The following is a 72,089-nucleotide window of genomic DNA, read 5'->3' on the forward strand; positions in this document are numbered from 1 at the left end:
AGCCACAGTACAGACTCCATTGTCAGCCATATAATAAGTTCCCAATCTCCTGATACCATTAGAAGCCATTTTGCACATATCCCTTTTCTAGCAACATAGCATAGACCTGATTCCTAGCCACATAATCTGACCTCATTGCACAGTCCCAATTGTATTGGCTGTAATTGTAACATATGTTCTTATCTCCATCACGACACGGCAGTGGGACAGAGAATCCCCAACATAATTAGGACACAAAGGGGTATATGTATTAACCTGCAAAACGTGCCTTTAAAGCTATTGCCGCTTTAAATTTCCCCTGCAAAGTCGCAGAATATTGGCGACTTGCATAAAGCGCAGGTTAATACATTTACCCCCAAATGTGTGAAGTGACGTCAGATTTATTATTCAGGAAAATGCATCACTAAAATATTTCTTAACAAAGAATGATTAGCAATAAGTAAAATCTAAATACAGTATTCATAGGCCTTAGCTAATAGAGATGTCAGTCATGGTACCTTATAGTGCATTTAATGTGGCCATCACTATGGGCAACACTGTCTGGCCTTAATTCAGAATATCAAAAGCAATAATAATATTCCTATATGTTAATACTTCTATAACTTAAACAATTTGATTACAACTATGCTTCACAGTACTATGAATACCTTTTTATAAGCATCAAACAGTCTAAGAATAAAGTAATACGGTTTTAGTCTCTAATATCATAAAGAACATTCATTTAAGATAATATACCACAAGCAAATTATATCACAGGTCAGACTTTTGTAAATGTGCAAGGTACAATTGGATAGGAGGCACTTTTATTATAATGGAGGTACACAATTATAATAGTAGTCCTGTAACTTCAGTACAACGATCAAAAATATTCCTTACCGTCTCAGGTATGTACTGGATGATTGGGTGAGGTACTCCACTTGTTAAGTAAATGTTTCTGTAAATCTAGCTCACAGCTCTTAAAATGTAGTACTGTGTACTGTGTAGTGTGTGAGAAAACACAGTCAGTTTGATTACACAGACCTGTTTCCTGTTGTGTAGATAGTTGTCAGCTCCAATCTGACTTACTGATATCAGCCTTTGTCTTCAAGTCTTATTCTACATGTAGTATCCTGGCTGGCAACACACCTCAAAATACATGATCAAAATGATTGGCAGATTGGCAGGGGGAGGAAGAGAATAAGAATAGGTGGTTGAGTTCCAAGGCTGTATATGTAATAACAGTTCCGGAAAGGGGGGATCAGTGCAAGCTTTCCATACTGACAAAAATCTAGTAGTTTGGTTATGAGTTATGCCTGTGATGTACTCTAGTTTGTAGATCTGTCAAATATTATTGATAGGAGCAGGAATTGTATGTGTGTGTGGGAGGGGTCAGACTTCTTCCAATTTAGGTGATATGATCAGCAAGGTTTCATATCTGTTTAGGGACATCTGGAGGTGGGTGAGGGAGGAGATAAAAGGAGAGGTTTGGAGGAAGTTGTAGATAGGTGAACTTGCTTACAAGATCTTTAACTTCTCACCAGAAGATCTCTTGGGACAGCTCCACCATATGTGGGACAGTGTGCTAGACACCGCAGTTCTGAATATAGAGGTCTGGGGCAATTGGAAATATTGCTTTCAATTTGGTGGGGACCAGGTTCTATCTAATCAAAAAATTGTAAGAATTTCCCCTGATTTGAGTGCATATTGAAGACTTGGCGGAAGCCTCCCTAACACGACACCACTCCTCAGGTTCAATAGTCTCTCCCATGTAATCCTCCCAACAAAGTTCATGAGGCTCTTTAGTTGGTATATTATAATGGAGTATCAGGAAATAGAAATTGGAAATAAGACCTCTGGATAGGGATCTACATAGACAAAATATCTCTAAAGGAGATGGTTAATCACAGCTTGATCTGATATTATAGAGATGCAGAGGTGGATCTGCAGATATTAGTAGAAAGAGCCAGGAGACAGGTTAAAGCATTTGCGAAGCTCAGAGAACTCTGGGAAGACCCCAAAAAACTTACTATTATGTTTGGTCCAGTTCATGACTGTTTTGGGGTCAAGAGCAGGAAGGTAGGTCGGATTATGCCACAAGGGTATCATTCTCTCTGGGTTATCTATAAGTTTAAAAATGTGTGCATTATTTCCAAATAGAGAGTGAAAATTGTGAGGTGGGGGAGAATTGTAATGAAAGGGAAGTCTTTGGAATTTATACAGAATAAGTCATAGGGGAATACCATATTCATTAGGTAGGCTTCAAATCCACCCATATCCTTGTGTGTGGCTTGACATGAGTTAGAACTACTTGGGCAAGGTGGGCAGCTAGGTAATATTTATGAAGGCATGTAAGGCCATAGCCAATGGGTGTATTACTAGAACATAAATTTGTGTCTCTACCCTCTTTAGGAACTACAAATTCGCTCTGGTGGTGGTCCCATCAAATTTCTTGTCAAGAAGAATGGAACTAAACAAATCTAATAGGAGGTGAGAGTCTTGTCGCCCCTCTCTTAATATTTCTACAGAAGCCACTGCAGGATGTTAACTGCTTTAATTTAGAGATGTGCACCGGCCACTTTTGGTGTCTCGTGTTTTGTGTTTTGGGTTTGGATTTGCTTGATGTTTTGGGTTCGGATTTGTTTTGCAAAACACCTGTCGAAAGGTTTTGGTTCGGATTTAAGGTTTTGGATTCGGATTTATTTTGAAAAAAGCATAAAAAGTTCCAAAATCAAGTTTTTGGGCTTATTTTCACTCCTACGCTATTATTAACCTCAATAACATTCAATAACAATCATTTCCACTAATTTCCAGTCTATTCTGAACACCCTCACACCTCACAATATTGTTTTTAGTCCAAAACGTTTCACCGAGGTAGCTTTCTGGACTGCATAGTGGAGTGGTCCCAGTACCCAATTTGGTACTGGGGCCACAATATATCACCCTCAACTGGTCTCAATTCCACCAAAAAAGTATCTGGACTGCGTAGTGGAGTGGTCCCCACAATATAATAAAAAAAAAACAATTGTTCTGAATTCCACCAAAAAAGTATCTGGACTGCGTAGTGGAGTGGTCCCCACAATATAATAAAAAAAACCTCAACTGGTCTGAATTCCACCAAAAAAGTATCTGGACTGCGTAGTGGAGTGGTCCCCACAATATAATAAAAAAAAACCTCAACTGGTCTGAATTCCACCAAAAAAGTATCTGGACTGCGTAGTGGAGTGGTCCCCCCAATATAATAAAAAATCCCTCAACTGGTCTGAATTCCACCAAAAAAGTATCTGGACTGCGTAGTGGAGTGGTCCCCACAATATAATAAAAAAACCTCAATTGTTCTGAATTCCACCAAACAAGTATCTGGACTGCGTAGTGGAGTGGCCCCGGTACCCAATTTGATACCGGGGCCACAATATAATAAAAAAAACCTCAATTGTTCTGAATTCCACCAAACAAGTATCTGGACTGCGTAGTGGAGTGGCCCCGGTACCCAATTTGATACCGGGGCCACAATATAATAAAAAAAACCTCAATTGTTCTGAATTCCACCAAACAAGTATCTGGACTGCGTAGTGGAGTGGTCCCCACAATATAATAATAAAACCCTCAACTGGTCTGAATTCCAGTGCACAGATGGCGGACACCGGATGGACGTCTAAAACCAACATAGCAGTTAAGGGCACAGTTCCTCTTTTTTGTGACTGCACAAACAATTAATGTTGTAATAGAAATGGCAGTTTTTTGTTTTTTTTTTAAAATAGAGAAAGAAAGAAGGTTGCAATAAAAATGGCAGTTCCTCTTTTTTGGAACTGCACAAACAGTGATGAAAATGAAGGTGGAGCTAGTGGCATGTCACGGTCCTCTTCAGAGGACAATCTCCTGACCAGCAGGTCTTTGCACCGCTGTAGACTTGTGTCCGCCGGAAACAGAGACACAACATACGCTTTAAACCAAGGATCGAGAATGGTGGCCAGAATGTATTCCTCTGACTTTAAAAGACTGACCACCCTCGGATCCTGGCAAAGCATAGGAAGGGCTTCATCCACAAGAGCTACATGCTTGGTGGAATCGCAATGGTGTACCAGCTGGCAGTGTCGGAACTGACTTCTCGTGTGGCAAGTTCAAATGGCTGCAGAACCTTGCATAACACGGAAATCATTCTCCAGTGCGCTTGACTCAGGCGCATCCCCACTCCTTTTCCTATGTCGTAGGTGGCTGTGTAGGCTTGAATGGCCTTTTGATGCTCCTCCATCCTCTGCAGCATATAGAGGGTGGAGTTCTAGCACTTCACTACCTCTTGTTAATTTAGATTGCAAGGCTTGTAAATACTTTGAAGATAAAAAAAGCAGGCTGCACAGACTGTGGAGCTAGAAAGTGAAATTAAATGGACTACGTTACTTTGGTGGCTATCTATGCCCCCCCCCCCCCTCCCTACACTTGTAGTTGAATATAAAAAAAACAGCCTGCATAGACTGTAGAACTAAAAATTCAAATATACAAAGAAATGGACAAAGGCAGTTTGGTATCTGTCTGCATCAGATCCCCTCTCCACTAGGAGTAAAATAGAAAACTATTCAGCCGTTATATAATCTAGACTATAAATAGAAATTGAGAAAGGCAATTTGGTATCTGTCTGCATCATAATCATCAACATCCTCCTCAGCGCCAGCTACATCAATATCCTCCTCCCGGTGTACAACATTCACACCTTCATTAGCCAAATCTGGAACTGGACTGTGGGGGATCCTTCCAGCATATGCAGAGGGCGTGCTGCAAATGGTGGAAGGAGCCACCTCTTCCCGTACAGTGATGGGAAGGTCAGGCTTCGCAACCACCAACACCCTTGGACTCGCCTTGGAGATTTGTGATCATTTCTCTTTAGAAGGCAGAGTTGTTTGCTGTTTTGTTGCTGACAGCATAACTCTCTTAAATTTTTTGTAGGGGGGGGGAGGAGGGCTTAGTTCCTTGGGTGAAGCTGAACCACTAGTCATGAACACGGGCCAGGGCCTAATCCGTTCCTTGCCACTGCGTGTCGTAAATGGCATATTGCCAACTTTACGTTTCTCCTCAGATGATTTTAAGTTTCTCTTTTTGCTACTTTTACTGAACTTGGGCTTTTTGGATTTTAAATGCCCTGTACTAGGAGATTGGGCATCGGGCTTGCCAGACGACGTTGATGGTATTTCATCGTCTATGTCATGACTAGTGGCAGCAGCTTCAGCATTAGGAGGAAGTGGGTCTTGATCTTTCCCTACTTTATCCTCCAAATTTTTGTTCTGCATTATATGTAGCACAAAAGAGTGTACCCCTAAGCCACACACACTCGGCAAAGCCTTTAAAAATTATATGCGGCACAGGAGAGTACCACTGGACTGGAGTTATACAGCAGTACCACTGGACTTATACTGCAGAATCAGTGACATTTGTAATATGGCAGTAACAACAATGGACTTATACTGCTGAATCAGTGAACTTTGTAATATTGCAGTACCACTGGACTTATACTGCAGAATCAGTGAAATTTGTAACATGGCAGTAACAATGGACTTGTACTTGAAAATCAATGAACTTTGTAATATAGCAGTACCACTAGACTTATACTGCTGAATCAGTGAACTTTGTAATATAGCAGTACCAATGGACTTATACTGCAGAATGAGTGAACTTTGTAATATTGCAGTACCACTGGACTTATACTGCAGAATGAGTGAACTTTGTAATATTGCAGTACCACTGGACTTATACTGCAGAATGAGTGAACTTTGTAATATTGCAGTACCACTGGACTTATACTGCAGAATGAGTGAACTTTGTAATATTGCAGTACCAATGGACTTATACTGCAAAATCAGTGAACTTTGTAATATTGCAGTACCAATGGACTTATACTGCAGAATGAGTGAACTTTGTAATATTGCAGTACCACTGGACTTATACTACAGAATGTGTGAACTTTGTAATATTGCAGTACCACTGGACTTATACTGCAGAATGAGTGAACTTTGTAATATAGCAGTACCAATGGACTTGTACTTGAAAATCAATGAACTTTGTAATATAGCAGTACCACTAGACTTATACTGCTGAATCAGTGAACTTTGTAATATAGCAGTACCAATGGTACCATTTTACTGCAGGATTGTTTAGGGATATTTTTTTATTTTTTTATTTTTTTATAATTACTTTTTTTGTAATTATTTTTTTAACTTTTTTGAAATTTTTTATAGTTTGGGAATAATGGGGAAATAACTATGCCCTTAGAAGGACAGAGCACAGGACACAGCACCACTGGACTGAACAGGACACAGCACAGGACCCAGCAGCACCACTGAACTCAGAAGGACAGAGCACATGACACAGCACCACTGGACTGAGCAGAACACACAGCACAGCACAGCACAGAACTGAACAGCAGGAGATATAGCAGGACAGAGGACCACCTAACACCCCCTCTCTCTACCCTGATCAATGCCCGAGTGAAGATGGCGGCGACTAGCGGGGAATTTATAGGATCCGAGTATCGCGAGATCCGACAGCGGGATTATGACTCAGAGCCTCGGTTTCAGTTTTGCAATTGGCGGTATTACCCGGATCTGTCTCGGATCCGGCTCGGATCCGCAACATTCGGGTGGGCTCGGATTTCAGAAATCTGAGTGCGCTCATCTCTACTTTAATTGAAAGAACCTTACTGAGTTCGCTCTTAGGAGCAAGAAGTGTGCAGAGGACTCAAGCTCAAAGATGCGTTGTTTTGGGGCTTTTTTCTCATACAAGGCAATACTCATGAATAGACTATGAATAGTTGCCTTGGGAATCTCCCATATTGGTGTGTGGGGTAGACCAGTGAAAGTGGGGAGGTATAATTGCGCAAGGATCCATGAGCACAATTAATGTAGAGTGGTCCATACAGGAGACACGGGTGATGTCAGATGAACACAGGAGGGTGGTAGTGGTTCGATCGGTTAATATCATATTTATACTCAAGTGGGTATTATGAGGGGAAGAAAAGTTAATGAATGCCTTTGCAGATGAATTTAACACCTGCCAGGAGTCATAAAGATTTTGCAATTTGAGCAGGGTTGATAGCTAATGGAACTCCTGAGAACATTTTGAGTCTTTGGGGGAGGAGGGAGTTCTACCTAGTTTCTCATCTAGAATTGTAATGAAGCCACCACCTATTATGATTATGTCCTTTAGATATCTGCATGAATTTATTGAAAAATGAATCAAAGAAGTAAATCTGGCCTCAGGCTATTGTGGCAGATAACTGAGATATCATCCCTGTGAGGATTGTATATCTGCCCTGATTGTCCAGAATTGTAGAGTCTAAAGAAAAGGGGACTGAGTTATGGATCACGATGACCGTACCTCTAGTCTTACGATCAGAAGTGGAATAGTATGCTTATGTATAGATCCCACATCACAACCCCGGGTGTGAAAAGCTAGAGTGTGTCTCTTGGAGTAATATGATATGGAGTAGGACCTTAAGGGTCATGGATCACTGGAAAATAGCTTTCAATGCAGGAGGAAAATCTCGCAACCAATGGTAAACCCAGACCTAGTCAGGTAAATTTATCAAGCTGCGACTTTACAGCGGGTTTGAAAAGTAGAGATGTTGGCTATAGCAACCCATCAGATTCTAGTTATCATTTATTTAACACATTCTACAAAATGATAGCTAGAATCTGATTGGTTGCTATAGACGAAATCTGTGGAAACTCGTAGGATGATAAATTTAACCCCTGGTCTCCCATTGAAACTTGCAGTTACATTCCACTTCTGTGATATTCAGATTACACTGGACCTAAAAGGGTTACTAGGGGATTCCTATTAGTGTATCTGCTCACTTTTAAGCTACTCTCCTGGTAAAACAAAAGAGGAATCATAAAGAAAAAGTCTATCAACATAACCTAATTCTGAAGTGGGACACATTTTAAACCTTCCATTCAAATATTTATGTAAAAGCACATTGCTAGGTTCAACTTCTAAACACAAGTACTCAAAAGAGCTAGATAATAAAGACAGTCCCAATGTCTCCTCACTTTCATGATTCATAATATATACATTAAAGTGAACTAAATAAAAGTGCAGGAGAAAAGCAGAAAAGTTTAATAAACAAAGGGGCCACTAAGTGATCTGCCCTCTATCCCACTATGGTACTGAGTCAGCAGTAGTGCCAGTTGATAGATAGATTGAGGGCTGGTGTGCGTTGTACTTCATTACGACTGCTAGTCACATGATAATTTTATAAGTTTATGATCATGTGATTGTAGTTGTTGCTGTCTAATTGGCTCCTTCTGATTGATTGTGATTGGTCTAATTATACCATGGGTGTTTTTATTTTACACCTTTGGAGTGAATCAGAGGTGATTTACAAACATATTTTGTAGAGTTCAATTTAAAAAGATTGTATTGTAATTTGGATTTTTTCATCCATATTCAAATAATGTTTTTAAAAGAGGAGCAACATTTTCCAAAAATGTGCTGCACTCAGTTTTAGTAAATATTCATAAAATTTTCAAGTAATAAGAACTCAATAATGTATAACCATAGTGGAAGATTCACATAGAGGCAACCATAGTGGCAACAAAAAACAATAAAAGCTAAAACAAAGAATATAATGCATTTCTCCATATACATAAACCAGTTCAAATTTCTCATATGAGAATAATGTTTGCAGTGGTATATACTGTATATCCAAGGTGTAACTGTATAATTTAAATTCGTTTGCATTGCTAAAGACTACAGCAGATGGTCTTTATAACAGTAAAATAATATGTTTTCAGTTAGCAGAAGGCATTGATACTTTGAGTACTAATATTGAAAATATGGGGGAAATTCTTACATGGATGTAATTATTAAATACATGCATATAGAAAATTGGTTTCTAGGAAATCTGTTGTGGAGACAAAGAATGTTTATTTATGATTTTGCTTTGCAAAAACAACTTTTTTTCTGTAGCTTTGGTTATCTGTTAACTCCTTAATGCAAAATTATGTTTAAAACTGTCACATCTCTTCTGGCGGCCAAAACCCGCTTCGAAGAGTACAAACTTAGCCTATTTGCAGACGCCATCCTTGTCACGTTAACTTCTCCCACACCTCGCTCCCAAATCTGTTTTTCAACTCTTGCAGCTTGTGGCTTAGCTTCTGGTTATAAGATCAACCTATCTAAAACTGAGTTCCTTGCTCTCCATGTATCATCTCCCACCCTGGGTCTTCTTAAAAGTAACTTTAACTTCCCCTGGCAGTATACTAAATTAAAATACCTGGGGGTCTATATTACTTCCCATTACAAATCCTTATATGCAGAAAACTTCCCCTCCATAATTAAAGCAATTAAATTAGATCTGCTCAGGTGGCAAAAACGAATCATGTCCTGGCTGGGTCGGATAGAACATCCTGCCCCATTTGCTTTATCTTTTCCAAACCCTTCCAGTGCAGCGGTGCAGGTACCTAGATACATCCTAATTCAATCGCATCGCTAGTTCTCTCAATTCGTGTGGCAGCATAAACCCCCACGCACTAGATTTACTACACTGCGTAGAGCAACGGTTAGCAGCGGCAGGGGATTTCCGGACATCCGCTTACCATATTGCTACTCACCTGAGCCCGGCTGTGGTATGGTCTCCAAAATGCCAAGGTCCTCGTGGATTGATCTGGAGTCCTCCTGCTGCCATATATCATCCTTAGGCTCAGCTTTGGGGCTCCCAATGGGTGCCAGATCCCTCTGGCTGAGACCACACCCTCTGGCCGTTTTCACATGTCAGATTTGGGATGATTGCAAGCTTCACTTCGAGTTCACCTCCACTCATTCCCCTATAATGCCTCTTTGTGACAATCCCGCCGTTACCCCAGGACAATGCTCCTCCCGTTTCAAGGTCTGGCGGGAGAGGGATATCAGGATGGTGAAGGACATTTTACATGCAAACCAATGTATTTCACTACTGATGCTTCGGGAGAAATTTGACTTCCCTAATGTTAGCCCGTTTGCTTATCTCCAAATGAAACACTATGTTGACTCCCTTCTTAAACGTGATATACCAAGACCTCTAACCCCCATGGAATCCTTGTTTGTGCACTTATCTCTGCAAAGGGGGTTTATTTCCATACTGTATGGCCTCCTTATCTCTTCCAAACAAACCAACACCCCCATCCATGAACTCAGTTGCCCACGAATCGCCTCTTTCTGGGATGCTTTTGCTACTCTCATTAGCGATGTTACGACCGTCTCCAAATATCCATGGTCATTTTTCCTGGACTGCCCTATTGAGGACCTAGATAAACATGCAGACAAATGGTCCGTTCAGATCCTCAACGCAGTCGGATGTCTAGTTGCAAAGCAATGGGAAAATCCTGATTCCCCCTTCTACATAGCAACTACTTAATAAAATGTGGTACCTGGCATCTGCTGAAAAAATCTCTACATATCTAAAGAAGAAAACCCACAAATTCTCCCAAATTTGGGTTGACTGGTTCCTTTATAATGGTACTTCCGGGTCTGCACAATCACCTGACTTCACCTGACCTTCCTCAGAGTGTCTCAGCTCTCTTCCTGTGATTGATATTTAGTAGATTAAACACTGCATACTGTCACTTGGCCCCCGGGAGTCCCGCTTTCGGTCTCACCCCCCCCTTCTCTTTCCTACTTCTCCCCTACCCTCTATATACATCGTCACACTGTTATACTCCTTTCAAAGGTCTATTTTCAATTTTGTGCTACTGTACCTGATATATATGTTCACACTGTGCAATCATTCTAATCAAATTTGGTCGCCTCTGTTTGCCTTTACTGATATCGCCTGTTTATATGACCTTTTGTCCATGTCAGCTGTTTGTATTTTTTGTGACGAAACTTAATGAATAAAGTCTTTAAAACTGTCAAATCTGCAAGAGCTATGCAGTTGTTATTTTTAAACCAGACTTGCCAACTCTCCCGAAATATCCGGGAGACTCCCGCATTTTGCGAGAGTCTCCCGGGCTCCCGGGCGAGTGTGGCAATCCCCCGCATCTGGATAATTCTGCCCACTTCCTAGTGAAGTGGGCAGAATTAAGTCCCAAACGCCGCAATTCCCGGTGAATCGCGGCGTTTGGCCCCGCCCCCCGCTGTCAAATGACGCATTTTGCGTCATCACGTCATGGGGGCAGGTCCAAAATGACGCCACTTGGAGCCCCGCCCCCCTGTTACGCCCACCTCCTCTGCAGGCTCCCGGATTTCACCAACAGAAAGTTGGTAAGTATGTTTTAAACATCATAATCCTGTGTGAGCCCTCACCTCCTTCCAAGCGGCTAGGGTGCAACAATGGGACCAGGAATCATTTCGTAACATTCCTGACTTCACAGTATTTACAAACAGTGTTTAAAACTAAACTCTGTTTACACAATGCGATAGCACCAGAGTGCTTCCTCATTAAAACATGAAATCCCACTGAAGTCACCATGTGATATCACTAGAGATTTCCTCCAGATGGAAGGCCTGAGTCCTTTCACGGGATAGCTGAATCAGCTTACATAGATCTGTTAGTAACTGCTACAAAAGTTATAATTAGCTGCTCAAATTATTCAAACCGATTCAAAATGAGATCTACTGTGGCTAGTTTGAGGGCTTTGGTTGTAATAGTATTGTGATGTTTTAGCATCAGTTGAATTCAACTGCCGTAGCTGCCTTGCAATCCTAATTCGCTATTCGTCAGATAATTTGTTTTAGTTTGGTTAAAACAATACATTAAAATAAGCTATAACATGCTGTCTGTTTGAGCTTACTTAGAAATAGAGAATTTGACGGCAATTAAGAACCACTTTGACCATCTAGTCTGCCCATTTTTATATTAACCTATGATAACTTCAAACTCTATTTGGTCCTTTAATCTATGTGAGAATATCATTATGTCTATCCCAAGCATGTTTAAATTGCTCTACTGTGTTAGCCTCTACCACCTCTGCTCTGATGGGAGGCTATTCCACTTATCCACTACCCTTTCTGTGAAGTACTTTTTTCTCAAATTCCCTCTGAACCTACTTTCCTTCAGTTTCACTGCTTTGCTTCTGTATCCAACGCTACAGAATCTGTGGCACCTTATAATATTTCTCTTCCTTTGAAGAATGTTTCCCTCCTGTACCTTATTAAAACCCTTGATATACTTGAAAGTTTGTATCATGTCCCCCCCTTTCCCTTCTCTGCACCAAGATATACATATTAAGATCTTTTAGTGTTTCTTGGTAAGTTCTGTACTGTAGGCCATGCACTATTTTAGTTGCCCTCCTTTGTACACTTTCTAAGGTATTAATATCCTTCTGGAGATTTGGCCTCCAGAACTGAACACAGTATTCTAGATGAGGCCGTACTATGACCTATACTATAAAAATGGCTATTTTATAGTAATTTTACAATTTCTTATAGTTTGAGTTTGAATTCACTTTTTCCATGGAAAACTGTTAAAAAACTATAAAATATAGTCATTTAGGGGGAGATATACTAACCTATTGTTTGATCAAATATCAGACTTACATGCACTTTGATGTTCAGTTTGAAAACCATGTGATTTACTAAAGGTAAGACTGCATATCAATCAAATCCCCCAGCAATCACAATTTTATCAAATGGGATGTATTCAAATCAGGCAATGTATTAAGCATCGGTTTGCCAAACCTCATGGCAAACTGCTGGAATTAGTAAAATAAAATATATTTGTTCTTTGAGCTACCTTATCTTTTTTAGTCTAAAAACATTCCCTTTCATTTTTCTACAAGCCCAACCTACTCAGAATCAGGCCTGGGGGCAAATGTATTAATGTCCGGATTCTTCAACTCCGGCGTGTTCAGCGTCTTCGGCGATTAAATTTAAAGTGGCGCTGCATTGTAAAGGGAAACTTCCCTTTACAATACAGCGCCGCTTTAAATTTAATTGCCAAAGACGCTGAACACGCCGGAGTTGAAGAATCCGGACATTAATACATTTACCCCCTGGTCCTCTAGATAAAGGCCTGAAACAATGATTGTGCCCCCAAACCTACAGAATAGCGGCTCAATGATGAGTATCACTGGGTCCGTTCTGAATCCCCTGACCGTTGGGTACCAGAGTAATAATGTCAAAATATAGTGCACAATCTTGTGGAACTGCAAGTCCAAGTATGCACATGTGCGCCACAAGAGAGTCTATTACAAGTGTTGCCCCATTCATTATAAATAATAGCACCCCTGTTTATAATTAAATAATAGTGCCCCTATTCATAATTAAATACATTTTAGTGCTTTTGTTGATAAATAAATAATAGTGCCCCCTTTGAGAAATAAATAATAATGCCCCCGTTGATAATTACATAAACAATAGAGCCCGCTTTGATAAGCACAAAAATAATAATGCCCCTGTTAATAAATACATAATATTGGCAGCAGAATTAATAAAATAAATAGTACTGACTCCTTGTATAAATTAATAAATTAATATTGTCATCTTAATGAAGAAATGAATATGGCCCCTATCATTTTTAAGTAAATCTTGCTTTCCTACTAAATACTTACTTAAATACTTACTTAAAATCATCTTTTCTTTGGATTACATTGGAACAAGAAAAGAAGAAATAAAAAATTAAACCCTATGTACGGAAACAGACAAGAAGTTAAATTCTATTGAGCCCAACTACTTATTAGCCAGTCAGTCAATCAGGAGCTGTCTCTTATCTGTGATTGGCTGAACAGTGTAAGAGGCTGCTCTTGATTGGCTATTAAGTAGCCAGCTCATCTGAGCTTAACTCATTGGGTGACAGGTGCTCCTTGGGAGTGGTCTGTTCTGTTTCGTTTTACTGGGAATTATCCCTAATTCCAAAGGGGTCTCAATGAACTTAATTTTATCGATGTACCAATATACAAGTTCATTGAGACTCCATATGGGGTCTAGCCGCAGCTAACCAATCAGAGCAGTTTTCTCATGCTCTGGCCTTTCCGAGTGATGCCGCTCTGGATTGGCTAGTTGCAAACAGGCATCCTGTCATGTCATTTACAACGGGGCTCAGTTCATCGCTGTTAACATGAGGGCTTTATTCCACTTGGATTTACAGGACAAGAAGAAGAAAGAAGCAGATTCCTTTACAATTAGGCATTTAATAAAATGGTGAATGAGGGATCGGGGCAGTATTTATTTTACACAGAGTGTCTGTGTTTTGTTTGTTTTTTTTACAGTATTTAGCTTTGTGACAGTACAGGCCCTGAGTGCCAGGGCATGCTGGTACTTGAAGTTCTAAAAGCAGCACCCAAACAGTTTATCCTTGTCATGGCTTGCTGGGGCTAGAAGTGTTGAGGAGAACTGTACCTAAACCACCCACCAGGTGAGAAGATATGTAGTAAAATTAGTCAATTCCATTTCCATTTAGGATTTCACTAATTGCATAAAGGTAATTATGGAAACAATAATTAAATAGTCTTTTCTCCTTATTTTGCCTGTATCTCTTTATATGATGTAAAATAAAACAATATTGATAACGTGCTATCAAGGAAAGTCCTATTTGTCCTGAAAAAGAGGTATAAAATTCCTATGACTAGATCAAGAATTGAAAAGTTATTACCAGTGAAACTGTAACAGAAACAGGGACACCCCCCAACAGATTCAAAAATAGATTTGAACACTTTATTTAACGTTTTGTAAAGTGTGATGGTAGAGATTTTTGGCTCCAGCACTGGCGGATCCAAGCGGCGCGGGGAGGGGCGGGACAATTGCCTCCCCTAGAAGGGACGTTCTGTCTGCAGCCACACTATGCGCGGACCTTGCCTGCTTGTCTCTGCAGACACAGAACAAAACATTCCTGCTGGGGGGAGGGGTGATTGCCCCAGCCCCCCATACTGTTGAAAGTTTTAAAAAAGGGGGCGGGAACTAAATCCCCCCCCCCCATCCTAAGAAAATTTCTAGATCCGCCCATGGTCTCCAGGGTTGTTTTTTCAGACAATGTTATGTCAGACAGGAATTCCAAACACATTCAGTAGCTGTTTTGTCCTTAAAGGCTAATTACGCCAGTTCAGGCCACCATTTCAATGGTCCCAGAAGTATTGGTAACATGCTATATTAACTGTCAGCTGACTGAAAAGGCATGATGACTGGAGCTGCTTAGTAATCATTGATGTCAACAAGGCAGCCGGGAGGGGGAGGGGGGTGGGGGGGAAAGACAAGGGATGGACCCCAGCAGTTCAGGTAAGGTAGATCTAGTGCTTGAAGGATTACTTTTAAAAACCTTCCAATTACATTCAAAAGGTGTAATTCACCTTTAAAGTCTCTATATTCTGCCCATGTGATTTGGGAGACGTGGAGCTATTAAAATCTATGCCTCAAACTAGAAATCCCAGTTGTTCCTAATATGCATGAGTTCTTACATCTCTGCCTTCTTTTCATTAATTGCTAACGGCAAGCTTCACATCTGTGTCCCATTTTGCAGTTTGTCAAATTTCTGTCCCGTGCCACTGTAAGTGCTGTTACTGTGAATTGGAAATGTCTAGGAGCAACAGCAGGTCAGCAGGGAAGTGGTAGGACGGGACCGCCGTGTGCTGAAACACTCAAACTGCCTCTGGAAGCAGCATCAGCACAAGGACAGTTTGTCAGGAGCTTCATGGATTGGATTTCCAGCCGCTCACAAGCTTCAGATCACCATGGCCAATGCCAAGCGTCCACTAGAGTCCTATAAAGCCTACTATATACTGGACTCTAGAGCAGTGGAAATGCCTCCAATAGAGAGTCAAATCATAATTCACCATCTCGCAGTCTGATAGATGAATCTGGATTTTGTGGATGCCAGAAGAGCGCTTCCTACCTGAATGCGTACTGCCAACTGTAAAGTTTGGTGGAGGAGATCTTGGCCTGTTTTTTATGGTTTGACTTGGGCCCCTGGTACCAGGGAAGGGAAATTTTAATGCTACAGCATACAGTGAATTGCATACTTCCAACTTTGTGGCAACAGTCTGGAGAAGACTCTTTCCTGTTTCAGAATGACAATGACCCTATGCACAAAGTGAAGTCCATCAAAAAATGGTTTCCCATGTTTAGTGTTTCACTGGCTTGCACAGTGCCCTAACTTCAACCCCATCAAACACCTTTGGGATCAAATGAAATACAGACTGTGAGCAATCACCCAACATCAATGCCCAACCTCACTAATGCTCTTGTGAGTGAATGGATGTGAATCCCCACAGACATGTTCAAAAATCTAGGGGAAAGCCTTCCCAGAAGAGTGGAGGCTGTTATAGTAGCCAAGGGGGGACTAACATTGTATTAATGCCCATGGTTTTGGAATGAGATGTACAACAAGCACATAAAGATGTGATGTTCGGGTGTCCATGTACTTTTGACCATGTATTGTAGCCAGATTCATAAAAGAATGGCTGCTTGTAAAACCTACAATCTACATTGGGCAAGGGATGTGCGAAGACCAGATAAATAGAAGTTACTTCATTAGTAAAGTTGAATAAAACACATGTCCATCAATTTTAAACCTTCAGAAATTGCATTGATCCAGAGAATGGCAGCTATTACATTAAGGTTTTGTTTTACCTATTAAGCTTCAAAGAGGGAAAAAATTCTTACCGACTCCAGGCAATCTAATAAATCCCAAGGTTACAAGCATCCAGCACTGGCAGCATGGTTCCTGCAATGTAAGTATTTATACCTGGGACAGAGTGAGATTAGATTAAGTGACTTGCCCAAGGTCACCAGGAGAGGCAACAGAATTTGAGTTGGCCTCTCCAACTTGTATCATACTGGGACAATTGAATGTCCCAGTATGGTACTATCTTATGGGTCAGTCTTTCCACACACCTTTTCCAGGTCATTGTATAGTATATAATTATTCCCACACTGTATAGTGCAGTGTACTATGTTGGCACTTTATAAATAATAATAAAATTAAAATAATAACAGTTTTTATTTTTACGCATAGTCCTCTTTGAATTACCCAGTCTGTTACTTTAATGATCATGTTCCCAGAAAGCACTGTCTTACATTTCTATTGAATGCTCCATATGGAATTTCCAGGCTAAGGTCATGCTGTATTTAGATAAGGATGCTGAACCCCATTGACTCCAGCTCCTTAGGTTGGTGCTTTATTTACATTGTAAGAAGAGAAATTGTCTGACATTTATTAAATAAATTGCCAAAGTGTTTCAGTTCTTCTGTTTCTCAGTGACCACATGGAAAGGTCCAAAGCTATGTTTGTTTTATGTATTAGGCACAGAGCCAACTACATGCACACTTTAGGTGGGTTCTTTAGGGAAGTCAATCAGCTGTTAATGTTGTGTTGTCTTCATTTTTGAGGGAGGTAATTGTGCTCTATTAGTTATACTATTGTATGTGATACTGCAGAGTATTTATTTTCCCATGGGAATAATTATTTTCTGTAGTACTATGTTAGCATGCATGCTACATAATTACGCTCATGTTCAGTTGTTTCCAGCTTTACTATAGAGGAAATGTGATGTGTTTTCTAATTTATCCACTTCAAACATAGAAACAAAGGAGCAAAAAAGACATTTCTATGACAGTTAAATTTGCTGCTATATTTATTTTCAATTATAGTCTGGAAGTGCAGTATAAAGAATTTGGACTATTTTGTCTTTAAAAAAAGTTATTTGATTTGTGTTTCTATATGTATTAATTTTGGGTACCTGTACAAAAACACAATCTTTTGGTCTTTAGTTTTTTTCTTCAAGCTGCTACTAAAGATTTACAATTTGCTAAGTGTCATGTGACCATATTCACATGAAATATGACGTACTTTGTAGAGAGGGTTTGCAAAGGAACTTTTCTTAACATGCTTGTTTTTAGCACAACCCCCCACTTCATCTGCCATCTCCACTGATGAGCTTCCTGAATGACAGGCTGAACTTTCTGGATCCAGCCTGTGAGCTTCAATGCAAATGTATGTCAGTGAAGAGACACTATTTTGCAATGGCACCAATTTACATCAACAACCACAGAGTGATTTTGCAAACAGCTTCATGTTACACATGCTGACACTGCTTCCCCCGCCGCTCTCTCCCATGGTGGTCTCTCCTTCACCCACTCCACCAGACCGGACGACCGTCCAGGTGGGGGAGTGGGACTCCTCTTATCCGCCAATTCCTCTTTTCGGGTCATTCCCTCCGAACCTTCCCCCTTCTTCTCCTCCTTCGAAGTCCATGCCATCCGCCTCTACTCCCCCATTCCCACTTCCCTCTTTCTTGACAACTTCGCATCCTGGCTTCCCCACTACCTGTCCTCTGACCTCCCCTCTATCATACTTGGTGACTTCAACATCCCTATTGATCTCCCCTCTGACCCTGCCTCCATCAAACGTCTCGCTCTTTCCTCCTCCCTTGGCCTCACACAGTGGACCTCCTCCCCCACCCACTGCCTTGGTCACTCCCTTGATCTTATCTTCTCTCATCGATGTGATCTCTCCGACTTCTCCAACTCTCCATTCCCACTCTCTGACCACCACCTACTCTCCTTCAACCTGTCCTCTTCCCCTGCCCCACCCCTCCCTAAATCTACCATTAATCTGCGCAATCTTGACGCTACTTCCTTTTCCTCCACTCTTTAAACCCTACTCTCCCCTCTTCCCTCCCTGGTCTGCCCTGACCAAGCAACCTCTCTCTATAACCACTCTCTCACCACTGCCTTGGATGCCGTCGCCCCTGCCACCTCTGTCTGCCGCTGCCCCTTAACTCCGCAACCCTGGCACTTCAATTTCACCCGCTTCCTTCAGAAGTGCACTCGTGCGGCTGAACGCCTCTGGAGGAAATCTCGCTGCCTGGCTGACTTCCTTCACTTCAAGTTTATTCTCTCCTCCTACTGCTCCGCCCTCTCCCTTGTCAAACAATCCTTCTTTAAGTCCCTCATTTCTTCTCAGTCCTCTAATCCCCGCCGTCTCTTTGCCATGTTTACCTCTCTCCTCACCCCTCCGCCTACTCCTATCCCACTCTCCCTCTCTGCTCCTGATTTTGCATCCTTTTTCTCCTCCAAAATTGAGGCCATCAGACTTGATGTCTCCTCCTCCCCTCCCTCTCCTGCTTCTCTCTTCGCTCCCCCCTCTTCCCACATCCCACCTTGGTGCTCCTTCCGCCCAACTACGGGCGATGAAGTCAACTCCCTCATTCATTCCTCTCCCCCGTCCACTTGCCACCTGGATCCCATCCCCTCTCACCTTCTCCGCTCCCTCTCCCCCACTGTCTGTGCTTATTTAGCTCACCTCTTCAACCTGTCTCTCTCCTCTGGCACTGTCCCCTCCTCCTTCAAACATGCCCTTATCACGCCTATTCTAAAAAAAAAAATCTTGATCCCACCTCACTTGCCAACTACCGCCCCATTTCACTTCTCCCCTATGCCTCTAAACTTCTCGAGCGAATTGTCTGCAACCGCCTCACCTGTCACCTCTCAAGCAATTCTCTCCTTGACCCTTTCCAATCTGGTTTCCGCCCCCTCCACTCCACTGAAACCGCCCTCACCAATGTAACTAATGATCTCCTCTCTGCTAAATCCAGGGGTCACTTCTCCATCCTCATCCTCCTTGACCTATACGCAGCCTTTGACACCATAGACCACCCTCTCCTCCTGCAGACCCTTCGCTCTCTCGGTCTCTCTGGCTCTGTCCTCACCTGGTTCACCTCTTACCTCGCCAACCGCTCTTTCTCTGTTTCCATCTCTGGCTCATCCCCCCCACCCTCCGCCCTCCCTGTAGGAGTCCCTCAGGGCTCTGTTCTTGGCCCTCTACTCTTCTCACTCTACACTACCACCCTCGGTGCTCTCATCCCTTCATTCGGTCTTCAGTATCACCTATACGCCGATGGTATTCAACTTTACATCTCTTCTCCCGATCTCCCCCCCCCCCTCTCTCGTGTTTCTGACTGCCTCTCAGCCATCTCCTCTTGAATGTCCTCACGCTTTCTCAAAATTAACATTGCTAAAACGGAACTCATTGTTTTCCCTCCGTCTCATTCCCCTTCCCACCTGGATCTCTCCATCACTGTCAACAACTCCACTATCTCTTCTGTCCCCCAACTCCGCTGCCTGGGAGTCACCCTCGACTCCTCTCTCTCTTTTTCCCCCCACATTCAATCCCTTGCCCAATCCTGTCGCTCCCAACTTCGCAACATCGCCCGCATCCGGCCCTTCCTTTCTCACGAAGCATCCAAAACTATTATCCACGCGCTTATCATTTCCCGGCTGGACTACTGCAACCTTCTCCTCACCAGCCTCCCCCGCTCTCGCCTCGCCCCCCATCCTTCTATACTCAATGCAGCTGCGAGGCTTATCTTCCTTTCTCGCTGCTCCTCTTCTGCCTCCCCTCTCTGCCTTGCCCTACACTGGCTCCCCTTCCCTTACAGAATCCTTTTTAAACTTCTCACCCTCACCTACAAGGCTCTCTCCCACTCCACTGCCCCTTATAGCTCCAATCTCCTCTCCATCCACACTCCCACCCGGTCCCTGCGTTCAGCCAAAGACAGTCGCCTCTCCTCCACTCTGATCACCTCATCCCACTCCAGAATTCAAGACTTCTCCCGAGCCGCCCCCCTGCACTGGAATGACCTCCCACGCTCCATCTGTTTTTCCCCCAACCTGTGCTCCTTCAAACGGGCACTCAAAACTCATCTCTTCCGCATAGCCTACCAGCTTTCCACCTAACCCTCTCTCCATGGTCTCTCTCCTCTGTTCACTCCTCCTCAGTAGAGGGGAGCGCTTGCTCCCCTCCTCCGACACCCTCTGTGCCTGTCGTCTGTCTCCCCTCCTCTTAGGATGTAAGCTCGTATGAGCAGGGTCCTTCTCCCTCCTGTCTCTCTACCTTCTCTTCTGTTCCAACCCCCATATATTTGCCTTGACTGGAGCCTCTGAAGTCTTGGTACTACTTGTCTATTGTTTTGTACTGTTATTCCCTGTACTGTCCATTGTTTGTATTGTGTACGACGCTGCGGAAACCTTGTGGAACCTTATAAATAAATGATAATGATAATAATAATAATAATATTACAAAGTAACAAAATTTGCTGTTAAAAAAAGAAAAACAATAGAAAAATCAATGCTGGATTGCAGTGATAGTTATAATATTTAGATTTTGTTTTCATTTACTGTACTCTGAGAGTTTTACCACTTTTCAATCACTCCCTTTTACTTGGGTGGTTTGGTAAGTCATGAAGAACTGACATCACTCAAACTAAAGTCCTGTAGACCTATATTCTAGTACTCAGGTAAGAAATGTAAAAATAAAGGCATTCACAATAGCAAATTTGTAAGCAACCTAAACTAGATGCCAATTTCTTGCTGCTGAGACACATTGTGTAGGTGTCATGCACTTGCAAGAAAAATACAATTGCACTTTGTAGGACTTGATCTCTGAACTTCTTCTCAGAGCTCCTGTCCAGTAGAACTTATACCTCATAAGTGTGCATAGGAACATGCTCTCTACCCACTTCCTGGCTACAACCAACTCCTGCATTCTGTGAGGATATAAGGCCAGAGATCGGCTGCACCTTTTGTCTGATAATTGTGCCTGGCACCATAGTCTAGCACTTCCTTATTGCTTTTAGTTTATGGACTGATTACCAGGACTCTCACTCCTGGCTTTGCCTGACAACCACTCTGGCTCTGGTATCCCTGGTTGTTCCTGACTTTATTCCTGGATTGCTCCAAGCAACTGAATCCTTACCTGAACTATACTTAGTAGCAGTGCCCCTGACTCCAGGTCCAAGTCACTGTGCTCGGGTTCATAGCATAGGCAGAAAGCACCAAAAGCTAATGAAAATATACAATAAACTGTATGTGCTGACCAACATATTGAAGGCACAATCTTGCATACCGAAGTTATTACTCAAGATAATGTTGGGTCTACCCAACATACTTAAGGTACTTCCAAATCTACTGAAGATCCTATCTATCATACTGAAGGTCCTACAACTTGACAAACTGATAGTACTACCTAACATACTGAATCATCAAACCAGCATACTAATGATATTTCCCTATATATTTAAGATATTATCCAAAATACCGATGAATCCAGCAGTCTGATCATGAAGAACATTTTTTAAGAAATTACACTGCTAAGTTTAATTACAGTCGCTTTAGTAAAAAAAACAAAGAAAATCATATTTTGGTGACTGGTACAAACTGTAACTTTTACACTACACAGCTATAAGTTCATGATGTCACAGCATGCAAGATACGTTGGTAGTAGCAGGATTATTTCCTCTTAAGAGGTTTATTCTTACTGAATTTTTCTTAATTTAAATAAATAAAGCTAATTAAATATGAGAGTGGGAGAGGAAGTTAGTACTTCAGAGAATCTATTTGGTCTCCAAGCTGCAATTTAATTTATGTTAGTTCTCTCTGCTGTACAGTACAGTGCTACAGAATATTTTGGCACCTTATAAATAAATGATAATATAGGATAATATATGCAATATACAAGTGATATTTATACCTGTACATAATGTGCCTGATTCATGAAGGAAAGTAAAGCAAAAAAATGAGTAACTTTGAACCTTGGCAAAACCATGTTATGATGCAAATGATTTTATTATTTTTCACGTAAGTTACATACTGTCTATTTTTGTCACGTAGCACACAAATACCTGATAGCTTTATTTGTACACTGAAATTTAAAGTTGATCTAGGACATGGTCTATTCCAACTATAAATCTGCCATCACATTTTAAATTTGCCTCCCTTCCAATGCAACATGGTTTTGCCAAGTTTCAAAGTTACTAATTTTTTTTTGCTTTACTTTCCTTAATGAATCAGGCCCAATATCTGTATAAATAGTGCTTAATGATGTCATCATTTATTACCTCTGCCTTCTGATGTCATTGGGGCCCTCGCACTGCTCGTGGTAGTCAGTGTTGCTGACTCCTCTTCTCCAGTAGGTGCAAACAGTATTTGTTAATATTAATATTAATAAATATAAGTATTTTTCCTTGCTGGTCGCATCCAGTCTTTGATTAATAATTTCCTCTTCTTTCAATAATACTATGTTCTTTCATTAACTGGTATATACCTAAATACATTTACAGCAGGAGGAGGTGCTTCGTAAGTGACCAATGAATGATGCAATCACTGTGCATCTCCACCTGCATCAGTGAAGAGCTAGACAGGTGTAGCAGAGGGGAGGCAGGAGAGATATTGCTTGAGCAGGCGCTCACTCCCACCATATCTATCCATAATTTGCAGGAAGAGGCAAATAGTGATTCCATTAAGTGCTGGCCCACCACTGTGTGCTTCTTCCTGCTTCAAGTATATTGAGGAGTATGTCAGTGACAGTGAGGATCTTGTAAGGCAGGCAGGGAGAAGTGTGGTGTCAGAGGTCATTGTAGACCAGGTTGCATGGATAGACCTAGCAATCAATTGAAAAAACTTTTACTTGTGGAAAAACAATGAATCCCCTCACACTATGCTGCTGCAGGCAATGTACCTTCTGGATGTGATTGCTCTGGGATTCATTAGAAACATTTCAGGAATAACGTACTGCCGTTCTTGAGAATATTAAAAGGCATTCAGTCATCCCAGTTCAATGACCTATATAAAGTCACACGGCCTTTGGCTTTGTGCTTTTATATGGTTCCAGAATTCCTCTGTGACTCCTAATGTCCTTATAATTTACACTAGGGAGTACATTATCCCATATATTACAAGTCAATAAAGAGCTGCAAGTGACCAGAGAGGGACAGCACTACAGGACAAATGATTTTATATAGAGCAAGTGACTATAGGATGACTTGTTATATCTGGAGAAACAAGCTGACAAAAACACATAAAATTTTGACACTTTTGCATGACATGTGTCCCTGTATCTGTCTAACCAATTCCCCTTAGTCGTTTTTGTAATTTCTACCCTATGGTCTAGACTCTGTCACTGTCTAATAACAAAGAGCATTCACCTTAGAATTGCTTGTCAAAACCCGGCCTTCATTTTTCATGCCCTTGGATAAAGACTTTGATCAAAACAGCAGCCCCCATATTTGATGGCCTGAAAGATACCAGAGGATTGGTGCAGCAAATGAGCAGAAGAGGGAAAGATTTCTTTGTATCATGGAACACGTTTGCAGTGAGCAGAAAGTGCTCTCTGGTGCCTAATGCAATACACATCACAGACAGAGCTAGAGGAAATTACAGCTGACACCCATTCTGCTTGGTGTTAGCGTGCAGAACACAGCTACTGTGGTTTCCTAACCCTCATGATAATTAAAGGTATAATGTGTTTCTCATCCTCTCTTCAGTGTGCTTTGAAACTGCTTTCACCTTTCTTAGGGCTGGGGAGATTTCTACTCTGCTCATTTGAGTGATGCTGAATTGCTCTCATGCAAGGTGCAGATGGATTCACATCTCCTTCAGAAAGAATGTATTTTACATAAATATACTGTAGATATTACAGTCGCATCATTTGCAATTCAATAATTCTGGCAGATTTTGGCTTGCTGTAAAAGTACATGCAATTAAAGCCCGGTTAACAAATAGTTGTTCACTTTTTTAGTGGGAAAACAAACATCATTGCAGACTGTCCAGATCTAGGCAGGGAACTGTCCCGCCAGTCGGCAGCTTCTGGGAAGTAGGGAGGTGTGTATTTGGGGGAAAGAATTTTGTTTGGGGTAGTTGAGTGCTTTGAAAGTGCGTGGGACATCCCTTTGGGATGTGATACACCCACACACTTTGTTCCAATTTGTTGCCGCTATGGCATTGGTTAAAATAAAACCTAAACTATAAACATATTATTACTATTTTGCTCTGGCGCTATAAAAATAAATGTTGATGATGATGATGATATATGTGTAGAGGGCTCAATGGTATGAGCTGAAATTAGCTTTTTGTAGTCTCTCAGGACAACCTAATCTCTTGGGAGCTATAGATTACAATATACACATGTTGGTCTGAGTCCACCTCACCAGAGAGGTGATTAAATATATATATTATATATATCCATCATTATCACTATCTAAATGTGAACCAGTAACAGAGCTGCTATTCTATTTGTACATAAAATGCAGGTGTCTCAGTTACACATATTTGACTTCCATTTCTGTATTTGTGTTTGAGAGGTATGCACGGGATCAGTAGTTCATATGGAGAGCTGGTCCTACTATTGCCATATTGAAGGCTCCTGGTGTACCTCCGGGTAAGTTAGCTCTCAATTTTGTATAAATGTGTGACCCAATATAGGGACTCTCGTTGCTTATAGTTAAGTCCACTCTATTAGCAGGAGCACCTTGACTTGACTGGTGGCTTATCAATATTTTAACTGAGACTATTCCAATTACAATTACAATAAAACTAGCAGCTCTTTTACTATTTCATAGCGGCGTGCTGGAACAGTTTTCAGTGTATGTCTCTTTTCTAGATAACCCCTCCCCTTCTAGTATCTGCTGTGAAGTTAAAATATGGATTAACAACTTCCATTTCTGTATCTCTCTCTGTGATGCAAGCATGCCCATCATGTGTAATAGCGGTCTATCCCGGTTCATGTCATGACTGCGTCAGTAATCCCTATATGCCAAGTTTGAAAGAGGGGAAATGCCGGAGGGATGGCTACAGGATATGTAAAAACAATCATCACTTTGTACATGTAGTTTATTTTATATGGTTCACATGTGCTACCTGTAATATATGTTTACTAAATGTAATATGTATTGTGTGTCATGTAAGGTGATTGGGTGTCACCCTTGGCTTAATACACCTCTGTTGAATACACACACTCATGCTCAGCATAAATGGAATGAGGCACATATTACCATGTGTAATAGAACGCACCTTTTGACTATTAAAGAGCAGGTCCAGGTATCTTAATAAATCTGGTGTTCTACTTCTTTATAGTTCTGCAAAGGTGGCAGATATAATTGTCTACTGCACAATCTGGCTTTACAACAATACAAACCTCTAGATATGGAAGCAAACAGTAAGGAAAGCAGAGGCCCTGTTACTTTTAAGTGGTTTTGAAAAGCATTTTACTTATTAATAGTGCACTAAAGAAATACAGAAAAATACAATATTTTGTTTGCTACAAAACAAACTATTTATATCATACATAGTTACATTTCACTTTGGCTTCGACCTCTACTTATGCCATCCATGGTGCGGACACTTCTTCTAGGAGCAGTACTGATGTTGCTGGAGTGCTGCCAGAGCTACAGTCATGGGCTAAAGTTTAGAGAATGACAAAAATGTTAAGTCTATTGCCTCAGTTTATATGATGGCTATCTGCATATACTCCAGAATGTCATGAAGAGGGATCAGATGAATTGCAATTAATTTCAAACTCCCTCTTTGCCATGACAATGAACTATATCCCCAAAACAACATTTACACTGCATTTCAGCCCTGCCATAAAAGGAAGAGCTGAGATCAGGTCAGTGATTCTCTCGTTAACACAAGTGAGAGTGTTGACCAGGACAAGGCTGGAGATCACTCTGTCATGCTGATTGAGTTAGAATAACAGACTGGAAGCTTTAAAAGGAGAGCGGTGCTTGAAATTATTGTTCTTCCTCTGTTATCCATGGTTATCTGCAAGGAAACACTTGCAGTCATCATTGCTTTGTACAAAAAAGGCTTCACAGGTCATTTATCAAATCATCAAGAACTTCAAGGAGAGAGGTTCAATAGTTGGGAAGAAGGCTTCAGTGCACCCAAGAACATCCAGCAAGCACCAGGACCGTCTCCTAAAGTTGATTCAGCTGCGGGATTGGGGCACCACCAGTGCAGAGCTTGCTCAGGAATGGCAGGAGCAGGTGTGAGTGCATCTGCACACACAGTGAGGCGAAGACTTTTGGAGGATGCAAGCATTGATTAGGCAAGGATGGGCGGCCATCAGTCAGTATGTGGCCCAGAAGTTGATTGAAAGCATGCCAGGGCGAATCGCAGAGGTCTTCAAAAAGAAAGGTCAACACTGCAAATAATGACTCTTTGCATAAACTTAATGTAATTGTCAATAAAAAGCCTTTGACACTTATGAAATGCATGTAATTTTATTTCAGTATACCATAGCAACATCTGACAAAAAGGTCTAAAAACACTGAAGCAGCAAACTTTGTGAAAACCAGTAGTTGTGTCATTCTCCAAACTTTTGGCCATGACTGTACACTCAGTAGAAGTAGACACTATAGGTAGACGTGCCAATAAATCTTGTCATAATTGGGAAATGCAATACAAGTCCTGTCAGGCCCCAGCCATTTCTACTAAATGGCTATCCATCCTCTACAGGGCATTTGCTATTCTATATTGGGCATTAGTTTTGTACATTAAGCATAGTTTTATTTGGGCATTAATTTTCCACATCTGCCTGTTTGGGCAACCATGAATCAGGCTAGGCACACACTACAGAAATTTTTGACCAATGTGTTATCTATAACGATATTACCAACGACTAAATAAAATTCATGTGAACACACTATACATGATTTACCTTCGGATCTGTGCTCTCCATCTAGTCCAAGAGCAGTGTTATCATTTAGAGAATGTTATGAAATTGTGAATGAGTGAGGTTACAGAATGTTTCAATGTAGATTGAGTACTATCAGCGCTCCTAAGATCTGCCTCCCAATATGTCCACACTTGAAAAGGGTTCCCTCTTTCCTATAATTCACTAACAATGTCAAACACAACAATAGTGTACATACATTAGGCGCCAATCTTTGTACGTAGCAGATATAAGGCGCTTTCCTCCAGTTCATCGACTGTCATCTAATATGTTTCTTTGGCTAAAACTCAAAAAAACATCACATAGTGTAACATGTTTCAATCATACAAAGACCCCAGTATTTAACCATAGAAGTTGTATTCCAACACCATGTGGTTCAATGATGTGACAAACACCAAATCAAACAAAGCGGATTTGTGAATCTTCTTCTGAGGTTACAATCCTGTTTGTTTTGGTAGCCAATTAAAACTGCACAGTAAAAAGGCATATTTCTAAGACAAATGGGTTTTTGGCTGAAAAACATCGATTTGGTATAAACCACACTTGGAACGTAAATGTTGATGCTTGCTATATTTTGCATAAAACTGCTCTGCGCATGCTCAGAAATGGATTGTATACCATTGAGCGCAACTGTATCCAGTCTTTGAGCGCAAAGAACACTCATGACAGTATAGAATTTCAAGGGCAGACCAGGGTATATACAGTAAGGGTGTGACAAAGTTGAGAAAATACACATCCATCCGATTCAAACTTCGGGCATCTCTGAGGTGCATGATTTTTAGCCGTATCAAATGCACCAGTTACAGATGTAAGTGCTGACTGATTGTGATGACGGTCACATATACATGCTAGAACATGTGTTTGCAATCAAGATCAACTGTTAAAATGCATTTTATACACAGTAGGAATTAATAACATACTAATAAATGTATTTTATTTTTAAAAAAAATAGGGGAAAAAACCTTTAACTATTTTCCATTAATAATTATTTTTAACAGGTGTTAATGTATTTAATAATTTTATTTTTTTATCTGTGCGATCTGATGGGACTTTAGAGATACATATGCATTGTGCACATCCTGCAGTGTATTGTGTCTGTCTTCATATAGCAAGTGTCATATAAGCAGAGCGAACTAATACCTGTATTCAACTAGAAACGTTTCTTGTGATCTTTTTGTTGAATACGAGTGTAACTGCGTGCAATTTCCTTCTAATTCTTAAAAAAAAAGCAAATTGCATTCACTTTCCATTCCTTGATGAATCAAGGTTCTAGTTTTCAGACTCAAAACTGCAGGATGATAAATCCTTCAGCTTGGACCTGAATACCACATCCGATTTACAAACTCCATCAAAAAATGCCTTTTAGTATTTTATTATTATTATTATTATTAATTTTTATTTATAGGGCGCCACTAGGTGTCCGTAGCGCCGTACAGGGACAAACGAAATTACAATACGAGGTGAGACAGCACAGTACAGTAAACAATAAGCACAGTAACTCAGTGAGCTCAAAGCACAGCTAGAGAGGGCGGGGGAGGGGAGAGGGGAAGGTCCGCCAACGACGGAGTCCAAGAGGGAAGAGACGGATGACAGGGAGACCCCCAAGGGGAGAGGAGGGAGCGAGAGGGGACGGGGGGAAGAGGGTCCTCAAGGAGGAGGGCTAAGTAGCTGGAGAGCAGAGTTAACAGTGGTGAAGACAGGAGGAGAGAATAGTAATTCTACTCCTTAGTGTTTTCTGACGCTGATGCAGCATTTTTCTTTAGAATTGCCTCAGTGAATGTAGAGGTTCTTCAGAAGCTTTTTTAGGAGGATATTTTAGCTGCTAACATGCTTCAAATATTCTTGAGGGTTAAAAGGTCATATGGATGTAGCTCTAGGACAACTAATTACTGTACGTTTTGTTGTCTAAGGTATACCTGAAACAGCCTCTGCTACCGCTAAACCGAAATAACCTAAACATTTGTATCAGTGTGTGGTACGCCGTAAAAGACACATATAAGGGCTCACTTACAAACCACAAAAAACGTGGGCTGCTTCCATATTTATACAAGTGTGCCTAATTGTCTGCCAAGCACATTGCAAGAGATGTGCCCACTTTACCATCATTGGAAACACCCCATGTGAAATGGAGAGATGTCAGCCTACTAACACTTTAGGACCAGTCCCTCTATTAAATGTCTCTCTCCTGATATATTTCTCAGTTATGACCTAAAAATAAAATGTTCCTCATTTATGTCTTAAATTAGTCATGAGATTTAAGAGGCACCAGGGGGTAAATGTATCAAGCTGAGAGTTTTCTGGCGGGTTTGAAAAACCAATCAGATTCTAGCTATCATTTATTTAGTACATTCTGCAAAAGGATAGGTAGAATCTGATTGGTTGCTATAGGCAACATCTCCACTTTTCAAACCCGCTGGAAAACTCTCAGCTTGATACATTTACCCCCAGGACTGCTTTTATTCCAGGTGTCACTTTTCTGTGTTTGCACATTTTTATTACATAGATCGATGATGAAATGTACCAGAATTTGAGAAATGTGTCCTATAAAAGTATAGGCTAGTGCTTGGATCCTGTCACCACTTGAAAAAAAATCAGGTCTCTTTATTGGAAGAAAAAGCCTGTGCACCTTCTTGTAAAAAGAGGACTAACTACTTACAAGCACCTTCTCTCCACGTCTGGCAGCTATTTTACATGATGATATGGAATCATGCGCCTAACCTGCACCTAGACAGTCACGTTCTAACCGCCCAATTTCTTCCATTGGATAACGAAAACTTATTCACCACCACAGATGCTGCCATCTTTAAATTCCGTAACAAAAAAACCAAAAAAAACCCCGCAATGGTTGGCACGTTACATCTGTGGATTTGGAATCTTGCAAAGTTGTAGCTGACAGTTAATGTCACTTTGATTATCAATTACCAATGTATCAACCACTAAATTGCACTTTCTACCATCAAAAAATATGAAATATTTTCAATAATTCCACACATCCAACAGTCTCCAAAAGTTGTTGCCAGAGACAGCTGACTCTGCCTCATTACAAGCTAACCCCTGTGCACATACAATGCATACTTTACATTACCATTAGCAGTAGTCATTTGTTTCTCTCATTTTTAGGTAACCTGCAATTTTATGTTAGCATATAAAGAAAACAATGTGTAATTGGTAATCATCACACCTCTTATTCTAGGATTTGTGCATGCATATTTTATAATGGTATGAGGGTGAACCTTGGTGGAGCAGTATGAATTCCAGTGATGTCATCTCTTTTTTAATCTTAAATAAACTTTATCTGTGTTAGAAGCATCAAAGAATAGAGATAACTGATGGTTTAAAGCAAAATAATGACCCAAAAGTGTAAGCAATAAAGTAAGCAAAATAGTTGACAAAAAATTTGTTTGGAGTTACATTTCCCAACTAATCAGGACAAAGTGTGCATCGTGCATTAAAAAGGAGGAATGCTACATTCCCCAGGGGGGTACCTAGTGCTTCCAACACATTCAGCTGCCCTTAACCCTGTCTTTTACCCCAACAAAACCTTTGAATTGCAGTGCACACCAGTGGACATACCTCCCAAAATCCCAAACATTTCCCATCTTATAACATTCATCTGACGCCAATATCAAACAGACTAAGGAGTTAACATGAAAAATACATTATAATAATTGGGAAACTTAACCAACCTGTGTAACTTTTTAGCAAATATACAGTAAATGCCCCTAACAAACATCCTTTGTTAAAAAGCTAAAAGACACAACCAACTGAATCATTATTGGGCGTGAAAGTAATAATGGTGTGTGATTTCAATTCAGTACTTGATCATAAATTAGATTTTTCTTCTTTCTAGCCCTAGAGTTGATATGCCAACATCTACTGCCTAGCAGTCTCTATCTTGCCACCTTCTCTGTGATTCCTGGAGATTAAAAGAACAAACATCCAAAGATTATACTTATTCTCCCCTTTACAAGGAGACTTTACAAATCCTTTGGATCTTTCAAAAATAGTCTTCTAACTATTAAATACTTTAAGGGATGATTCTGAGTTAAATGATCACCCGAAAAAGCCGTGTTAGAGGCCAATCGATAAGTATAGCTTCACGGAACTTAAAAGGGCTAATAGAAAGAACAGGAGCCCTAGAAAAAGACAATAAAACCTCCACCAGTAAAGATACTTATTCCAAGCTAATTGCAGCAAGAGGAGAACTAAATCTCCTTCTAACCAAAAATATAGAGTATGTCTTGTGAAGGCTAAATCAACTGTACTAACAGAAAGGAGACAAGCAGGATAAATTGCTAGCAGCTAAATTAAGGGCTAAAACCTCCAGGGAAAACATTGTATCTAGTAAAACCTGGAGAGGAAGGGTAACATATGATTTTATTAAAATGAAGAGGAGTATGTTAATTACCACTCTAATCTGCATAATATTTCTGAACATCAGCCATTGGCCCCTAATGTTGAATCTCTGTCACATGACTTCTTATCCCAATCCCATCTACCTAAGTTAACGCAGAAAGCATTGGTATTTTTAAATAAGGAAATAAGTGCCAAGTAAGTTGATCCACTGATAAAGACTAGAAGCCAAAAAGACCAAGACCAAAATAATTACTTATTACTAAGCCTTCAAACAGACTCTGATCCCACACCTGGTGGTAAATTTACTTGGTGGTAAATGTAGCAAACTGCGTTTTCTGCAAATCTACGATATTCAGCGACTTTGACAGCTAAATTTAAAATGACAATGTCTTTAAGAGCAAGTTTTGCCCTTAAAGACGTTGAATATCGACGATTTGCCAAATCGCAGTTTAATACATCTCAATTTTTATATTGTATTGGAAGGTAAAATATTTTCACACCAAAGCATTGAAGGCATAATAATGTTGATTCCAAAAGAAGGGAAGGATTTAAACATCTGCTTTAGTTACCACCCAACATTTTTATTAAACTGTGATTTTTTTGCTAAAATACTTGCCTCTTGGCTTAATATTACCAGCTGATCCATAATGATCAGGTGGGTTTTGTTATGATAACACCGGTTGTACATTAGATTTAATCCAGATATAACTCCCATAAATGCCTTACTCTCCTACTATCATTGGATACTGAAAAAGCTTTTGATATCATTTTATGGACATTTAAGAAAAAATTCCTTCCTTAACAGGTTTTTAAGGGAACAATTTTAACTAGCTTTCTTACACTTTACACCAACCATTCAGCCAGAGTAATAATTAAGGAGACTAATTTCTTATATTTTCAAATATATAATGGAAAGAGGCAGGGGTGCACATTATCTCCTTTCATTTTTGCTCTTATTATCGAACCGCTTGTTGCCCATATTAGAGACTCACCAGATATGAAAGATATCAAGGTCAGTCCAAGGAATTGTTAATACTCTCTCTCTGAAGATGGATGACATGCTCCTCACAATGTCTCTCCCACACTCCCTTGAACCCTGGGTTCATATAGCTTAATCTCAGAATATGAAATGAATCTTACTAAAACTGAAGGGAGGTTTCGCTGCATATTTCCAGTTATCATTTAAAACAGCTCAGGAATAACAATAAATTCAGATGGCAACAGTCTCAAATTCAGTATATTGATACACATATCAATAGAAAGTATAAAGCAATTTAGTTAGATGGAAACATATAACTTTTTTGTGGTTGGGTAGAATAGTATCCATAAAAATGAATGTCCTTCCAGAGATATTTTATATAGTTTTCAAACCCTACACAAGTTCTGAAGCACAAAAATATTCCTCAGACCTTCTGTGGATGGCCTCCCAAAATACGATTCTTTAAATTGAAGAGATCTTATCTAATGTCAAACTATATTATGTTGCTACTCAACTAGCCATATGCTGGTGTGGTTTGCCTCTCCATATTTGGAAAGTTGGGTTCAAATTAACCAGGAAGCCTCTAACCTGTCTTCAATAATAGGCCTCACTACGGAGGATAGATGTCGCTCTATTGAATCCTACTGAACTATATTCTTCCCATGTCAAGTGTGGAATAAGTGCATCTTCCATCATAATCTGTATTCCCTCCATGGTTACTCCCCTCCAACATTCCCACCAAGATTAAACCCCTGTGTATTCCAAAAGTGGTATGATCTGGAAGTCCATTGTTTTTATAAGCCAGAAAAGTAAGCATTGTCCTCCCTAGCTAATATAATTCAGAAGCTGCAAGCCCAATATCTCAAAGTTATTGAATATCTACACCTAAAATAATTTTGAATTTCTCCTCTGACTACCCTGTGTTAAAGCATTAGCCTTTTTATTTCTTTATTCCACAACAAGAAGATATCTTATCTTGATACTTTGCCCACCCAAAAGGTAAAGCTGACTGGGAAAAAGATTTAGGACCCACCAGAATAAAGTTCCTGGGATGAAATTAGAGAAAGGATAACTATTACTTTGTTGATGAAGGAAAACCTATATAAAATTTGCAACAGTAAATCAGTACATCAGTCAATCATTCCCAGATATTTTTTCACCTCCTTAGGCCACATTAACTTCCCATGTCCTTCCCTTCCACATAGCGATCCAAGCCCCTCACCCATATCCCTCATTTATAAGTATTTTACAAGTAACCTTAAATTCACCATTAATGTGAGGAGTATTAAGGATCAGTTTGCGTGACATTCTGTTTTTACATTTCTTGACAGTCAGAATTGGGATGTTTATATGCTGCAGGAGTGTTCTCTGTCTTTTTCTAGGTCCTCTAGACATCTGGGCAGGAAGCTGACTTATGGGCCCTCCTATTGGTTTGGTGGGGGTGACTGGAAGTCTGAAGGAGTCATCATTCTTATTAGGAAAAGCTTCTTCATATTAGATTCTGTTCAGGAGTTTGGATGTTGCAGATTGCTTAGCACAGATGGCTCCAGGGCAAGTGAGCCTATTAGGCTAATCTGTGTGTATGCATCCCCCCTTAAGAATGAGTGTTTGGAGCTTTTCCAGACTCTGAGTGCCCAGCTTGCAACCACCAGGGCGGTAGTGATGGCAGGAGACTTCAACAGCCAAATATACCAGGATGGGCACAGTTCCAGCATCACTGTTAAACTGGATGAAATTGGATCCATGGGGATTGGCTTTGTTAATTATACTTGGAGCTGTCCTGAGTGCATTCCCAAATTGACTTTGTGTTTACCAATAGAGCAATGAAGCAGGATAAGCATGCCATGGTTCCCTGTTTCTTCTCAGACCACATTGCCATCTTGTTTCATGGGATCTTATGCCATGGTTTTTCCCCTGACCACGCTCCAGGAAGTTGAATTGTGCTCTGCTGGAAAGGGAGGATGTGTTGGAGGAGCTGAGGGATGCCTACATTACATGGAAGAAGGATACATGTTATTGTAATTGTCTGTCTAACTGATGGGAATAGGTTATGGTCAAAAATTTCAGTTCCTTACTGGGTAGTGATGTTCTCCCAGGTGACCTCTCTTTTTGTTTGTGGTATAGAGCTCTTCGCTGTGTGCATAGGACAGAATACAGACATAAGAGGGATCAGTGCGCCGCGATCTGACTGACAAGAAGCCAAGTGCTCGCTGTACATGAATGAAGACACTGTCTTCTCTCTGATCATCGTTTGGTAACAGAGATTGATGGGCAAAAGTCAACTGTGGGAAGTCAGAGGCAAAGCTCTTTGGGCAATGGCATCTGACATCTCCCACTTTATTCTACTTCACAATCAAGCCAAACCTCAGCAAGATTCTGGGAGTCTGGTTTCTTGGACAGAAGGCAGCTCTGAAGTGTATGGAGGAAAGACCTGTGACTGTAAGATGAAAGATTGGACTGTACAGCTTTAGAGACATTATCGTCGAAGGGAAAGCACTGGTGCTGCACAACGAGATCCTTCTTGCTCTGCAGTACACTGCCCAAGCATGGCCGCTCCTTGCCGCTGTCTACATGACTATCACAAGGACAGTCTTCTACTCCATTTGGTACTCCAAAATGGACATAGTAAGTGCTCAGTTATGTACAAGGAGTCCCTCAAAGGCAGAAAATAGATACCTGATATCCCCACTATGCCGCGGCCTTCTTCATTTGTAACTGCATCTGCAGGACACTGCGTGAGAAGCATAAAGTTCTAATGGGAACTCCCAAGTCTCTATTTTTTCCTCTGACTTGTGACTCTTCCCTTGCTCCACCTCTCTATCCCTGACCCACTTCACACTTTGAAGTTTTGTTGACTGTCTTGCCTTATTTATACACCCTCCCCTTACTTGTATTTGTCTATCAATAAAGCTTCAGGCCTGTGATCACCCTCTCCTGCCCCCTTCAGCTTACTCCCCCTCACATCCATTGCTTGCTGAAACTGTTGTCTTGTTAAAGTGATATATGAATAGTGCAGATCTTGATGTATTGTGTAGGACATCATATCTTGTGCCATATGTCTTGTATTGTACTATAAAGTATTTGATTTATGGTTGGCGGTGTATTGTGCTTTCAGCTGCGCTGCAACGCAGTACACGTGAATGTAATGTCTTATGTCTGTTTTTTATATTTATGCAAAATAAAGTGACACTATTCAATAAAATAGTTGGCAGGCATGTATATGAAAAACATGGAAAGATGATGAAACAAGAGCAATCTGCCATCCTAACTATTCTGCCGCTGTAAGTCCATGCCGATATGGACTCTACACAAATTTCAGCCAACTTGCAATAAACTATTTTACCTATTTTCTGTCTTTCATTTTGTACATTTATATTTGCCATAATGTAATTACATATAATATCTTCTGATACTGTTATGCATATTTCAGAAATGCTTCTCCAAAAGAGGTCAAATGATAGGGAGTGCAAAGTCACTTTTTAATTTTTATTTCTAAATGATATTTTCTTCAGAAAAATAATTTTATGGTATAAAAGAATTATTTGTTATCATTTGATTAAGCAACATACCGTATATACTCGTGTATAAGCCGAGTTTTTCAGCATACTTTTGTATGCTGAAAAAGGGCACTCGGCTTATACACGGGTGAACTTACCTGGTGTCCGGTCCCTCGGCTGTCAACTTCTGCATATGCGTTCCAACAACAGGAAGTTCGGCATTTGGAACGCAAACTTGCGTTCCAAATGCCGAACTTCCTGTTGTTGGAACGCATATGCGTTCCACTGCCGGGCAAGTGAAAACGGGTAAGTGAAAAATCTCTCTCTCTCTCTCTCTCTCTCTCTCGTTTTTTTTTTTTAATTTACAGTGCAATTACATAATGAACAAACAATACAGCCACCATGTTAATACATTTATATCCCTACCCCTTATATACCCCTTTATTTAGGTTAGGTTGTACCCAATGATTTTATAATCATTTATGAATGTTCCTTGTCATCTGGCTAAAACTGATTTCATAGATTGAACCTATCATTTTTATTTAGGTTTTTAAATTAGCGCTCTTTTCCACCCTAGGCTTATACTCGAGTCAATAAGTTTTCCCAGTTTTATGTAGTAAAATTAGGTGCCTCGGCTTATATTCGGGTCGACTTATACTCGAGTATATACGGTAATATACATTTGGTAACAAAAAATGGATTATGTGGTACAAGACTATTTGACGGTAGACAATATTTACTGAGACAATTCCTATTGACAAAATCTAACACAAAATAGAAAAAGCTTGATTTTGTGCATTTGGAGTAATTGTTGTGTTACAAAATTTTGTATCTCAGCAACCAGTTACATTAGGTTTGAGTTTAATTATGTAGACAAAATTAGTTGTTGCTAAATGGCACCACATACTCACTGGGAAGTGGCAGAAACAAAATGAACTCTAATTGCATTGATTTGCTCCTGTCTGGTATACTGATCTGATTTTTATAAAACTTTTGCTCACTTTGCCCTTGTTTCGTTCTCAACATTTTTTGTTGATTTCCATATAACCATTAATATCACTAAAATCTATAAGATAGGTGCTTATAGAAATAATTGGCATATTTGAAAAATTGCATATATGCACTTCTCTAGATATGTACTTCTCTGTCAAATGCCTACACCAGGCTTTCCCAAACCCAGTCCTCAGGGCTCCCCAACAGTGCAGGTTTTCCATATCTTCTTGCTGGAGCACAGGTGTATTCATTACTGACTGACACATTGTAACAGATCCACAGGTGGTATAATTATGTCACATGTGATCCAGAAAACCTGCACTGTTGGGGAGCCCTGAGGACTGGGTTTGGGAAACCCTGGCCTACACACTTTATGGGACCTTTTCAGAGGAGAATCACATTTGCAAATGCACTCACCACCTGTAATAAGACCATCATCATACGCAATGTACTGCTTATAATAAAATAATTTTAAAATAAGCAGCGCACCATCCTCTCAACTAGCCTAAGCACTGGAAAGACTTGACAGGGAGACCATGAGTTTGGGTTCCCCCTACTTTAGTGAACACCAGTCTCAGGCAGGTTAACGCAAAGGCTGGTGCCTCTGTGGGAAGCAACACAAAAAAAGCATGTCCCACTCCTGGAGTCTAACAGTCCCATAGTGGGGTACTTTGAAATGTTTGGAGGGGGTATTGTAATCAATTAAATTTTGTTTGAAAACTTTATTTGAAAATTGTAACCCTTTGCAATTATACTAGTTTCCCATTCCAGGATGTCTAGCACTAGGGTTGGTTGAGTATTGTGGGTGGAGGGTACCTTCCCCCGTATATCATATAGAGGGGCATTCCTCAATACTTGAAGCTGGGAGCAGAGAAGTACTTTAAGTCAGATTAATGTGAGAGGCCTGGACGGACTTCACCTCCTCTCCTGCAAATTCACAAAATGTCAGATAGTTTACGCTAGTTATATTATTATATCATCTATTGGATGAGGTCTAAATGTGCAGTTTACATTGTATTTTCTATTTTACGATTTACTGGCATATCTTATAAATGTGTGTATCATTGAGATACAAGCCTATTGTGTTAATTGTTTCATATTGTTTAGTACTTAATCAAATATTAAACTTATACAAAAAATGTATTTCTTGTCTTTATTAAAGGACATACAAAAAGTGGAAATCTGTGCAAAAACACCTTAGACACTTTCTTCCCCATCACACCAAGTCCAGGGGGTAAATGTATCAAGCTTCAATTTTTTCAGCGTTTTAAAATCGCGGCAAATCGCGGGTGATAAAAAAATGATCGGGCCCCCGACTATAAATAGAGCTTGCGGCTCTGTTATAGTCATTGCGTATAGGAGCTTGCACAGTGTACAGCTGTTCCTGCGTCGTCTGTCATTTTTTAACATTTTTTAACCAAGTATGTTTCGGTTTGGATTACAAATATGGGGGCCCTCCTTGCCTGAAGAACAGAAGACTGAAAGCAACAAGGGGGCCCCTCTGGCCAAGAAGAACAGAAGATATTTACAAGCAGGGACATTTGGAATTACAAGTTTATTTTGGGACATGGTTTGCAAGCATTTTTGGATTAAAAGCTGCTGACAAAAGAAGAAGAAATGGTGAGAAGATTGGTAAGTATATTGGGGTTTTCTTATTTTTAATAAATATATGTGGTATGAATGAGAGTGTTTAGTGTATTTATTGGGGTTTTATTATTTTTAATAAAATGTTGTGGTTTTAAACAGGGAGTTGTGGCTTATTTAACATTTTGTTTTGTGGTACTACAGGTCTCAGCCAGCCATGGGTGTCATGGCATGTTGGTACTTGTGGTTCTCCAAGTGCCAGCATGCCCTGGCTGCCATGGGTATGCTGGTGCATGTAGTTATACAAGCATCAGAATGCCCAGACTGTTTAGGGCACCCTGGCATGGCTGGGTCTTGTAGTTCCACAAAACAAAATGGCATCAGTTTGTTTATTTGACATAATTTTCGCCATTATTACCCTACTACCCACAGCCCACGGGGTAGAAAGAGCCCTAGTGCTTTCAGCACTGGACTGGTTATTCCTAGAGGGGGGTCCGCTCGTTTTTTTTATGGTACGGGGACCCTTGCCACGCGTCTCCCTGCTATATTTCCATCCACCCCGGCTGGCTTGACTAGTGCTAGTTGCATGAAAATCGGGGGGACCCCACGCAAATATTTCCCAGATTTTCACGGAACAAGCAGTAGGCTGGCAGTACTAGGATTAATAGTGGGCGGGCGGGTGGACCCCACGCTTTTTTTTTTTTTGGAACATTTATCTATTTTTAAACTTTTGACAGCTGCGGGCAGGGCCGCCGAGAGGGGGGGGGAGCGGGTACATTTTACCCGAGCCCGGGCTTGCCAGGGGGCCCGGGCTGGGCCCTCGCGTGCTAATTTGTAATTTTTTTATTTTTTTTTTCTATTTGGTGATTTATTTAATTTTTTTTATTTATTTTTTTACGGGCCCCTGAATGTATGACCTAACGGCGGCGCAAATTTTTTTTGGGGCTTACTCAACTATGAGGGGGGGGGGGCCCATGAATTTGTTGTACCCGGGCCCTGAATCCCTTTTGGCAGCCCTGGCTGTGGGGACCTGTGGCTGTATAGGCAGACCAGTGTAACAGTGATGTGTTTACTAATCTCACAGCTAGCAAGCAGCGTGTTGTATTTAGCGATTTTTAAAGCAAACTCAGGAGAGATTGCTTAATCACAGCTTCATACATTTGATACTTGTATAGCTAGAGTGGAAAACAGTCGGGACTTTGATCTCTATCAATTTTGGAAATAGCGATTTTGACAGAAACACATCTCTGGCGATTTTACATCAAATCTCACTTTAATACATCTGCAAGATGAAACACTCGCGAAAAAATCGCTGGATTTTCAAAATCGGAGCTTAATACATTTACCCCCAGGAGTGTGGAAAATGAGGCATTACATATTTTCCAGGTCTGGAGTATTCTAAAAATTATGTATTATAAACTTCTTTTTTGCTGAACGGAGGTTTGTTTAAGGATTGTATATGTAGTGTCAAATTGCTTTGGAATCTATCTAATTAAAAGTCTATCAGCGCGTACCCTAAGAGGACAGCTTATTTATTAGTAACAATCAATGACTTGGCATGCATGACGAATGTACTGAATTATGGCAGCATGCAGGGATCAACTTCTCACTGATGTTATGATTAAACACAAAAGATCAAAATATTTAAATGTTCAGGTTTAGTTTGAAACAGACAACAGGAGGAAGGGAAGAGAGTAAGCAGTTTTGAATTTACTGGTTGTGGTCATTTGAAATAGGGACAGATTTAGTTTAATTAATAATTCTTTCCTCTTGCTATGGTCTCTCGTAACATGTCGCCAAAGGCTGTGTAGACTATCCAGATGGACCAGCCTTTCATATATAGTAGATGCTACATATCTTCCATAGCCTTCAAGCTTTTCCCATCGGTTACATTTTAATGGGCTATCCCTCTCCTTTCTACAAATGCTTCTCTTGTAAATTAAAAAAAAAACCAAGAGATGAAAAGTTTGTGCGCGTGTGAACTCAGTGGTTACTGTTGTGGCTCCTCTATCATCTCTTGTTGTAACCATGGTTCTAAACCTCACACCTGCCCATCGGCATGTTTTATGTTAGAATTCTAACTAGATTAAATGAAATGTGTTTCTATGCAAGACTCCAGGGAAATTTGTGATCGGAAAAAAAAATGGTGCTGACGGAGGGATCAAAGTAAAATGTCCATTAGTGGGGGCCACTGTTCCTTTTAACCCATTCAGTGGCTTGAGGCATCAGCATCACGCTGGTCTGATGTCCCCTCAATTGCTGGCGGTGCTGGGCTTGAAATAGACATAGTCCTTTCATGCAGATGTAGATTAAATATGCATATCTCAGCAGATTTCTAAATCCTCAGCCTTGGGAATAATTAGAAGGAAATTAAAAATTCCCTGTTCTTCAACCTTTCTCTGTGGGCACCAAAGCGTGTGGTTTGTAATTGATGGTAATGCATGAACTATGGAGGATCATTACCATTTATTTAGATTTAAGATTATGGCACAATAATGAAGCTGGTGCCTCATGTAGTACGTTCCCATCCTTGCTGTGTCAGTGGATTACTGCCGGTTGCTGCTATCCTGACAAGGCTGCTGTACTGCTGACTCCATACACAGGAACTGATGGACGATGAGTACCACTGGGATCCACTTAGTCTACTTTCTTACTAAGTAATCACCAGTCCTACCTGAGCTAATGGGCTGTATATTTTACAGCCCATACTGCACTTCTCACTCTATCAAATAACTGAAGAGGCTCCTCGTATTATGTGCTGCAGTGTTGTTCTTGGTTTATATGAGGAAGATTCCTACTGTGCTGAATCTGTTTAGAAGTTACATTCTAAACAATAAGGGATACTTGTACTAAAATATATTTGCATGACTTTTTCCTTCTGCAGAGCAGGGATTGTGTACAACATCTGAACACAGCAATGCTGTTCCTGGTTTTCTGTGCAAATTTGGATTATTAGAGCAAAATGAAGGGGTTAAAAGTAATTTTTTCTAGCAGGATGAACATAAACAAAAAATAGCCAGGAGTAAAGATAGGGCCAAGAAATAAACACTGTATAACATGTACCACAGAAGGCAAATAGTGGCAAGCACAGAATATGCAAGACGTTTAAACTTCTTTTTAAAGAAGCAAGATCAGCTCTACGCTAAGTCCTCTCCCAAAAACTTTAACAACTGCACACTACACCAAATCCTCTGACTACACAAGTTGTCTCATCCCCTCACACTTGTGCTATACCATTAGTGGAACAACATTCCCCCAAAAGAACACCACACTCTTAGGAAAGTGTTGGTCTGGGTTATCTCAACTGAGCTCTGCTTTGTCTGCTTCAGTTCCCTTGCTCCCTTCCTCAGCAGACTAGTGCCAGTGGAAATTGTGGAGAACAGTATATTTTCATTCTCAAACCAACATGCTGTATCTTACAGAGGTGGAACTAGCAAGCTATGTGTCTCGGTGCAGGGAAGCGGGGAGGAGGGAACCAGAGCCCACACCTCACTAGTTCCCGGTGCAGTGGGTCCCATTATCGCCATGGGCCCCGGTGCACCGCACCTGCTGCACCAATGGTAGTTCTGCCACGGTACCTTAATAACATTATGTTTATCAGAACATAAAAACTGAAAAAATAATAGAACCAAATGCACTAAAATGTTGTTACATTTACTAATAAACATTAACAACAAAAGTGAACACAACAAATTTCTTTGGGGTACACATCACACTCAAAAATAGTCTAGACCAGGGGGGTGCAGACATTGTTACATAGGATCAACTATTTTGTATTTAACATTTACATACTAACTCATTTATTGGGCCTAATCAGCAATTAGGAAAATAACATTTACCTTTAATCATTATTATTCCCAAATATATGAGTACCTGAGAAACCATAGTGTATGTGAACCAGGGGTTAATGTATATTGATGTCCCCTTATCAACCTAGTTCTTGTCATCTAATTTGAATTATTTATGAAAGAGACCTGTGTTCAGAGTATCAGTCAACTATGGTTTATGCCACCTCCACCCCACATGCTGAAAGACTTCATAAATTCCTTTGAACAAAAGGACAAGTTGGGATTTGTCATTATGGTTTTGTATAGTAAGCAACATACATCAAAGCAATACTTTTTATAATCTGTATATTTGAGATCATTGTATACATGAATAATCAGTAAACCTAGGGACATGACATGTGTCAAGCATACTGTCACGATTTTACAAGGATGGATAGGATCCTTCTGGGTCTCAGGTGGGATTGGTAATACTTCTCCCAAAGGCGCGGAGTCTAACAGTGTGGAAAGTTTTCGCCAGGGATTCCCGCAAGGGAATTTGGGCTTTGCAGTTTCCACCCTGCAGGTCGCGGCCCTCTAAGGAAGTTCCCAGTGAGTGGAGAAAGAGAACCAAGCACCAGATAGCGAGAGCAGACTTGGAAGAGGGTTACCAGGAACCAGGGGGCACCAGGGTATCACTAAGGAGTGGAGGTGAGTGAGCGATGATCTGCGGCAGTTACCACTGAGGATTGGATAATAGTGAGCAATGACCTGCGGCAGTACACTGGAGAGATAGTGAGCGATGATCTGCGACAGTACACTGGAGAGATACGGAGCGATGATCTGCGGCAGTTACCACTGAGGAGTGGATAATAGTGAGTGATGACCTGCGGCAGTACACTGGAGAGATAGGGAGTGATGATCTGCGGCAGTTACCACTGAGGAGTGGATACTAGTGAGCGATGATCTGCAGCAGCACATTGGAGAGATAGGGAGCGATGATCTGCAGCAGTTACCACTGAGGAATGGATAATAGTGAGCGATGATCTGCGGCAGTACCACTAAGGACTCGATATTCACAGAGAGTAACAGGTGCTGCTTCCAGGCCAGGAGTCTGACGAAAAGAACCAGCATAGAGAAATGAGGGGAGGAGCCTTATAAAGAGCTGTCAATAACAGACAGCAAATGGGAGAGCAGGAAAAGTTAGAAAGGTGAGACGTGTCTGCACATGAGCAGAACAACCGCCAACATGACAGCCGGAGGGGAGTCAGGGGACAGGTAAGTGCACCGGCTCCTAGGCGGCAGCCGCCGAAGACCGGCGTGTGACACATACTTTCCAAATTATTTTTTAAAACATATTCATGTCTTATATGCATATGTCCGTAAACTGATACTGTTGACTGGATGTAATATTACATTACTATTACATTCCACAAGAGAAATACCCCATTTATAGAGTTCCTGAATAGAAAAATGTTGAACCAGAAGGACCGTAAAAGCCATAAAACCGATTTGCATACCACACTTTTCTTTCATTGATCTCACAGTGAAGGGGAGCTTTGGGCAAAGAAGAAAATGTTTAAAAGATAATGGAAATTGTTAAAAGTTGTCAGTTTCTTGGGATCAATCTGCTATTGAGAAGCTGTTCACATTCTAGCTGTCCTTCATACAGTACTTACATGAAAAGTATATGATTTTTCAGATTCTGTTTTAAATCCAGATCACTACCTTTTCATTATTTTTTTTAAGAAATTGTCTTGCATTTGTATCTCTGTATGTCCTTTTATCCTTTTATATACAATAAGCAATGTGTTTTTTTTTACATATTAAATTCCATTTAATAAAATTCTATCTTTGTATTCATGTGCCAGATAAGCTTGGTTTTTTACCACTCTACATTTAAGGACTCTGATTAAATTAGTTTGGGACTGTATCTGGAGATAAGTCAGGGAGTAACTGAACACATCTTTAGAGTGTCAGCTTTGGAAACAAAAAATTGTGATGGCAGAACTAGCGAGAGTGAGATATCATTTTGGAGGCATTTAATAATATTTTATATAGACTAAGTGGTTTTGTTTTAGCTAACCCTTTGACACTTATTTATATTTAATAAATGTATATGTATTTAAGTGGTGGGCACTCTGGTGCCACTTAGTAACCAGAGCGCAGCATCGAAAGGGTTATGTCCTGGTGCTATGCTCCTAAAGTGTAAAATATGTTAAAATGTGTGAGTGTATGTTTAAGTTTGCATTTTAAATTGTGTATTTAAATAATATTATATCTCCTACCATTCCCTGATGGTCTAGTGGGGATCTGGGGACTCCTCTGGAGTACTTGTGGCCGCTGCTCCAGTTTCCTTTACAAGGACTAGAACGCTGTGGTCCTAGAGTGTGTTCTCTGATCCAGGGTGGTCCAGTGGGGACTGCAGAAACAGACACGAGTCCAGCGCTAAGTCCCTCCTGCTTTCAATGGAGTATCCTGGATTAAAATGAATCCAGCTTGCAAAGAAGCACACAGGAGCTTGAAGAGCTCCAGGAGCAGCAGACTTGGGTTTGCTTCCCCAAAATCTGGCTCCCCAATCGCTGGAGCCAAATTTGGCTACAGGAAGAAGTCAGAGCCAGGGGCAAGGTCCCTGGAAGTATTTTTAGGTATAACATTTAAAGTTTAATTCTGCCACCCTAGACTTAGTGGCAAAAGAATATTAAAGTTATTTTATCGTTTACCAATTAACATTGTCTGCCGCAATTGTTGTGGTTCCAACTCACAATGCGATTTATTAGCACAAGCAAATGAATAATAATTCAATAATATTAGTACAGCCGATTACATACGCGGGCGCTCTGAATCCAGCTTACAGTCATTCAATCCCGAAGTCTGTGGTCAAAAGACTGTCTGTTAGCCCCACAGCCCCTGCTTATATACAGTTAGTGATACAGTGAAAACAATACAGATGATTTGGCATGTTTCCATAGGTTCAGGCTTCAGGACGATCCAGTGTAATGCAGGTCATTGGCCAGTTCAAACGATGCCCTCCAAGGGTGGGGGTCAGCTCTCCAAAAGATGCATACTAATCTTCCCGCCGAAAGCTGGTTCAAACTGGTCTATTTACATTACACACACACAATACCATTCTGATCATTTATTCCCTATAATCCATATCTTGCATAAGCAAGGTGCGATCCTTTAGGCGATGGAACCGGACGATTGAGGATAAATAGGGGATTAGAATGATACTAGACATGATATGGTTCCTGTATTTTGAACATTAGATCTCACTAGAGTATATATAACATTATAATATTTAACTATAAACTCTGCTATATTTGGTCATAAATAACTATGTGTTGGAACTATTTTAAATATGAACTAATTACAAGTGTATGTGTTCGTGTAAATGTATGTGTGCGTTATTTATCGTGCAATTGCGTCATAACACGTGGCGTACTGAACACAATCGCACGGTAAATCAATATTTATCAATATGGTTTACTTCATCCAATTATTTGACAAGAAGAGGAAAGGAGGCTGAGCCTCCCTCTCCCAGGCATCTTATGGATACTCCCCCCTGCCACTAGCAACAATGTTACAGGTATGAAATCACTCCAGGCTGAATCATGTACTAACTGCATGAATCTGCCTGGATTTGTGAAAGGTGCATGAGGGCGGATTAACTCCTGCCAGGTTATGTGTCCAGAAATGTATAAAAAGATCTGCCTTGTGCATGTGAAAAGTATATTCCATCTGTAATTATGGATTATCACTAGTAAATTTTACTAGTGTAGAACGGTCCTTAAGAGTAATAAACCATTACTACATCAAGATTCTGCCTGATTCCTTTTGTTTGCTGTACCCTGTGACCAGCAGATAAGAACTTACACTCTAATCCACACTAATCCATTCCCTAGCTGTCCTGTCTTGAACCCAGAATTTCTGTGTCAATGATCTGCCCTATACTAAGCAGTCCTTCTCCATAGTAAGCAGGGCCGGATTAACCCGAGGTTCAACTGGGCTACAGCCCAGGGGCCTCGGGCATCCAGGGGGCCCTTGACAGAGCTCAGCAGAAATATTGATCGGGACAGGGGCGGGGGCGCCCCCGGCCCGATCAATGCTGAGCTCTGTCACTGCAGTCCTCCTCCGGCGCTCAGTAATCTCCTTACTGAGGAGATCTCGCGAGAGTGTCACGAGATCTCAGTAAGCAGCTTACAGCGCGCCGCGGAAGGGGGACTGCAGTGACAGGAGAAGGTAAGTGCTTGGGCGGGGGGGCGGTCGGCTAACAGGGGGGCCAGTCTGCTACCGGGGGGGGCCTCACGGGGGAATGGGGGCCCCCTTAGCCCAGGGGCCTCCATTCCGTTAATCCGGCCCTGATAGTAAGTGGTCAGGAGGAACCAGTCAGCCCACAGCAGAGAGGTGCTGCAGCAGCTACACCACCTACCCAGAAGTTAGCGCTGTTAGGTGCCGGTAAAGGAGCCTTGTGGTGGCAACTAGTGTGCATTTGGCATTCGCTGTAGCAAAGTGTCTATTAGCAGGTGACATCAGTAGAAGTGGTCAGTAAAAGCTGGTTACCGACGGTAAGAAGGAAACCCAGAGAAACTATAAGACCTCCCTATGCAGAGACCAACACCGTATGGCAACATAAGCCTATCCGGTCACAGTGCTCTTCAATGGTTATCTCTTTCAACAACAATTTATTTCATGGATAACATTAATTTTGCTAGATTCTGATTAAATAGTTTTGGCTGACTGGAACTCCATAGCTGCCAACTGTTCCTGATTTTTCAGGGACACAGAAGAATATTTGCACTTCACAACAAATGCAATAATTGATTGGAACACAAATGCTGCTCCCATATACTCTTGGTTGATATCCAGGGACAGTCACATTTTAAAGATTTGTCCCTGGATATTTTTGTCTTTAGAAATGTCTGTGACTTATAATATAGACCATCTGCTTGTACTATTTTTTCAGCATCTATTGATAAGAGGCATACTATACTGTAAGTTAAGATCTGTTAAGTAGAAGTGATTAAAATGTTATGCTGATGAGGCTAGTCCCCCATATCTATGTAACTGACATTTGGGTTGTTCCTGGCCTTAATAACACCTGAGGCAGCCAGAGACCTGCATCTTGGCCTCTGATTGCACCAGCATTTCCCTCTTTTCCATTCATCACAGTTGCCAATTCTCCAGCTGACATCAGAACGGGTCCATCGTTTGCCGCCTGTGTTGTACAGCATGAGGTCAATGAGAGAGAGAAAAGTTATACCAGGAATGTGGTTATAACTGTACTTTGTCCCTGGTACATCCCATTGTTAAAGAGCAAACTATTTCCTTTTTGATATACGTTTCTTGATCTCAGTAAGCATTGAAACATTTAACTGTCAATCTGAAAGATATCTTTGTGGAAGTTACCAGTTAGCAAAATTAGATATTGTAGAACTAATATTTATCCATATATATGACCATATACAAGACCTATTTATCACTCTCACATGTAATAATAGACACATCTTACACTAAGGGGCAATACAAGCAGGGCCGCCAAGAAGAATTTTGGGCCCCGGAACAGCAACTTCATGAGGTCCGCTATAGGTGATTAGCATGTAAATTTATGCTCTGTCAAAGAGGGTGTAACCATACCATTGGGGGCGTGGTTGTGCATCATTGTTGGTGTGTCTAGCAGGTGAAAAGCACTGGGCCACCCTCCTACAGAAAAATGCATTACTCACACATGTCCCCTCCTCCCAGCAGCTTTAATCACACTTGCCCCCCTCTGCCCACTAGCTTTAATCACACATGCCCTCTCTCTGCTCTGCAGCTATAGTAACACATGCTCCCTCTCTGCCCAGCAGCTATAGCTACAAGTGCCCCCTCTCTGTCCAGCAGCTATAGTAACACATGCCCCCTCTCTGCCCAGCACCTTTAGTCACACATACCCCTCTCTGTCCAGCAGCTATAGTCACACATGCCCCCTCTCTCCCCAGCAGATATAGTCACACATGCCCCTCTCTGTCCACCAGCTATAGTCACACATACCCCCTCTCTCCCCAGCAGATATAGTCACACATGCCCCCTCACTGCCCAGCAGCTATAGTAACACATGCCCCCTCTCTGCCCAGCAGATATAGTCACACATGCCCCCTCACTGCCCAGCAGCTATAGTAACACATGCCCCCTCTCTGCCCAGCAGATATAGTCACACATGCCACCTCTCTGCCGAACTACTATAGTACCACAGCCACCTCTCTGCCCAGCTGCTATAGTCACACATGCCCCCTCTCTGCCCAGCTGCTATAGTCCCACATGCCCGCTCACTGCCCAGCAGCTATAGTCCCACATGCCCCCTCTCTGCCCAGCAGATATAGTCACACATGCCCGCTCACTGCCCAGCCACTATAGTCCCACATGCCCGCTCACTGCCCAGCAGCTATAGTCCCACATGCCCCCTCTCTGCCCAGCAGATATAGTCACACATGCCCGCTCACTGCCCAGCCACTATAGTCCCACATGCCCCCTCTCTGCTCAGCTGCTTTTTTTTTAAACTACAGAGCTCTAGTGGGGCCCCCAGGAAGGTCCAGGCCCAGGTAATTTATACCCCCCCTCCCCCCGCTCGCTCGCCGCCCCTGAATACAAGTGCTGCCGGTACTTCCCTCGAAGAGAATCTGCAGTAATGTGCGACCTGAAGTCTCCACTCATCTTTGCTCGCAACTATATGCAAGCAAAGGTGAGCGGAGATTCCTATACCGTAGTAACTGCTTGTGCACGCAGCCGGATCACGGTGATGTCTGGTGGCATTTGGTCTGGTGTGCAGAACTGAATTCCCTCCTAAGCTTTAACATGTGTTGTAATATTTTTAGGTTTAGGCCCTCTTTAACCACTACAAATAAAATAAACAAATACTAACCCCATATCATGCTACCACTGTTTTTCTAGATACCAGATTCCTATTAAAATAAAAAAGTAATTCTACATGATACCAAACCTGCTTGACAATACTCAGCTGAAATTGGATACATTTCATTATTCAAATCACATAGCTAAACCTGTGACTTCCCACACCTATTATATTTAAATGTTGTTTTCTATCACCAAATGTCAAATACTGCAGCGTGCCCCTGGCCGAGCAAAATTTAATGGCACATAGCACAAGAAAATAAAAGCGGATGTGAACTCAAAAGAAGCTCTGAAAGCACTGACCCCCACCCACATTTATTTTTTAATTAGCAAAGAATTATATGCTACACATTAAATGGCACTTAGTGAAAGATAATGCAGAATATCCCTTACAGAGCAGAATCCAGTGACTCTCAAATTAAGGTACTGTATAGGGTTCGCAACATCCAAAAATTGCTTCAAATGCACTAAGACACCCCCCTATTTTGTAACTCAGTAAATAAATCTGTTTACTGTTCAAAAACAGTGCTTTGTGCTATTTAGTGTCATATACCCCAGCATAGTCCTGGCTAAGCACACTCCAATTAAACAAAAAATCAAAGTACTATATAGGGTATGCAATCTCCAAATAAGAATCACCAATCATTGAATGCAAAGGACACCTGCTACAGCCTACAATTTCTGTGAGTGAGACGGTAATGTGGTGTTTTGCCATAGTCAGTTTACAGTAAGGAGATGCCAAACTCAAGAGCACGCAGCCACGTCCAAACCTTGCTCTGGCCATCTCAAAGTTACTTGTTTTCTGCTGTATCTCTTGATCCAGCTACAGGACTAGTCTAAGTCCTGATCAGTAGTGATGACGTCTAGCAATTTTTTTTAACCGTTTTATCAATAATACCTATATTATTAACAAGTGACATCAATTAAATAATTTTTTTTCTGTGCATTTATTTATAATCCACATAGGTATTGGACGCATCCTGCAGTGTCTTGTGTAGTAAAGCTCAGCGGACCTGACCCCAATTTCAGCAGCACACATCTTGAGATCTGTACCTAGATGAATTCTGGAGTCGAAATACACTATATGGACAAAAGTATTTGGCCACGCCTGTTAATTATTGAATTGAGGTGTTTCAATCAGACCCGTGGAGGAGGGGTAATGGTATGGGGTTGGTTTTCAGGGTTTGTGCTAGGCCTCTTCTCTCTCATGAAGTAAATCTTAATGCTTCAGCATACCAAGTCATTTTCAACAATACTATGCTTCCAACTTTGTGGCAACAGTTTTGGGAAGGCCCTTTTCTATTCCAACATTACTGTGCCCCAGTGCACAAAGTAAGGACTACAAAGACATGGTTTGATGAGTTTGGTGTGGAAGAACTTAACTGGTCCGCACAGAGCCCTGATCTCAACCCCATCGAACACCTTTGGGATGAACTGGAACGGAGATTGCGAGCCAGGCCTTCTCCTCCAACATCAGTGCCTGATCTCATAAATGCTCTACAGAATGAATGGGCACAAATTCCCACAGAAACACTTCAATATCTTGTGGAAAGTCTTCCAAGAAGAGTGGAAGCTGTTATCGCTGCAAAAGGGGGACCAACTCCATATTAAAGTATATGTATTTGAAAACAATGTCATTACAGTTCTTGTTGGTGTAATAGTCAAGGGTCCGAATACTTTTATCCATATAATGTATGTGTGTATAATACTAAACGTGGGTTGTGCTATGAATGCATACCTTAAAGAATCAGGCTCATTAACCTTATGGTTGGCTTGTGGTTATGCGGTTGGCCTTTGTTAGACCCAGGATGGGCACCCACATTTTTGTTACAGCCCAGGGTGTATGACTTTGGGATAAACAAAGCAGCATTTACATAGAATATGTGTGGAAAATCACAGGTTTGTCTTTGTGATTTAAATAATGAATAATGAATAAAAAAAAGAATCCAACTTCAGCTGGGTTTTGCCAATTTAGGAACTTGTTTATTGTTATTCACGTTGACAGTGTTTGTGGTCCTCTATATCACCTCACTTGTGTTACTCACAATATCTTTCCTATATTCCTATTCTCTCTCCTGCATCTCCCTCTGTTCTGATAGTCATTACATGCCCTGCTAACTCTTCTCCTACACCATCCTCACTGGCCGATCCAACACAAGGAAACAAGGCACATACAGCCTCACAGAGAGCTGCACATCTTGTTCTCTGTCCCCTCCACATCTTTTACTCCCACATGTAACACAGGAACGCTACAAACAGGCATTAGTAGCCCGAGGGCAAATGTCACAGTAGTGGGCACCGTTCCCGGTATTTTGGGAAACATAAATCTCAAGGTGTCCCTTCAAGATGAAGTTTTCATAAAAACTATATTCCCTTTCTTATCCATAGAGCCTGCTTAGGGGAAGCACTGTTAGTGGGCCCCATACCTTCCCTGTTCCTAGGAAACTAGCTGTGATAGAATCTCTTTTACTGTTTTCTCTATCCAGGATCCATTCATAGAAACTAAATTGTAAGAGTCTCTGGTCATAAAAAAATAACATCCTAAACTGTCTTAGCTCTATGCAGTATGTAAATGCAGAGTATTCAAACTGAATTGTAATATGTCATCTACACCTGTACTTGATCACCTTTAGTAAAGAATAAACACTGTATATGAGTTCTGTATTGTGAAGAATTAATTACAAAAGCATTTGTTGTGACTGTGTATTTTTGTAACCAACAGCAACAACCACCATTTCCCCTCCTTCACATCCACTATAAAAAATATCTCCTATTAGTAATGTTAATGAAATGCAGGTTTTAATGCATACATGCCAACTTTCAAGAAGTCATGTGACAGGGGCTAGGAGGGGGCGTGGTGATGTTGTCGCATCACCATAGCCCAGCCCCCACTATAAAATGCCGAAATTCACGGCATTGAATAGTGGGGGTGGGGCTTAGTGACACAATTAAGCTCCGCCCCTGTCATTCAATGCCATGAATTTCGGCGAATACAGGAGGTTTGCCTACTCTTCCGGGAGTCCGGTAGGACTCCCTGAAATTCGGGAGCCTCCCGGGAATTCCGGGAGAGTAGGCAAATATGTTTTACTTTTAATGTACATGTGGAAGCAATAACATCGGCATAAAAGGGTTCACAGATCTCAATGTAATATCACACTCATATGTTCGCATAATTGCTATAAGTGTTATATACACATATAAATAATAATTCTTACTCTAAAGACACCTGTCATACATTGCACCAGCTAAACCTGCATTATGGTCACTGTTCTCACCTGTTTCCCTCTTCCTGCATTCACTTGCTGGTCTTAACTGAGCAGGCACACACCTGGTTTGCTCAATACTTCCTGTATCCTCTTGATTGGCTAATTGCCTGTCAGCTCTGTCTATTTAAAGCACCTGCTTCTCTACTAAGTTGCCAGATCTTCACATATCCTGTGGTAACACTCTGCAGATTGGTACCCGTTCTCTGAGTCTCCATACATCTGCCCGCAGATCACCGATACCAGTCTCCAGTATAACCTGCATACTCGCCTGCTGTTCCTTACTCTCGGTACATTGGCTCTACTGTTGCCCTGGGAAACTGCCTCTTAGTCTCTCAGTCATTGAGCTACTTCTCATCCGTGGCATCTTCAGTTATTATCTTGGTTCTTAATACAGTCTTGCTCATCACCCCCTAAGAGGGCTGCGACCTGTGGTCTGGGAGCAGTTAAACTCCAAACTCCCTAGCAGAAGTCCCTGAGGAGCACGGTCCTCACCGTTAGATTCTGGGCCTCTCAGGAGGTAATATCACGTGAGCCGTATGGGCAGTCCTCTGACCCTAACTCAGTTATAACTCCTGTGTCACTTGATTATCTTGTAAACCTCCCTGCCATGAGACACCATTATCCAGTGTGAACTAATTATTTGTGTAATATTCTGTGATATTGTGTATTCATTCAGTCACTTCTATAGTTAAATGTCACTGAACTTACCCAGGGTCTGACCAGAGACATCATCAGCGTTGGTGAACAGGCAGCTGATACAGAGGCAATAACTGGATTTGGGCATCTCTGACACTAGCATGGTTATGACAACCCTTGTCATTCCCTTCTAGTCATGTTGCAGCACAAAGGGCTTTTTCCAGCTTCGAGAGAATTTTAAAACTTTATTGTTTGCTGCCTGTGTTTCTGGATTACATCATACAGCATAGCTGTCATATGCCTGGTTTATGTACTGTTTGTAAGTGTCATTTTTTAATTGTTTTATAATAAACAGAGAATCATTTCTGCTCCATGGAAGTAGCCCACTGTGGGGGTGGAATTAAGGGAGTGGCCAAATATTAGGTAGGTCAGACCACTACGCTTATTACTGTTCAAAAAATCAAATATGCATAATTACCTAATAAGCAAAGTGACAGAGCTGTATTAACATTAACCCATAATTGCCAACTTTGGAGATCACCCCTTGGGGAGATCTCCAAAGTTGGCCTTGACTTGGGGGCGTGGCCACACTGTTTGCATCATTAGGTCCCGCCCCCTTCTATGTAATACAATACCACTTTTGGCCTATTATAGCAAGGGGTGGGGCCAGGGTGATGCAATTAGCCCTATCCCTACCTACTTCACCAATGAAGTGGGCAGGATTCAGGAGGTTGTCCTACACTCCCACGAGTCCAGGAGAGCTCCCAAAAGTTCAGGAGTCTCCCGGACATTCCGGGAGAGTCAAGTCAAGTGGGCCAGTCAAGTTCTTCCACACCATGTATTGACAGTCTTTTTCCCCTGAGATGCAAGTACTTACACAAAACTTGTATCAATAAAGAAATATAGAAATCTGTGTAATAAAGTATAAGATAATCTGTGTAAGATATTTTCATCATATTAAAGGATATTTATTTAGCGCCTGGTTTAACCACTTTATTCTTGATTTATTTATTTTTACTTACACACAACTGCATTAAATTCAGTTTCTATTTGTATTTTATGTCTGTTCACCCACCACCAATTGTCCACTGCTATATCGAAAGCTGGAATTTAAAAACACTATGTAATAGCAAGAATTATAGATGATGATGATGTGATGAAGAAATATGAAGTAGTATGACCTGTTTGGGCTGTTATGTAACTAGCTCAGAAGATAAGTGAGAAACATATCTCTGCTGTCTGAAACAAGGGTCTCACCTCACCTCATTAGAAAAACAGTCCGGGCCCTCCCCCAATATATATCATGGTCACAAGAGGCTGGCAGTCCAACACGCAGCACTAAGCAGGATGCCAATCAAATGTTATGTGAGCTAAAGTACCAGCCTCATGCAAAACGAGAATGGCACCTTGACAGCTAAGAATGCATTTATATATGTATCCCAATTCTAAAAGTGTCTTATTTTGGCATGTCATGCTGTCTAAGAGAACATGATGACAGGTCAAATCAGTAAGCTATGGGGAGTAAATGACAGCTGTCCTAGACATGACACTACATTAAATCCCTTCTTCCCCACTTCCTACTATGTATAATTTGCTCCTTGGGGATTCAAATAAATCCTGCAGACTGCCATAACACTCAGGGAAGATCACATGGAATGTAACCTCATGGCTAAGTCATATGTGTGTATGCCATTTTCAGTGTTATTGTGGACAATAAGGGGCATACTTATTAATTAACAAGGTTATTCCCCGTTAATTATCATCTGTCATCGCAGCGATGACAGAAATTTTTCGGCCCCATTTAATAAAATAAAAATCACCCTGGGACAGTGCATCTGTTAGGATGGTTTTGAGTACAAAGTCAATGGGACTACAGCAGATATCTCCCATATCTGCTGAAATCCTTTACTTATAAATAACTTCAAACTTTATAACAGCAGTTTTCTGGGAATTTTAGGCTAAAAGTAGCTTAACAAACAGGCCCGTTCAGGCATACACATGTAGTAGTTGAGCTGTACCTCACATCCTCTCTTCTTCAACTAATTTGAAATATTCCTGGTTTCTACCTATGCTCTGCTTATTTGACATTCATTAAGGAAATAATCAGTTATGGGCTGCATGTATTTTTAATTGTCATATTTTTGAAGTTTGACATATTTAACATATATGTACCTATGCAGACACGCCTGCATGTGTAATGGTGGAATATGGGAGGAAAGGGACATACTAAAGCTGCCTGAGTACAGTAAAGGCATGTCTATACAAATGGGGCTAATGCAGCCCTGTAGACACATATACGCCAGTTAGAAGGCGTTTTCTTTTGTACCTGCTATAAGTACAAATGCTCAGTCATGATGAGGGCACATATGTTGCTAATGCGGGGGCATCTCTAGATGTTTCAGCTCTGCATATGGGAGGTGCTTTTTTTAGGAGTAATTTACTCCCATTTTGCAGCCAACTCTGCATCAGACCCATTGGGGCAGGGGCGGATCTAGAAAACTACTGTACCCGGGGCGATTTAGGGGGGGCGACTTAGGCCCCGCCCCTTTCTAACAGTTTAGGCTGCCGACGGCTGCACAGTATGTGCAGGTCCGTCCAGCCGTGACAGGCAGGGACAATGAGCAGCTGGGCAGAACACTATCCCTGCCTGTCACGGCTGGACGGACCTGCACATACTGTGCAGCCGTCGGCAGCAAGTGTCTGCTAGGGGGGGCGATCGCCCCGATAGCCCCCCCCCCTGGATCCGCCACTGCATTGGGGTCTATGCATCAAGCTAATTTTCCACTTAAAAGATGCGGAAATGGCTGTTTCCGCATCTTTTAAGTATATTTGCCATCCATTAACTGGCTAATGGAGAAGATTTCACAGATATCTCCTCCGTTTAGGCTAATGTTATTCAGCATCGCAGTCCCCATAGATTAATATGGGGACTGCAATACATCAAGCTTTGATAAGCTTCGCATTGCACAGACAGGTAATGCCATCTCAAGATGCATGCGCACAGCACTTCCTCCTGTAACTGGCAGCGCTACGCTGGTGATCGCAGGAGAGGGGTCACTTCGCTGAGGCTCCCAGAGTTGCCCTGGCATAGTGCATCTTAGCGGTGCATAAATATACATCACTGCGATGTGCAGCGATCCATATATAGCAGCACCGCATCTTATAATGCATAGGCCCCTTTATGTCCAGGATGTACAAATTGTACAGTTTGAGCTAGAATTTTGCTCTATGCAAAATTGCAACAGTTAGAAATGCTTTAAAAAAATTTAACTGTCTCCATGCCAGGGGCAGGCTGGGCTTGGGGAAGGAAAGCTGCCCCCAGGGCCAGTCCCATAGTTGGCTGCCTTGGGCTGGTTCATTGGGCTACCTGTATTTTTTTTCCCATTAAAATGTTCCTAATAGGAAGCTGAGCTGAGTCTCGTCTTCCTCCCTCCCCCTGGGCTACAATTTGCCAATCAGCCCCTGCTCCATATATAGCTTCTTTAAGTATGATGTGTGCCAGGTGCATATGTCAGTATGCATAAGGAACATTCTAATCTGTCCGTCAAGAGAAGTCTCATCTTCCTTTGTAAAAGCTGTAATTTTGACAATAAAGCCTGTTACAGAGGGGTAATGGTACCATCTTTTCTCTGCAGTACATGGCAGATGTGGGTGCTTGCCGATCTTGAAATGTTTCCACCAACGCTTTTTTCACAAGCAAGTTTTCATGTTTCTTTCCATCGTGCATTGATATAATGAATATTTTAATGTTCCAAAAGTGGGGGGAGTCAACAAATGTGGAGCACTCCTGTTCTATGTCTAATATTTCACTGATTTGAGGCAAATGCAGTGTTTGGAGCAGGAAAACTGCAGGCTCTTTTGTAATTATTTTACTATTATTTGAAAACATTTCCTCCCCATGCGCCTGAATTATTGCCTGTATAGAAGGCAGGTGCTTGCAGTGCAGCCCAGCCACAGTATCTATCACACACCACTTGATGTGATGTGAGGGTGCACCTGCTGGCTTCTGATTGGCCGTGCATAGTGTCCAATTAAAAGGAAGAGGTTATGCATTACTTCTACTGGTTTACTAGGTAATGTAGTAGACATTATTGATACATCCTATTGAACTTCACTGCTACTGCATATTAACAACTAGTCAATAGTAAAATTAGGCATCTTATTGGGTATTGCTGACAGACAAGTCATTGGGCATTACTATAACTGCTGCTCATATAACTGAGCATTACTACTACTAGGTATGTTATCATCATCATCACCATTTATTTATATAGCGCCACTAATTCCGCAGCGCTGTACAGAGAACTCATTCACATCAGTCCCTGTCCCATTGGAGCTTACAGTCTAAATTCCCTAACACAGACTAGGGTCAATTTGATAGCAGCCAATTAACCTACCAGTATGTTTTTGGAAAGTTACTGGTTATTACTTATACGGATGGACATCTTACTCAGTATCACCACTACTGCTGTGCTTATAATCTTGGTACAACTAAAGGCCATCTTACTTGAATTACTGCTAATGTGCTACTGCTGACCATCTTGTTGGACATTATCACTAGTATATTAGGTCTTACTGGGTACTGTCATTAGAACCTTGGTATTATCACTAGCATTCTGGTTCCTACTTTTCATTGTCACTGACAACTTACTTAGTGATCAGGGAAATTAAATCAAAACTGTTCTGCTGAACATTCACCTCGTTCTGCATTTAGGTATGGAATTTTGTACTTTTTTGTGCATAATTTGGCCTTAAATGTTCCACACAGAATTACTCCGATCATTTTTGCTCCTTCCATAATTCCCCTATTTTTACTGTTCCGTCTGGCCTTCTCCCTTATTATTATTATTAAATCCAAACCACACCAAAGAGCAGAATGAACTGACACAGTCTTTATATTTTTATAAAATCTGTGAAATGTGGAATACAGAATTTACAAATGCAATCTGCGAAACAGCCTGTTCCTGTGCATTCAATAACCATAAAATTCTCAGCTTCGCTCATCTCTATTACTGGGCATTATAACTGGCATCTTTGATACTGCTGTGCATTGTCACTAGTATATCTGGGCATAGGGCATATCACATCTTACTGGGCATTATCAGTGGCATATTTGATTTTGTTGGGCATTTTTACTAGATATTACATGTGACTGGATATTATCACTGGCATATTACATCTTACTGGGTGGGTATTATTGTGGGCATATAATATCTAGGATGCCTTTTCCACTAATCCTTTTAATCTAGAGGCGCAGCACTGGAAATATCAAACTTGGGTTGTTTATTAAGACACTTTATCTATTTTCTAAGAAGACAAGCACCTTGAGTTATAGATTTCCAGAGTTTGCTTTCATACACATGTGAGGTGCCAACTGTCTAAAATTGACTAATTTCTACCCAGAGTCCTACTCTGTCTATAACACACCCTGGTTTCAGGGATATTTAGTGTCCTTTGTTGTTTTGTTGTTTTGATGGCAGGACCTGTTTGGAAGTGTATCCACGTTAACCTTAATTATTGACCTCAAAGGATCTTAAATTGTACCTATCATCTAAATACAGTGAAAGCATTCATTTTGTGTGCTTATCCAGTATTCATGGGAATGCAGCCCATCAATCAAAAGTACCATATGGCTTAGTGATGTCACTAGTTCACTGTGACTTGATAGGCTGAATATTGGTCAGCCCACAAAATGGTTTGCTCCACTGTGTGTAGGTAGACTTTAGAAATTAACTACATTTATAGCATTAATGTATATTACTGTGGGGTCCGGTGGGGAGGGGGATCCTCGAACGCCCAAATGCAGCAGGGGAAAAGGGCCCCTGGACTGGACAACGGTTTTACTTTTTACACACTGAGCAGGGGCTTCCGAGAACTTAGACTAAATATTATGTTGGGTTGTAATATACATGCCTGCTTTCAGAAATGCCCCTTACCAAGTAGTAAAGATTGGGAATCAAAATACCACTGGTTCCTGAATTACTATTATTTTCTCACCTTTATGTCCCATTTTTTCCCACTCCAGAAAAATGCTATACTTGACATTTTACAGTTGTTAAGCTATTTATAAATGTGAGTATAAATATCTGTTGCATTGAAGGGGTTAAATTGTGGTTGTGATGGGAATTTCTGCACCGAGGAATTGCCAATTTAAATGTATGTCTGCAAGTGTTTGATTCATTCCCCACATAGAGACTTCATCTTTAAATATAGCTCCAGGAAGACAATGGTGGAATAGTATTCTGAGAAATTTCGCTGCTAGGACCAACTATTTTCAGGGAATTGGTATATATCCAGTACCCTCAAATTAACAATAGAAGACGCACTGTGGTGATTGCAGTTTACAATTGGCACATTTCAGCTGACAAACAGCATTTCACAAAAGCAGCCAAGTGTGCAGTAATGAATGGCTCTGAGAAATGTAGTGTGCGGCACAGAGTAGTGTATATTTAACCAATCACTATATGCATCACGCTGCTTACAATTTGAGGAGAGTTGTGCCCTCTGTATGCTGTAGTGAAATCTCTCAAATATTAACCGTTAACTAAAATAGAAAGTGGGAAATACAGACAAATAGATAGAATAAATATGAGAGATTAATGATAAATTAATTGACTAATAGCACTGGGCAGTTATATGGTACACTGACTTGATGCCAAAATCCACATCGTTTTTACCAAGTCAGAGTTAAATAAAACAGCCCTGGTGCTTAGAAAAAGTGGTGAGTAAAGGTTAAAGGTGTAGTCTGTGTTATTGGAGGGCATGATATATTACTGGGCAGGGGGAAAGTTCTAATTTTTAGCAGAGGGGGGCCCTGTTACTGTGGGGCAGTGTACGCATGCCACCCAAATGTCGATTTTGGCAGGGTGATTTCAATTTGTGGACCCCAAATGGAGCAATGCCTTAAATTAATGTGGGGACAGTTGGAAGAATTTGTGTGGAGTTAATTTGGTGCGGGACCATGGATTTTTTAGTCTCGTTTTTTATTTTATTTTAAATGTTGGATCAAATGTGTGTATAATTTGGCAGTGGGTGTTACTGGGCAAGGTACAGTCAGTAATATTGGGTGGGGGGACAGTGTGCGTTACAGGGCAGTGCATTGTTTTGAGTAACAAAAATAGGAAGCAACCCCTGTGTGGCCACTGCGCAGGCACCGCTAAGGTCACAGATGCGCATAGCAATCCACAAAGGCCTCTCTGGCTGCGATGAACTGCTAGGGAATCTCTGATTTCTCCTCCTTTAACCCCTTGGTAAATTGCAAGAAGAGCTGCTATGGCCATTCTTTGGCTCATCAAAGCTTAATAAATAGACCCTTGAATTCTAAATACATCACCAAACCAATTTTTTTTCTGAGTAAAAATGGGGCCCATACTTGGTCTCTGGGATCAATCCTACATTGTCAAAATCAGGTCCTGTGGACTTGTAAATGTTTGTGTATTATTCATATGTCTTAGGTTCTTTGTAGTATATGTAGCTATATATAGAAAGCCTTCAACATATCTGATACACTGTGGCAATTTTAGCTCTCACTCTGCTTTCGATGATGCTGCTCAGAACCATGTAAGCCATAGCACAGGGCTATAACTTAGCTTATACTACTCCATTCAGCTTCTACAGGGCCCCCAGCTGTGTGGGCCTCTATTACAGCCTGGCCTAGACTAAAGCTGAAGGGGCAGAATTTAACCTGAAGACGTGTTACCGATTTCCAGTGCAACTGTAAGCCAGTCCCAGTAATAGCTGAGAAGCTCTGGTAAGCCAGAGCCAGCCACCAACTCCTTCTCTCCTTCCGCCCCACCTCGGGTGAGGAAGTCCACTCTCTCATTTCTTCTTCCCCCCCTTCTACCTGCCCCCAGGACCCCATCCCTTCTCACCTTCTTCGCTCCCTTTCCACCTCCACCTGCTCCCACCTCGCTCACCTCTTTAATCTGTCCCTCTCCACCGGCATCTTCCCCTCCGCCTTTAAACATGCTCTCGTCTCACCCATTCTCAAGAAACCCAATCTTGACCCCACCTCACTCTCTAATTACCGCCCCATTTCTCTTCTCCCATTTGCCTCCAAAATACTCGAGAGACTTGTCTGCAACCGTCTCTCCACCTACCTCTCTGAACACTCCCTCCTTGACCCTCTCCAATCAGGCTTCCGCCCCCTCCATTCCACTGAAACTGCCCTGGCTCAAGTTACGAACGATCTCCTCTCGGCTAAAGCCATGGGCCACTACTCCCTCCTGATTCTATTCGACCCCTCAGCGGCCTTTGACACCGTTGACCACCCCCTCCTGCTTCACACCCATCAGTCCATTGGCCTCTCCGGTACCGTCCTCTCCTGGTTCACCTCTTACCTTGCCGACCGTTCCTTCTCTGTTTCCACCTCTGATTCTCTCTCCCCTTCTTCCTCCCTTCCAGTCGGGGTCCCTCAGGGCTCTGTCCTTGGACCCTTACTATTCTCACTATACACCTCTTCTCTGGGTGCACTCATCAGCTCCTTCTGCCTCAAGTACCACCTTTATGCTGATGACACTCAACTCTACCTTTCCTCTCCTGATCTCTCTCCCTCCCTTCTTTCCAGGGTATCCGCATGCCTCTCTGCCATCTCCTCCTGGATGTCCTCTAGATTTCTTAAACTCAATCTTGCTAAAACTGAACTCATTGTCTTTCCTCCCTCTCGTACCTCCTTCCCCTTCTGACCTCTCCATCACTGTTGACAACTCATCTATCTCCCCTGTTCCCCAACTCCGATGCCTAGATGTCATCCTCGACTCCTCTCTCTCCTTTGCCCCTCACATTCACTCTCTCGCCAAATCCTGCCGTTTCCAGCTTCGCAACATTGCCCGCATTTGGCCCTTCCTCTCCCAGGATGCCACCAAATCTCTCGTCCACTCTCTGATTATCTCCCGCTTGGACTACTGCAACCTTCTCCTTATCGGCCTCCCCCTCTCTCATCTCGCTCCCCTTAGATCTGTACTTAACGCCGCTGCTAGGCTTATTTTCCTCTCTCGCCGTTCCACCTCTGTATCCCCACTCTACCAAGCCCTTCACTGGCTCCCCTTCCCCTACAGAATCCTTTTCAAGCTCCTCACTCTGACTTACAAGGCCCTCGCCAACTCCACTGCTCCCTACATCTCTAACCTTATCTCTATTCACACTCCCTCCCGCTCACTGCGATCGTCCAACAATCGTCGCCTCTCTTCCCCTCTGATTACCTCCTCTCACGCACGTATCCAAGACTTCTCCCGCGCCGCTCCCCTCCATTGGAACGAGCTCCCCCGCTCCATCAGAACTTCCCCTAATCTGTCCTCTTTCAAACGAACATTAAAAACCCACCTTTTCCTTAAAGCCTTCCAGTCTCATGCCTAAACTCCCACCGGTCGGCTACCTCTCTTTCTCATTCCTTCTTCCCTTCTCCCCCTTCCTCCCGTCTCTCCGTCTCATCCATGTGTCTGTCTGTCCTCCCCTCCCTTTAGATTGTTCGCTCCTTTGAGCAGGGCTCTCCTACCTTCTGTTTCCATCACTTTTAACTGCGCTCTCCAGCTACTCAGCTCACCTCCTCTCAGTCCCTCTGCCCTCTGTCTCCTCTCGCTTCTCTCCGCTCCCCTCAGTGACTCTCAACCTGTCATCCGTGCCCACCCTCTTGGGCCATAGTTACCTGCCTGTATTCACTTTTCCCCTCCCTCCCTCTCTTTCATGCTGTGCCTGAGCCCCCAGAGTTATAGTGCTTACTGTTCTTGTACTGTGCTGTTTCACCTTGTACTGTGCCATTGTTTGTCCTTTTACGGCGCTACGGATACTTTGTGGCGCCCTATAAATAAAAATTAATAATAATAATAATAATAAGCCCCCGCTTTCATTCCCTTCAATTCCACTATTGTCTGCTACTCCGTATTATGACTCTATGTAGTGTACTCTGTTTACAGTCCTTTCTATAATATACCTCTTTTCGGCTTCTCCATAGTACATACTTGCCCACTCTCCTGGAATTTCCGGGAGAGTAGAACTCCCGGAAGGGTAGGCAACCCTCCCGGATCCTACAAAATGCAGAAATTCAGCATTGAATATGGGGGGGAGGGGCATAATTGTGTAATTAAGCCCCGCCCCTGCTATTCAATGTCGCATATTTGGCCATTTTATAGTGGGGGCGTGGCTATGGTGATGCAAAGACGTCACCACCCCTCCGCCTACCCCTATCACGTGACCTGTCCTCCCAGAGGACAGAGTCACAAAGTCGGCAACTATGCCGTAGTATAATATAGAGAGAAGGGTGCTAGGATAGACTTGTGAGGTGTAACACAGCTCCCCCTGAAAATTAGGATACAAGCCTAAATTAACAAGTAAAAAAAACAAAAAAAAAATGCCGTAGTATGGCTCTTTATGTAGTGTACTCTGTTTAAAGCCCATGTGTATAATATACCTCCCAAAACTTAAAAATAAGAACAAATTGATCCTGTCAGCTATCATCATACAAACCACAATCTAATATAGGCCAGTCACCCAGCTTTCACAGAGCCCCACTTCTTATGTACCTATGTTCAGGTCTTACCTCTGTCTGGATCCATGTGTCCCTATTTATGGGTACTGCTTCTTGTAATTCCTACACATATAGATAGATAGATGGAACATAGGGCTGGCAGGGTCCTAAGTTTTGGTGCAGGATTCATACCTACGACACTTAGGTTGTCATGTCATTTGGGGGTGGGTTCGCTTTGCGCAAGAATTTTACTGTCAACTAATAAACTACATAGTCATGTTTTAATATTTTTTTGTATATGTTTTTAGATGCAGGATACATTTTGAAATGAAAAACAGCAAAACCTGTACATAAATGTTACCAGGTATATACAACTCCTGTTGTTCTCTACTGCTAAATTGATCATACCTGTTCCATAGAACTACTCTATGGGCCCGATTTAGCTTCCAACACAATGTGAACGCAACTAGTGTGTTAAAAATCAGACGTAACCTGTACGCATGCATTTGAGTACAAGCGGATTTCAAGAAACTCTTCCATTTCAATCTGGGTATAGGTATGTTCTGGCCATACGTTACTTTCCAACAGAAAACAGGGTACGCACGTGCATATGTGCAATATAAATTCTCATCAAAACACATGCAAACAAAAAAATTCTATTAAATAAATTAACAACTCTTTATAATGTAATGAATAATAAAAGATATATTTTAAATTTTTTGTCTTTTGAATTTTTTCACATGAAATATATAATTCAGGATGTTCTTAATTCATACTGTACATAAAATACATTTTTATAGTATCTCTTACTTGCAAACACATATTCTGGCACACTTTCGTGTTAGTCATCACTATCAGCACTTACACCTGCCTTGTAGTTGGCGCAAGTGATAAGGCTAAAAAACACGGACCTCAGAGATGTCCAGAGCTTGAATCGGATGGATTGCCCTTACTGTACATTGCTTATGTACGTCTGAACCTTCATTCCCCCCGTTCTGCCATTCAAGTTGTAGGTAATGGGAAGTGTCATCTGCATTTGGACATGCTTTGGATGCAATTCTGTTCACCGACGTAAGCTCCGTTTCGGAGGTCACCTCTTTAGCACACCCCCCACATCTGCAATAACAACAACCAACCCCCCACCATCAACAACAACCACTGTAGTAGCACATCCCCCATCACCTTATGACATTCCCCTCCCGGTCAATTGAGGATATCTGTAAAGTGCTGTACACTTCCTTAAATATGTTTTTTTATTTTGTTTCCAATTGGACTACATCATGGATGGACTACTTCAGGAAAAATTTCGGGAACAATTAATAAAGTGAACTTCAGGAAGATTTTCCAAACTTTATAAAGTAGTGAAAGAGGGTTTTTGGGGTGTCTTTATTTAAATAAAATATTTTTTTAACCCTTTGTATATGTCTATTCATCATCATTTATTTATATAGCGCCAGCAGATTCCGTAGCGCTTTACAATTGGGATTTTTTTTTCCCACTCCAACTAATGTACAACTACATGTTCCACAGTGTCCACTTGCAGCCATGAGCATGCTGGTGCTTGTAGTTTCACAAGCTCCAATATGCAGAAGCAATCAATGGCTGACAGGGCTTGCTGGTACATGTAGTGCCACAATAGCTGGGACCACTTCAGTGGGCCCTATTTTTTATAAATATAATTTCCCCGGAACCAACTCTCCCCATGGTGCTGGAAAGAGTCCCACTGGTATATAAATGATGATGATGATGATGATTTATAACAATACATAGGTACAGTGGTCATCATTATGATAATGAATGGCGTATCTTAGCTCCAGCCGCATCTATACGCTGGATTTTAAGCCACACATATTTTAAGGTGCGTATAAATCAAAATTCAAAGATAGAAGTGCAAGGGTCCAGAAGGATTTTTGCATCTATTTGTGGGAGCATTTCTGCATGCAGCTCTACGTCAGTCACTTGTGGTCGAAAATGACAATCTTAGTCTTCCGTATCCCTTCATTTATGGACAGCTTTACACACAGAGCCTGATTAAGGGTTCAGGCAGTCTTAAGCTAATATTCTTGTTACGTCCCCTTGCCTTCCATACCATCCTAATACCTGGTAGGTAAAAAAATGTACTTGTCCTTAATTTAAAATCTGGCTTCCTTTGCCTAATAAACAATGCTTATGTTCCCTTGGTTTTGAAATTCAACTACACTTGGCTCTTTAAAAGGTCCATGACAATCTTTATCACTCCTTTTCTGTTCATTAAAATCAGAACTGTATAGCAGAATGAAGGCATGAAATAGCAGTACTGAGGGTGAAAGGAGAGGGGGTTGTCATGCCCACACCTGTCGCCATCCTTGTCTCTTCAACTCTCTTATACTCAAGCGCCCGCCCAGGATGACTCATTGTCTTCAGTCTTACCACTGGAATACGTCAAGATTAAAATCTTACTTCATTTTCTTTCATGTTTTCTTTTTACTTTGAAGAACAACTATTCTTTTACATTTGTAAATGATTTTCAGTTTATACCTCTCCCTGCCACAATTTTGCACCCCAAAATTATTTCGCCCCCCAAAAGCCATGTGCCCTAGGCTGTAGCCTAGTCAGCCTATTGGATAATTAGGCCCTGTTTACACAGAACACAAAGGTTTCATTTTAAAATCCTACAAGACCATGACAGTAAATTTAATCACTTAATCCTTCACTGCCTTCTAAAAAAATCAAAAACAAATAAACATCAATAAGTATTTCCAAAACATATTAGTAATTTAGTGAAAGACAGTCTCAGAGGTGGAAAGGCTTGTAAATTCGGAGATCATTTCTACTGGGCATTTTGTAATAGTGTTTGTAAGTCTAAATCTGTAACAACAATCTTTTCTGACTTAGTAAAAATAATGGCTACAAATTATTTCCTATGTTGCTCAATGTGTTTGCAATCTCTTTCTGTGCTGTTAAATACACTCAAGGTTTTTGTAATCAGTTTAGTGAGTGGGAGCAGGATAGGCAATTGTCTCAGTGGTAGTTGGGTTGCAAAAATGATGGAAATAATAACAGGATCCCTTACTGTGCACTTTTATAGGAAAAATACATCAGATGCAACGAAAATGGGGTCCGAGTAGAGTTCCAAAAAAATGAAAAAGTGCTACTTATTCAAAGCATATCCTTCTGTTATTTTATTTTTTTTAAACTTGCCGGGACATATTCTTATAGACTTATTTAGTCACTAAGGGCCTGATTCATTAAGGATCTTAACTTAAGAAACTTCTTATTTCAGTCTCCTGGACAAAACCATGTTACAATGCAAGGGGTGCAAATTAGCATTCTGTTTTGCACATAAGTTAAATACTGACTGTTTTTTCATGTAGCACACAAATATCAACTTTAAATTTCAGTGTACAAATAAGCTATCAAGTATTTGTGTGCTACATGAAAAAACAGTCAGTATTTAACTTATGTGCAAAACAGAATGCTAATTTTCACCCCTTCATCATCATCATCACCATTTATTTATATAGCGCCACTGATTCTGCAGCGCTGTACAGAGAACTCATTCACATCAGTCCCTGCCCCATTGGAGCTTACAGTCTAAAATCCCTAACATACACACACAGACAGAGATAGAGAGAGCTTGATGAGGGTCAATTTTTGATAGCAGCCAATTAACCTACTAGTATGTTTTTGGAGTGTGGGAGGAAACTGGAGCACCTGGAGGAAACCCATGCAAACACAGGGAGAACATATAAACTCCACACAGATAAGGACATGGTTGGGATTTGAACTCATGACCCCAGCGCTGTGAGGCAGAAGTGCTAACCACTTTGCCACCATGCTACCCCTTGCATTGTAACATGGTTTTGTCCAGGAGACTGAAATAAGAAGTTTCTTAAGTTAAGATCCTTAATGAATCAGGCCCCAAGTGCATAGTAAATAAAGCATAAGATTATAGGTTCAACTAGAAAAGGTAACTGCATCCTGCTTCATCACTAGCCCCACCTATGGATAGTATATATATTATGCCAATCCTTTAGACAGAGAGAGGACTAATGGTTCAGGGGTGCCCTAGAACTGTCAATATTTTTGTTTTATATATAAAAAAACAAAACATCCTATCTGAATGTTCTTGTCCCCAATGGTCTGACTCTGCCACTATAGTGCTATCTCATGTAACATGACATCAGCTTACATTAGTCCTCCTGATCATGACCAATTAGAAGCCAGTGTAGCATACCTTACATTACATTTTATGGTGCGTGCTGTTGCCAATAAGTGCCATCGGGTAATTGCCATGAGGTAGGAAACAGCAGACAACAATAAAGGATAGAACAGGAGGGCCAGGACCCAACAGGTGGCAACGGCTAGGTAAAGTCTTTGTATGGTGCTAGGTACTTCCCATGTGCATGGCCATGGTACTGGGCATTGAACTTGTGGATGGGCATGGTATTAGGCACATTCCATTTTGTTAGGCACTGTACTGGACACCTTGCTGAGTATGGTACAGAGCATGTTGGATAGGGTCTCACTTTTGTCTGTGACTACACAGAGTGGAAACTGCCATTTTTGGGCACTTTTTGCAATATCCCAAGTTACCAAGTTTAATATTACTTAAGCCCACAAAATTTGCTGCCTCCATTGTTTATAATTGATGGGTATTGTAAGTCTTTGTATTTATGTAACTTTAATGTCCCATCTTTTCTGCAATCATCAAACATTCATCATCATTTATTTATATAGTGCCACTGATTCCGCAGCGCTGTACAGAGAACTCATTCACATCAGTCCCTGCCCCACTGGAGCTTACAATCTAAATTCCTTAACACAGACACAGACACAGACAGACTAGAGTCAATTTTGAAAGCAGCCAATTAACCTACCAGTATGTGGTTGGAGTGTGGGAGGAAACCAGAGCACCTGCAGGAAACCCACGCAATCACGGGGAGAACATACAAACTCCACACAGATAAGGCCATGGTCGGGAATTGAACTCATGACCCCAGCGCTGTGAGGCAGAAGTGCTAACCACTTAGCCACCATTCTTCCCATAAACATTTGCACATAATGGTTGTATTACCTACTAGTTGAGATCCACATAATGTCGGATCCAGTATCACAAAAAATTAGGTGTCATAGGAGAAATTTTTGAACAGAATATGGGATATGTAATGGTTATTTTCCATCAAAAATGTAAATCTAAATTCCAGATTTAACTTGTTTCTTATATCTGAAAATTATTTATCCTTATGGTCTAAGGTTTATTACATTATTTAACACTAGTGTGCTTTAAAAATAATCACAAGGAAGAAGACAGAATGTGTAACACATGAAAAATATTGGGATCTGCTGCATTAAAGATGGCGCTTTTTCTTTGGATTGGGAATCTATTAAATTATGTCTTCCATTAGATACGACACAATACACAAAATTCCGACCTATATGATTTCTGCTAAATGATAACAATACTGTTAATTTACTTGACATCACTTCAATCACTTTGTGAGCTACTGAATCTTATGTTTATGAACCACCCAAAAAGTCACTTTTTCCTTTTAAAATGCCTTTCATCTATACATAACAGAGGATACATTAATTCACTAAGAACCAGTGATAGCTCTGTGGCAGAGAGATTGACCAAACAAGATATTTCTCTAAATATCTGTGCAGTCAGAGAATCCAGATTTAATAAGAAACAGATATATGGAAGGTGTAACACTTCAGTCTGCTCTCAGTCTCTGCCTGAGTTAAACTATCGCTGCTCCAGTACCACTACTACCATCTTCAGTGTACTTCATCGTGACAGTTCCAGTTCTCTCATTGCTACCACTCAGAGCTGCTACTACTATTGTGACTCATCAGCTGTTACCACGGGTTACCTCCGCTACTCCAGTCTGCTCTCAGTCTTTGCCTGAGTTAAACTATCGCTGCTCCAGTACTACTACTACCATCTTCAGTGTACTTCATTGTGACAGCTTCAGTTCTCTCATCGCTACCACTCAGAGCAGCTACTACTATTGTAACTCATCAGCTGTTACCACGAGTTACCTCCGCTACTTCATTCTGCTCTCAGTCTCTGGCTGTATTGAACTCCTGCTGTTCCAGTACTGCTATTTACCATCTCAACTGTACTACATCGCGACAGCTTCCGTTCTCTCACCGCCATCACTCAGAGCCACTACTACTGCATCATTTATTGTTGCTACGAGTTACCTCGGCCACCTCAGTTGCTCTCAGTCTCCTGCTGTATTGAACTATTGCTGTTCCAGTACTATTATACCACCTCTCCTGTACTTCATTGTGACAGCCCCAGTTCTCTGACCGCTACCACTGTGGACCGTAACTGCCTCGGTGACTCATCGCCTGATTCCCCAGTTATCTCCACTTCCTCGTGTGGTCTGCACAATTCCAGTGCTATACTCCAGCTGTACCAGTTCCTCTACCTATCACTCTGGTGACAGCCTCTGTTTCTCCTGGTTGCACCACAGGACATCTACTCTTCTTGTGCCTCATCTGTAGCTGCCCTTGTCACCTGGCTCCTCCACACCGTTCTGCTGTACACCCACTCACAGGACCGCGACCTGCAGGTTTGGTGCCGCAAAGTCCATACCTCCTTGCGGGGGTTCCTGGCGAAAACCACTGGCCTGTTAGACTCCGCGCCTGTGAGTGGGCTAAGCAATGTCCAGCAGAGCCTAGGGATCAATTTCCTATAAGCCAACAGTGACAGAAGGTCAAGCAATCTGCTTCAATTGAATCCTACCAGATACTGTAGATACAGTTCTCACTATCAGCAAAGCTCATTTATGTCCACAAAAAGTGCAGATCAATACTGATTCATCATCCTACTTTTTCACATAGCGCATTTCAAGTGCCCAATTCACTGTCCTTAGCACTGCCATCACAAAATCATTGTTGCACTCAGTTTCGTGTGTTTGCATTAGTAACAGAAAATATGCATAGTAGAGAGAATGAAAAATACAATCTAATACCCTAGGACAACTCCCTTTATTCGTTATAATGTTTTCATATATGGCTTCAACCAATTGCGGATCCAGGGGGGTGATCAGGGCCAGCCAATCAGAATGAAGGGGGCGTGCCCCCCCTCCCCCCCAAAAAAATAAAATAAAGTCTAGATCCTGGCTTCAACAAATCATGCAATCTAAGGGAGATCGGAACTGTCTTTATTACATGTGTCTTTATGTTCTCCCCGTGTTTGCGTGGGCTTCCTCCAGTTTCCTCCCACTCTCCAAAAACATGCTACTAGGTTAATTGGCTGCTATCAAAATTGACCCCTAATCTGTCTATGTGTATGTGTATGTAGGTAGGAATTTAGATAGTTAGCTCCAATAGGGAAAGGGATTGATGTGAGTGACAAATATCCTCTGTACAGCGCTTCAAACGTGGTGGCGCTATATAAATAAGTGATGATGATGATGATGTGTAACTTGTTTGTGTTTAAAGGTTTTATTAAATTGTTTGAAAGATATCAGATGTACCAATGAAAGAACAGAACCACATATCATAATCTGCTGACAGTTTCTTACAGACTTAGACTTTATTTTTAGAGAGGGGGGGCGATTTAGCATAACACGCCCCTCTATCATTTTGAATGGCTGGCCCCGCCATACCCGCAATTGGCCCCTCCTCCTCCCATTTTGATCAGCGTTTTGGATGCAATTTAAAGATAGGCTTCTGCGGCTGAAAGGGCCGTCTCTCCCATTGGGCACAATGGGCAGGTGCCTAGGGGCCCTACAGCCCAGGGGGCCCGTCAGCGGCAGCGCAAAAAAACAAAACCCTGAAATAAAAAAAAGAAGAAAATACTTACCTTGCGGTCAGCTGGCGATCTGGCTCCCTCCCTGGTCTCCTCTCCGTGCGGCACTCGCAGTGCACAATATTTGAAATCTATCCCCCCACATATAGCTGTAATTAGGGCCAAAATTAAAAGGTGTTATAACCTTTAGACAATAGGTTGCCATAACACGACTTCTGCTTCCTATTTTTTTGAACACCTAGACCCGCCATATTCCACCCCTTAACTGCAACTATAATACTAAGTCTTTCTCATTACCATGTTTATTTCCTATATATTTTCTAGTGATTATTTTATTGTAAATCTTCCCCAAGTTGTTGTTTTCTTCCCTGCTCCATTTCTGCATTATGTTGCAAAATTTAATAAAAATGTATAGTTAAAAAAAATTAAAAAAATAAATCCCCCAAAAAACTGCCCCAGCTAAAAGAACCTTGGGGGATACATTTCAGAGAAAGAAGTTCAGGAGAACCACACCAGTGCCCTAGCATCTTAC

The sequence above is a fragment of the Mixophyes fleayi genome, chromosome 2, assembly GCF_038048845.1.
Source record: "Mixophyes fleayi isolate aMixFle1 chromosome 2, aMixFle1.hap1, whole genome shotgun sequence".
NCBI classification, from domain to species: domain Eukaryota; kingdom Metazoa; phylum Chordata; class Amphibia; order Anura; family Limnodynastidae; genus Mixophyes; species Mixophyes fleayi.